General features: G+C 37.3%; 2 long non-coding RNA genes across 2 annotated transcripts; both read left to right on the top strand.

Annotated features, from left to right (window-relative positions):
• Positions 1-22976: 22976 nt before the first annotated feature.
• LOC128777308 (uncharacterized) lies at positions 22977-41799 on the top strand. The gene is made up of 3 exons (XR_008422559.1): positions 22977-23455; positions 30653-30730; positions 39846-41799. It is a non-coding gene; the product is annotated as an uncharacterized LOC128777308 (long non-coding RNA).
• Positions 41800-45525: 3726 nt separating this feature from the next.
• On the top strand, positions 45526-50900 carry LOC128777307 (uncharacterized). Its single transcript, XR_008422558.1, has 5 exons — positions 45526-46167; positions 46899-47119; positions 48124-48235; positions 49698-49782; positions 50635-50900. It is a non-coding gene; the product is annotated as an uncharacterized LOC128777307 (long non-coding RNA).
• The last annotated feature ends 21189 nt before the right edge of the window (positions 50901-72089 follow it).

The raw sequence follows: 72089 nt of genomic DNA, 5'->3' as shown, positions 1-72089 counted from the left end.
GCTTGGGCTATTAGGTCCAGCTGTATGATTTTATCTTATGCATCTGTCTTGTAGGGTCACCCCACCAACCCTTTATTCTGATAGATAGGTCCTAACAATTTTGCTCTGGGGACTATCTAAACTATCATCATAGGTTTTGATTTTAGAATATTTTTAGCTGACATCTCTCAACATTTTAGGTGGTGTATGTATGTGAACTTATGGTTTTCATTTCATAATAACGATATAACAATAATGTTGGTGATAATGATTATGATCATGACAATTGCTGACATTTATCGAACCCTTTCCAATATATTTGTATATATTATTCTGTTAACCGTATATTAATTTATTCAAATGTCACCACAACCCTGTGAAGTAGCTATTATCCCCCTCATATAAATGGGGAAACTGATGCATAAAGAGTTTAAATATTAACTTTATACAACTGGTAAATGATAGATCTGGGATTTGCATGTAGTTGGTCCTACTCCAGTGTTCACTTTTAATTGCTATGATATATGTATTCTAATTAGTATGAACAACTTTCTATTTTATAGCTTGGATGAAACATAGGAGAGATGAGGTCACTGCAAAATAGTTGCAATGATGAGGTCTCTAGCAACTGAAGATTTTATACAAACCCTTATTTATCAGGGTGCCTGACTGGCTCAGTTGGTAGAGCATGTGACTCTTGATCTTGGGGTCATGAGTTCAAGTCCCACGTTGGGCGTAGAGCTTACTTAAAAAAAATAATATTTTAAAAAATAAATCAAGAAATACTTATTTAAAAAAAAACCCCTTTCTTCCATAATCTCTCCTTTCCACACATAGCCCATTTTGCACTGATTCTTTTTCTGTTGATCATAAATAATGAAATGGAGAGAGGAAATTCATCACGAGTTTCATGATGATGTCTCTTAGTAGCTGGGAAATGCTGCTCAGACCCTGGTGACAATCATGTTTTCATTTCTGTACCATTCATTTTATCCCCCTCACTCTTTTTTTTTTATCTTATTTCTATCTCATCAAACTATATCGAAATTGCAAGCAAACATAATTCTTTGCACATTAGCTATTTATACCTGTGCAAATATAGTACTCCCTTCAGGACACCCAAAACTCAAATTTCTCATCAGCCACATACTTAACTTTGAGAAATTTTCCCATATGCTTGAGATTTACTTCATTCTTGGTTTTGGCATAGCATTTTTCCTCCTGGTTTTAGGTCTCTGGATGAGATGCTAAATCTCCGCAACTCCATATACTGCTGAGTAGTGTACTACATACATGCAACAAGCTTTAATCTGTTAGTATTTTTAAATATTTTATAGAATTGTTTCATCAGCCCATTTTATGTATGCCTTTCTTAAAAATGTATCATCTTCACATCTTATTCCATTGTTTTAGTGTATTATATTTGATAAATTTAAGGCCCTAACATCTAAGAAAGCATTTTTAATGTTTTAAACGTTTTTTAAGCTATTAGAAAATAGCTACATTCCTAAGAAATCCTGTATTTTCCAAATATCCTATCATAAAAATGCACTGAGGTGAGAGAAAGGGGTTAGGAAAATGAGGTTTCTGAAGGTTATATTTCCTGTATGGCTTCAATTAGTAAAAGAGTTTGTATGATTAAAAACTAAAATAATGAATCAGAGAATAAAATTTAGAGGCTCCAGGGTTGCTCAGTCAGTTGAGTGATGGACTCTTGATTTCACATCACGTCATGATCCCAGGGTCTTGGGATAGAGCCCCTGCATCAGGCTCCACGCTGAACATGGAACCTGCTTAAGATTCTCTCTCTCCCTCTCTCTGCCCCCTCTCCTGCTTGCACTCTCTCATTCCTCTCTAAATGAATGAATGAATGAATGAATAAATATCTAGAAACTTTGAGTGAATGTTGAAGTACGTTCGGAGCAGACCAAGTTCAGTTAGTTTATAGACCACCAAAACAAGAACAAACCACCTCACAGCTCATAACTGTCAACAGCTGACCAAACAAAGCAGTGCTAAAAAGGCACCTACTACACTTTAGCTGATGTTTATTTCTGTGCTGGAGCAAAACAGCTTAAAAAGAAAAAAAAAGTTCTCAGTACTATTTGCAGATTGCCACTACGTTATAGCCAATTGTAGTCCATACTGCATTTCTCTTAATTGATTGAACATTTTAGAAAACAATTGATTGGTGTTGATTTTCCGGTATTGTCATAGAGCTGGCCTGTGAGTTTGTAAGAACTGACTGCTACATTTTCAGGAACTTTAAGAATTAGTTGTTAAATCCAGCCATTATTAAATTTAAATGATATAAACTTACAAATAAATTAGGTAACGAATGCTAAAAATTTACCACTTCCTAATTATTTGCTACATTTTAATATTACCTGTGTCTTGAGTTTGTTTACGTTTATTGTATCTATATGGTAGAAATACTATATAATAGTGTGCTATTGCACATTTCTTTCCGAACCCCATGTTCAGTGCTATCCCATTGCTCACTTGAAACTGGTTAATGTAAGAGTATTTAAAATGTAGAAAACCATGACCTCTACAAAGCAAGCTATCATCCAACCCTCTCACTTCAACACCACCTAGAGCTTGTTATTAAACACTGCCCAGCACACCACTGGCTTTCATACAAATTGAATTGCTTTAATGAGATTTTACCTTAGTTTCAAATTGATATTTTCAATGTTCACAACAGACAGGAACAGAAGATTAGCTGGAGTCCGTGATCAACAATTGTTTTATTTTTAATATTGGAAACAATAATTAGAATTAGATAAACTTGATGCTTATAGTCCATTAACAGGTGGTCAGTCGGCAAATATTACTGATGTCCGTGACATTGGCCGCAGTGAAGAGTCTGTTAGAAACAACTGTGTGTGAGTTTCCAGTTGTACTTTATAATGATTTCTAGGGTATTGCCCATTATATCACACAAAGAACATGTTCTGAGAAATTTTTCTCAACCTAAATGCCTAATAGAATTCACTTTTCCTTAGGTATTGTGTGGTTTTATCTTATAGAAGTGTGAATTTTGAGCTGGATATGTGTTCACCTTTAGTTTCCCTTTATAAAGCTTAGGGACAAATATACAACCTCCTTTAAAAACTGCCTAAGACCTTCTGGTCTGCATTTTTGTGTATCAACTCTAACACTGGCTTTCTTCTACTCTCTGTCTTTATTTTCTGTTTTATACTTTTTATCTATGTATAGTGGTTATGTAGGAAAGTGACCTGGCTAGCATCCCTTAGGTGGAAATTTCCTTTTCCTGTAGCCTCATGGATCTCCTTAACCTGACATAACCTCACTCTTGGCCACAGGTGATTGGGCCGTGGCTTAACCTGGACCAAATGAGTCTCTTTTCTCTAGTGTGGACTTGGGGCAGAGAGAGGCAAGTCAATCTCCCTTCAGGAACTTCTAGTACAATTAAAACTTGGTGTACTTGATGACCTTGTGCTACCTTGTAGATCAAGAACAAAGGAAGGCAGTCAGTAGTGAGAGAGCAGGGCAGAACTGACGCTGGGCAAGACCACTGTTAAACACTTAGGGAATATGCCTGGCACTTTTGGTTTTGTGTCCATTTGGTCCTGAGACAAAGCTGCATTCCTATTCTTGAATTCTCTGGGCCATTCTCAAATCCTTATAACGAATTCTCTTGTACGTTATTACTTCCAGTTGCTTTCTTTTACTTGCAAGCAAAAGATCCCTGACAACACATTAAATTTTGTTCCGTTATACATATTTTTTGTTAGCTAATTCTGTCTCCTGGTAATGAGGTAGATGTAAATAAATAAAATATTTATAATCAGTGCTATATTATTCTAATATTTTATATTAACAAAGTTTTCCAAGCGATATTAGGAGAAGTGCCTTGGGAAGACAAACCTAGGCACTTCCCAATTAAATACATGGAAAAATTCTGTATTTTGCTGTTTACAATGAAGAGGAAAACGCTCTTGCAGTTCTGCTTTGTGACTCAAAATTTTGCTGCCACCACCTGAACCCTTCCTCTCATAATCTTCTTTCATTCTATGTTCTAACTTGGAGTATTGGTTTTCCATTGCTGCTGTAACATTATTAGAGCAAGTTCAGTGCATTAAAGTCACACAACTTATTATTTTAAAGTTCTGTGAGTCAGAAGTCTGTTATGGATCCCGCTAGACTGAAACCAAAGTGTTGGCAAGCTGCGTTCCTTTCTGGAGGCTCTAGGGAAGAATCTGTTACCAGTTTATTTAGGTTGTTGGCAAATTCAGTTCATTGATTATATCGGCCTGGGAACCCAGTTTCCTTTCAACTGTTAGCTGATGAGTGTTCCCGTCTCCTAGAGGCCATCTGTATTCCTTGGTTCGTGGCCCCCTTCCATCCATCTTCAAAGTCAGCAATGGCAAGTGGGGTCTTTCGTATGTTCCATCTCTATAGCCCACTCTCCTGCCTTCCTCTTCCACTTTTAAAGACTTGTGTGATTAGGCTGGGTCCACCTGGTATCTCCCCATCTCAAAGTCCTTAACTTTGATAACATCAGCAAAACTTGTTTTTTCCCATGTAAAGCAACATATTCACAGGCTCTGGGATTTGGGCCAGGACATCTTCGGGTGGCCATTATTCTACCACATTTGTCATTGAACTTCTACCTTCCCATACCCTTGGGTCGTATATGGATTTTTCTCTTGCAGCCGTACATGTGCATGAATCGCATTATACCCAATCCTGGCAGTCTATTGCTGACATAATGCATCATTTTGCCCCAGGAAGCTGATTCTAGCAGGGTTATGCTTCTTTTATCTGCCCCTCCTTCTGATTTTCCAACAGTGGTTCTTCACACTAAAACCCACCTACTCACCCAAACTGGAGATCGCACTCACCAAACTTGCCAAGTCCTTTTGCTTCTTCCCCCCACATCCCTGTCAAATCTGTTCTTTCCTCTTTATGCTCTCTCCGTGGAGAGCCTTATCCCGTCTGCCCTGAAGAGGCGATCACCTCTGAAACATACATAATCATTCTCTCCTCCTCCTGTTTCTTTTCCATTGTTCTCCAATACATTCCCAGCCATGTGTCTGTGTTACAACTCTTAGCACCTCTCTTCTCACTTGCTTGGTGGCTCTTTATAAAGAGTGAGAGTTGTCTATGACCTGAGTCCTATCTGTTTGTCCTCATCTTCCTTGCTCCTCTTCTCATGCCCTCAATCTACTTATATGCTCTTCCTGCAGTTCCTCGTTTAACCTGTGCACAGAGGGTTTCCTTTCCTTCCAAGTATTTTTTCTTCTTCCTCCTTCTGAAACCTTGTCATTCTCTTGATAAACTGCAATCCACTTGTTAAGACTTAATTTAACTTAATTTAAACCTTCTCTGCACCTCTTGGTGGAGCGGCTCATGATTTGAGCTATGGTTGTACTTTGTAGGTACCTCTTTTTAGCATTGTTTTCATACTGCAAGAGATATTTTACGTTTCTTTCTTTCTCTTTTCTTACATGTGTGATTCTCCTTTTGAATTTTACCTCCTTGAAGTTACTTACCATGTCCCTTTCATCTTTGCATACCACAAAGTCTAGCATAGTGCCTTGCACACAGATAATACACAATGATGCTGACTGAACGGACCTATAAAAGTAACAAGATATAAAAAAAATGGGGAGAATACCTACTTCAAATCCAAACTTTTAGCTACTTAATCAGCACTGTTCCGGAAAATAAATAAACCAAACGTTCAGATTTTCTCAACAGTAGAACTTTAGCAGTTGGAAAGATAGAAACTATTCTTTTAAATGGAGTTTAACCCCCAAATGATGTGAGGATTCTTGAAGGTTTTTAAATTACCACATAAACAAATTACCACCAGTAAAGGATTTAGATATTCACAGGAAGCCCATTTGGTAACTTGTTTCAAGATCATTTTTAATGCTTTTTCATTATATCAGTTATAATTAAACTGCTTCATATATGTAATTATGTGGCATGGAAATCGAGACAATATATTATGGAACTGTGTAAAACAAGTTCTACAGATTTGTACTTCTTCCGGGCTCTGTTAGTACTTAATCTGTTTCTGGCCACCCACTGAGCTGGCCTGGAAGAAGCTGCCTTTTGATCTCTTTTATGAAATGACCTTTGAGGGCAAAAATAGATGAGAATAAATCTTAAAAGGTTTGTTATAAATATTCTGTTTGGCATCATGTATCTTTCCAAAATGCCAGAATAAAACACTTAACTAAAAAGGGTAACTTTAATGTCTTAGACAAATAAGGCTAGGCCCACCATTACAGGCTGCTTAGAATGTGTGCTGGTCAACAAAGTTGTCACAGAGCGCCTCCCCCATCCCCCTCCCCCCCCCCGCACCCCCTATCCCCTTGCTGGGACCAGTGGCAAGCAAGGATGAAGAAATTCCTCCCATACTTGCTTACAATACCAGAGCTGATCTTTTATTATTTTAGCATCCCTTTTGCCCTATAATCCTCAGTCTTTGCAGTCTGTGTAACCAGCCAATGCTCCCATCTGTCATTAGGAGCAACATATGTACTCAGAAGGGAGGAACAGTTCATATTAATAATGCCAACCTGGCCTGTCCTTCTTTAATCAGAAAAGGCTTATTTCAAGCCTGTGTAAAGCCTGCAGGTGGAAATAGCTTGTGACAGCCAAATGTAATGAGTTCTAAGACTATTAAAAAATATATATTTATATAAATAAATTTTATGTATATTTTATATTTCTGTATTTTATATATTTATATATATTATATTTGTATATATTTTATATGCATTTATATTCAAATATATATATATATATATCCCAAATACAAGAGCAGTGACTATAATGAAACAATATTAGATTTCTCTTGAAAAAAAAAATGATGTAAGGAGGATTGATTCCTTCCTTCAGTGTTCAAATTGCTGAATCAGACTGGCCAGTCCACTCTCCATCCCTTAGTTACTCATTCCACACATACTCACTGATGACCTACTGTGTGAGAGGTACAAGTTGCTAGAAAGAAAACAAAGGTCTAAAAGTCTCCACATTGACTTATGCTCTATATTCTGACTGTTAGAGGTCAAGATCTCTGACATTCTTAATGTCATTCAGCATAACTGCAGAATTTTCTTTATGTGTGTTTTTTCATCTTTAACTCTAGCACTGGCTTCTAGTTTGGTTTATTATTCATTTATTTTAATAAAAATTTTTAATGTTTATTTATTTTTGAGACACACACACACACAGACAGAGTGCAAGTCAGGGAGGGGCAGACAGAGGGGAGACACAGAATCTGAGGTAGGCTCCAGGATCTGAGCTGTCAGCACAGAACCCTATGCAGGGCTCAAACCCACAAACTGTGAGATCGTGACCTGAGCCAAAGTTGGATGCTTAACCAACTGAGCTGCCCAGGCTCTCCTATTTTAGTTTATTTTTGACCAAACTACCTGCTTTTGTGGAAGAGAGGCCTACAAAAGATTCTTGATCGTACCATCTCAGAGAAAGCTACTCTTTTTTATATAATTTTTTAGTGTTTGTTTATTTTTGAAAGAGAGAGAGAGAGAGCATGAGGAGGGGAGGGGCAGAGAGAGAGGGAGACACAGAATCCAAAGCAGGCTCTAGGATTCGAGCTGTCAGCATAGAGCCTGACGTGGGGCCAAACACCGAAACCGGGATATCATGACCAGAGCCTAAGTCAGACGCTTAACCTACTGTGCCATCCAGGCCCCTCGGAAGTTACTTTTCTGATGGCTTTGCAGAAAGAATCAGGTAGGACCTCAACCATAACAGTAACCCTTGGCTAAAAGGAAGAATCCGAAGAAATTGTGTTGGGATGTTCATGTTGAGATAAAGGGAGGTCTTGCCAGGCAGAAGGTTAATGTGATGACTTAAATGTGTGCACAAGGGAATCAGGAGAAATGGAGCCACAGCCAATTTGATCATTTTGAATATGGAATGTAAATGAAAGAAGGAATCCTTTTTTTTAATGTAAATTTATTTGTTTTGAGAGAGAGAAAGCACATGCACGAGAGCAGGGAAGGGGCAGATAGAGAGGGAGAGAGAATCCCAAGCAAGAGCAGAGCTGGACATGGGTCTGGATCCCACGAACCCTGAGATCATGACCTGAGCCAAAATCAAGAGGTGGATCCTCAACCAGCTGAGCCACCCAGATGCCCCTGAGAGAAGGAATTTTATTATTTTTTAAAAAAAAATTTTTTAACAGTTATTTATTTTTGAGACAGAGAGAGAGCATGAACAGGGGAGGGTCAGAAAGAGGGAGACACAGAATCTGAAACAGGCTCCAGGCTCTGAGCTGTCAGCACACAGCCCAACGCGGGGCTCGAACTCATGGACCGTGAGACCATGACCTGAGCCGAAGTCGGACGCTTAACCCACCAAGCCACCCAGGCGCCCCGCGAGAAGGAGTTTTAAATTAGAATGCAGATTCATAGAAGTGATGAAGGGAAATTTGATATCTGGTCCAAGAGAAGATGACAGCAACTCTGAGGGAAGTCACACACACACAGACCTCTCTTCCTCTCTCTCAGGAAAATATTTGAGGAAGGGAGGCTTATGTGATTGATTGTAGGAGTGAACAACAAATTAGCCTAAAGAAGAAACAAAAGTAGAGAGCAAGAGAGAAGAATATGAGAATGTAAAACTCTGTTAGGCAAATGTAAAGATAAAGATACAAATTCCTTTTTTTTTTTATTAAAACTTTCACCTATAAAGTACCTGTCCATACAGTGTAGCAAATAAGACAATTATATAGCCTATCTAAAAAAAGACCTGGGGTGCCTGGGTGGCTCAGTTGGTTAAGTGACCAGACTCTTGACTTCTGCTCAAGATCTCACAGTTCCTAAGATCGAGCCCTGTGTCAGGCTCTGCACTAACAGTGTGGAACCTGCTTGGGATTCTCTCTTTCCCTCTCTGTCTTTCCCCTGCTTGCATCCTCTCTCTTTCTCTCTCTCAAAATAAATAAATAAATAAACATTAAAAAAAAAAAGCTTTGTAAGAGTCAAAAAAAATAAAAAAGTCCTTATAATTTCTTTTTAGAGCAAACACACACATGCACACACATACAGAAGAAACAAATTTGGAGAAATCCTATTTAAAATTTATTTCATATTTTTATTTTATTTTATGTTTTTTTTTAATGTTTTTTACACTTGGGATGAGCACTGGGTGTTGTATGGAAACCAATTTGACAATAAATTATGTTAAAAATAAAAAAAATAAATATAAAAATTAAAAAAATAAATAAATGAAATGTTTTTTAAATATTTATTTGTTTTTGAGAAAGAGAGAGACAGAATTTGAGTGGGGGAGGGGCAGAGAGAGAGGGAGACACAGAATCCAAAGCAGGCTCCAGGCTCCCAGCTGTGAGCACAGAGCCCGACGTGGGGCTTGAACTCATGAACAGCAAGATCATGATCTGAGCGGAAGTCGGCTGCTTAACCCACTGAGCCACCCAGGTGTCCCATGTTTTTATTTTAAATGAAAAAATAGTAGTTTGCCAACTTCTGAAATGTCATTTAATGTATATAAAAATTTTAGGAAAATCTTTATTTTTTTAATTTTTATTTTATTATTTGTTTTAATGTTTATTCATTTTTGAGAGACAGAGTGTGAGTGGGGGAGGGGCAGAGAGAGAGGGAGACACAGAATCCGAAGCAGGCTCCATCAGGATAAAACCTGATGCAGGGCTCGAACCCATGAACCGTGGGATAATGACCTGACCTGAAGTCGGATGCTTAACCCATTGAGACACCCAGGCGCCCCCAGAAAAACTTTAAAATGTTACAAACTCTAACTTATAATAGCATATTCAAAATTTTTAAAAAAGAAGAAATAATTACTTATGATCTTAATCTGCTAATTAAAAAAAATTTTTTTAACTTTATTTTTGAGAGAAAGAGAGAGTGAGCAGGGGAAAGGCAGAGAGAGGGGGAGAGAGAGAATGCCAAGCAGACTCCATGCTGTCAGCACAGAGTCTGATGCAGGGCTTGACCCACAAACAACGAGCTCATGACCTGAACTGAAACCAAGAGTCAGATGCCCAACCGATTGAACACTCAAACACCCCCTTAATCTGCTAATTTAATAAAAATGGCATAAATATTAACGTTAACCCATATGATTTCTAGTAATAATCTACAATGTCATTGTTCTAGCATATGTCTGTTTACATATAGCTGAATGATTTGTGTTACCTACAAATGTTAAAGATTTATCTGGGCTCTAATTTCTTATGGCAGTAATCTTATATTCTATAAAAGACTGAAGTTCATTTCCAAGCATTTATTTATTCAGTATCATTAATAAGTGGAAAGAAAAGATGATAGAAGGTTAACCAAAATCAGCATAGGATATTTACAACTTTTTATTCTGTTTCACAGCAATAGCAATTGCTTGCATTTCAGTGTATATTCCTTTTTAATGAACATAGTTATATATTTGTACTTAAAAAAAACCCACACTATACAATGTGTACTGTTTGATCATTTATTTTCTATTTAGTGCATAATAGAAGTCTTTCAATGCCAGCAAATAAAACAATGGCTGAATATGTTCCACATTTTAAATGTATCATAATTACTGAACTATTGATGAATATTATGCTGTTACCAGTTTTCTTCTCTCTTGCCATCATCTTCTATATACATCTATATGCATCATTAGGCATGCTGGGTTAATATTATGCATGTTTAATTTTTTTTTACATACTGTTAAAAGTTTCTCAAAAGATTATACTAATTTATGCACTCACAAGCAGCATAAGAGAGTTTTGTTTTCCTGAGCTCTGAACAATAGGCTATTTCCATTATTTTTTTTGAAGTTTGTTTGTTTATTTATTTATTTAATTAATATATTTACTTTTGAGAGAGCTCGAGAGCAAGCAGGGGAGGGATAGAGAGAGACAGAGAATCCCAAGCAGGCTCCATGCTGTCAGTGTCACGAACTTCAAGATCATTACCTGACCTGACATCAAGAGTTGGACACTTAACCAACTGACCCACCCAGGCACTCCTATGTTCGTTATTTTTAAGCTTTGTCAATCTGATACCAGAAAACAATGGCGTTAAAGTTAAAATTCCTAATCTGTATTTTAACAAGTGGAAAAGTTAAACTTTTTTTCATGTATTTATTGGCCCATTATATTCCGACTTTTGTATAGCCTCTTTGACTCAAGGTTTTGTTTTTTTGTTGTTTTGGTTTTTTCCACTGAGGTGTTTCTCTAGTTTTTGTTGATCTACAAGGAACTTTATATATGAGCAACCTTGTCCTTCTCATATATTTCAAAGGCCATTCTCTAGTTCAGTATACAAACAAAAAAACACTTAAACCTCTGTTATTCAGTGAACGAAATAAGTCCAACCACTGGGCAATAGGGGAGTTCTTATTTTTCACTTTAAATTCAAATGGAAGGAAAAACATCAGAGCAGCTGTTCCCACATTGTCTTTTCAAATAGATTTCTGTAACAATTTGAGTTAATTTATTTCCAGGGTGCATTACCCATTTGAGGGTGTTTGAAGTCCAGTATTAACTTAATTACTTATTGCCATTGTTAAATAATAAATTGCTTGAAATATTGGATATTTTAGAAGAATTATGGAAACAGGGGATATAACAAAAATAACTGGAATTTGATCTTTGAAAGACTTAATTTTCAACTCCATCCTATGACTTATTTGGTTTGGGGTACAGAATGAAAATCTTGACCTTTAGAGATCAAACCACAGGTAGAAATGGCTACCAGTTGTCCTTTCCCCAGGACACCAATAGTCCATACCAATCAGATCATTGACGACCGTATAGTTCCTGTGCAAGATTTTATTTTACTTCTTTCAATGAACGGAGTCTTTCCGTTCTGTTTTATTTGCTGACAGCAGAAAATATGTCTACAGTTCATTCACATAATGGATGGGGTGGGAAACTAATTCCATGGGGAATGAGATTGTTTGGTTTGTCATGAGACATACTCGACATTTACAGCTTTTTCCCTTTTGTGCTATTCCAGTACACTGTTAAAAAATTGTGCCATAAATCCGAAAGCATGTTTTGCAAAGTTCATATCTGCATTTGCTACCTTTAATATTAATAGGAGTGTATCTTTAAAGTGAGTAAATTGAGAAAGTGGCTGAAACTATAGTTTATAAAAGAAGATTAGTGGGTTTAATATGCACTGGAGAGTAAAAGAAAAATCTTATTACTGTATGGAGAAATTACCTCATAAAGAAGCTAATACAGCAGGCTAGGGAGTAATTTTTAACAAGGTTTTTATGATGCACAAGTGTAGGCAAGTTAATGAACTTATCTTTCTAGTTATTTTCAGATTGTAACGATGCTCTTCTTTCCTAGTTCTTGTGCTTTAAAAAGTAAAATACATTTAATCACCTACAATAAAACTAATTCATTACTTTAATAAATCAAGTACAATCTTATACTGTACACTTAAATGTCGTTGCAATAATGCTGGAAACCAGATCAGGTGCTGATGTTTAGCATGGAATAGAGCAAAAGGTAACCACGGAGCTTATTTATTATTTAAATTAGTGGCAGCCACTGGAAGCGGGAGGTGGAGACAAAAGAATTAGAAAATACTTTGTTTTAATAATCACACACCTCTTTGCTCCATGACCATTTAGTCTTTCAAATTCACACAAACGGTTCTGAAGAATTGTACATTCAACAGAAAAATTACTTGGGCTTAAGAGCAGAGGGAGGGATGAGTGGAGCTGGGATGTTCATCTGCCAGGACCTTGCATGGAACACTTAGGGATCATTTAGGAAGAATGTGTCGGGGGTTTTTCTGCTCAAAGACAAAAGACAAAGTGCCAAATCCTCACACCAATTGTTGAGAAGATTTCCATACTGACAATGTGATGAATTTATGAAAATAAAGTGAAGGAAAAGGTAAAGGCATAAAGAAGTGGCCGGAAAAATAAATCCCTTTGTAATATCTAACATAAATCGGATTTATGATAACAGGTTCACCGCTCATGACTCTGAATTATGGTATTCAAGGTACAACACACACACACGCACACACACCACATTTTAATTTAATTTTAACTTTCCTTTAACATTGGAATATAAGAGGAAATAATTTGAATTAGAGTGACCCATGTAAAACCCTACATATGTGCCACATTAGAACTAGTGCAGACTTAGGTAAAATAGTTCCTCTTTGAGAAAGTAGGTATGCTATCTCTCCTGATTTTATCAACCTGACAACATTAACCTTTCATAGAATTTTTAGGGTCCTCGTGCCCTACACTCTAACACTGGTTGCTAGGGGTCCTTGCAGTAAAAGTGCTGAATGTCACTGTCAGACCCTTCTTATCTCCTTTTACTATCCACTTGTCTCCCAATCAATACTTTTCTTTCTTTTTTTTTTTTTAACGTTTTATTTATTTTTGAGAGAGACAGAGACAGAGTGTGAGCAGGGGAGGGGCAGAGAGAGACAGAGATACAGAATCTGAAGCAGGCTCCAGGCCCTGAGCTGTCAGCACAGAGTCCGATGCAGGGCTCGAACTCAGGAACCGTGACATCATGACCTGAGCCAAAGTTGGTCGCTTAACCGACGGAGCCACCCAGGTTCCCCATCAATCAATACTTTTCTGCCTTATACTACTACTCCCTTGGAGTTTTCTCTGCTAAATCGCATTGGCTGAGGGCGAGTTTAAGTAATTCGTGAAGTGCTAGCCAGTTGATAGATTACCAGGTACAGAGAGTAAAATGCCTATTTCTTCATAGCTCTTTTGTATGATGATGATGGTACATAAGCCAGGTGTGGTAGCAGGCTGGTGGTGAACCATATTTTCATTCAGTGTTATTTAAGATGTTAAATATCCCATGCAAGTAGCTGCCTACTCTGAGGTTTTGCGAAGCTGTCTTCACAGCTAATATTGCTAATGTTAGATAACAATAAAATACACCCATGTTTGAAAGAGTTGTTTGTTCCACAAAAAGTGATTTATAAAACACTTCCTGTAATTGAATATGTATGGCTAATACATATTGTATGTGTCCGTGTCTGGAATAAACACAGGCAGGATAAGAATAAACACACTCACTGCACCTAAGAATTCACTGTATGTGTTCTGCCCAGGGATTGGTTTCTGAATTGCAGAAATTAGATCTCTTAAATGATACCCAAATGATGGCGTCCCATCCAACCAGGTTTTCAAAGGTAGTAAGCTAATAATACAATGGTAGAATTCATGATGCCAAACTCTTTTTGTTATGAGGAAATAGCATGCACTGATATGTGTTTCCATTTTGAGAAGTTGTATTCCTGAATTAATTCTGGATTGTTGTAAAGAGTTTGATAGATGACACGTGCCCCCTCCCAAGGTCTTAGCAGATCAGTCACTGAGGGAGAAAGTGTCACAACAACCCAGAAGGCAGACTGAAATGCTTGCTCTCACCCTGAAGATTTGGCTGGATTGTCGGATAGAGTCCCTTAGTCGGCACTGAACTAAGCTTTTCATATGTAATGTCCATCTTTATGTCTAAACCATTCATCATGTCTCTGTGTCTCTCCAGGTTATCCCTCTGCAAAGCTTCAAGACCATTGTCCTGTCATCGTTCTTGAATTCTAAAGGAGCAAATACCTTTGGGATGTTCTTTTTCCTAAGCCAGACCTAGAAAATCCCTCATAAGAGATAACATGTGTACAATGGGATGGTGGGAAAAAAGCAGGCAGAACCTTGAAGAGTTAGTACGTATGTGCTCCAGGCCTGATCATCAGAGGAGTAAAAGTAAAGTTGGTCACTCTGGTTTTGGCAGTGGATGTTAGGCTAAGATCGATCTTAGCCATAATACAAAAGGGTAACGGGTGGCGAGATTTGGTAAAGTCTTGCAGCCACCCTGGCCAGCAGGCCCTGTTTAAAGCCTCCAAAAATCAGAGAAGTGACCAGTTGGCAAATGCTTAATTTAATAGTGGGACTTGCTCAGTAAAAAGTGGAATTATTTTATAAAATAATTACTTCCATTTTTTTCTTTTACTTAATTCAAAAGAAGTTAATTTCCTAATTTGTGTTTAGGTTTTTAAAAATTTTTCTTCCTTATCTTTCCTGCCTTCCTGTTTTCCCACCTTCCCTCCTTCCTTCCTTCCTAGCTTTTTCTCATTCTTTCTCTTTCTCTTTCTCTTTCTCTTTCTCTTTCTCTTTCTGTCTCTCTTTCTTTTCTCTCTAGTAGAAGCAGTACCACAGTGCTGCTTAGGATAAATTTTAGAGTATATATATATATATATATATATATATATATATATATATATATTTATTCAACAATTATATATGTATTTAAACAAAAGCTTCTAATATATATATATATATATTAGAAGCTTTTGTTTAAATATTAAGATAAATAATAAATATTGTCTAAATGTTAAGAAGCTTCTAATATATATATATATATATATATATATATATATATATATATCCTTTGCAAATATTCTACAAACTTGCTCTCCTTCCAGCAGTAGATGAGTCCCTATTTCTCCATCCCTTCACATGTAGTACATATTATCATTTAAGAATCTTTTTGGTAATTTGATAGATATAAGCTTAGTATCAGGAAAAGTACTCATCAAGGCTCATCAAAACTCTCAGAAAATGGACCAGAACAACCCATGATGAGTTACAAGAGGGGCAACAATATTTCTAATGAATAATTTTACATTTTATTCTCTTGAATTATCTCTTTATACTGGGATAGTTCAGCAGGATTCCCTATTTCTTTATGTGATAATCTCAAAATGATAATTTCAATGTACTGGTTCTCTAGTTGTTAAAACTTTATAGTCTACGGTCACAGTCGGACCTTAAAGTTAACCAGTTGATTATAAGAATTCCGTTTACTCTTATGTCCTTTCCTCAGACAGTGGAGTCATCAGAGGCCTGGATTTTTTGTTGTCTGTACTTTTCTAGATGGTGTTCCATGGGCAGTCAATTTAAAAGTTGGTTATGAGTACAACTGAGCATAAAGACTGTGGCCAGCTAATATTTTCATTAATGATTGTCCACAAACACAACAAATATCTCAGAGGTACTCTACTGGCAATAATGACATTCAGGGCCAAAATGCATGAATGCATATGTGTAAGTATATGTGTATTTTTGCTGGAAGTGGAAGTGAGGAAATAGGGAATGAAAGTGAACAAATGATTGTGTAAATGAAAGATTCAATATGAAGTGTTTCCCTTAAAATAAGTATGTTATTACTTTGCAGTGTTAGAAAAAAATAAGCGAAAACTCATCCATGACATTTTCCTGTTCTTTGGAAATATAATTTTCAACAGATTCTATGGCTTCATCATCTAGTTCTGCTTAACAAATATGTCAAATCGGTCCTCTGCCTCTCCAGTGCTGCCAGGTCCCTGACAGTCTCTTTGTCATAAAGCTCAGTTAGGAGTCTGTTGAACGTATTGGCTCATGAACATGTGGTATATGTTACCTATCTTGTTTTTGTTAATGTATTCCACATGTCCCTACCCCATTTTGTGAAATAGTTTCCTTTATCTATTTTATTTGTCTCTATTTCCTACTGTTCTGAATATAGCCATTCTCTTTCATGCTATTTGCCGCTGAGAATATTTAATATAAAGATTTTCCATTCATAAATTTACTTTACATATAAATAATGATGCTTTTAATATAGTTCTGGACCACAGAGGGCTAATCCTCCCTAAACCATATGGTATAAATGTTTAACTTTAAATATAGGCTTTAAAGACAGATATTCAATGGGCAGAGAAAACTGTCTATTTCAAATCTGTTACTCATATAGACATCAAGTAGCATCACACATTTTCATTTGGTATTAGCTGTTTGTCATTTGGAAAACCTTTTACATGGATAATCAACCATGTAAGAATTACAAAGCACTTTGCAAATCCATTTATTAAAGCAGATTTGCCTAGAGTGTCTCTGGACAGAAGGCAAATGGAGGGTGGATGTGTTTATACACAAACATATTTACACTAGCCCTTGACCAGAGTACAAGCTGGAACACACCTTTTATCTTATAAATGAATGATCATGCTAGTCCACATGCTCTCCTGATTCGTTATCTGGTCTCCAACATAACGCACCCTCTTATGATGTAAGGAGGGGATCAGGAAGAACTATATACTCTCCTTACACAACCTTCTTGAACTCAAAGGTGTATGGCTAATGGGGGCCAAGAATCACTCAGCCAGAGCTGTCAGCCTCCATGGTCACTGACAGAAGAGTTTCCCAAGCAGCTTTCAATACTGCTGAGAAATCTGTCATGAAGATGCAGCTGGAAAGAATCCACTCACTGGCCTAGTTGGCCTTGCCGGGCTCGGGACAAGTCACGGAAGTGTGCTTGCACTTTCTGTGTCTGGCTCCAATTCCCAGGGAATACTTACTCCCTTCCAACTCCCTTTGTCCCACAGTATGGCACGGAAAGAGTTTGGGCCTAGGAATCAGCCAGGACTCAGGGGTAGCTTTGGATGTGCTATGAACTAAAAGCAACTCACTTCATTCTCATTTTATGCAACAGCTAGGTGGACAATAATCTGTATGTTACCTTATTCATGAGGATGTTGTAGGGATACAATTAGATCACTGCCATACAAATATTTTGGAAGTTCCAATGCTCTTCAATTTTGTGCTTTTCTCTATTTACATTTTTCTGCAATAACTACATATTACCTTTTTAGTATAAAAGAACCAATACATTCTATTTTTTTAGGTGATGCATATACAAGGTATGGATGGGTTCTGAAGAATGTTTACTGGAATATTAAAATAGCAATAATTAGGGGTGCCTGCGTGGCTCAGTCGGTTAGGCGTCCATCTTTGGCTCAGGTCATGATCTCACGGTTCATGAGTTTGAGCCCCATATCAGGCTTTGTGCTGACAGCTCAGAGCCTGGAGCCTGTTTCAGATTCTCTGTCTCACTCTTTTTTTCTCCCCCACTTGCGCGCGCGCACACACACACACACACACACACACACTTTCTCTCTCTCTCTCTCTCTTTCTCTCAAAAAAAAGATTAAAACTTTTTTTAAAAAGGAAAAATAAAATAGCAATAATTAATAGTATCAGGAAAGTGCAACTTGGTTGTAAATATACACAGAGTAGAACCCCAGCATGAGATCGAGTTTATTTTTAAAGATTTTGGAAATTAAGCAGTGCAAATACATACTTTCTAAATCCTAACTACACACTCAAAACAATTCAATGTAATAAGTAGTCTTAGCCATAATATAGATGCCTGCCTGTGTCCTCACCCCAGTGTTACGGAGAAAGGAATACTAGCAATGAGATAATCAGGAATAAGGGAGAGCTTCAAAAAGGTCGTCCTCTGTATGGATGAACCCTTTACCAAGCAGCGTAACAAGATGCTGGAACCTCTGTAATTTGGGGACTACTTGTATAGTTCTTGGTTAAGCCTGTAAAAAGAGAAAGGACAGAAAGTAGATGCTGCCACTCTCTTCCAAGAACTTGCTTTCCAGCACAAGGCATCGTTAATCCCCCTCATTAGTTCTTCCCTAGCCCTCTCCTGGCCATCACAGCACCAGCCCCTTCCTTAAGTTGTCCATGAGATGGTTCTATTCACATATCTTGCTTACATTGCACTCAGCATTTCCAAAATCGCATGGCTATCACACCTGACAATGACATCCTTATATTAGTCAAAGCAGAGACACTTGACAATAATTATTAGCATCCTAAGAGGAATTGTGGGAACGTAGCAGTTGTTAGAAAGCACACGTAGGAGAAAGAATCTGTCATCCTTTGGTCAAACATGAACCTATTTAAGCGGCATGTTGGTTACATTTCTAATGATATGTTAAATTGGCCTTAAGTAACCAGGTCACAAGGTTAGTAGAGGCCAGGGTTGGTCGGGGAAGAGTTTTGAATCTCCTGAAGTGATAATCTCCTTCCTCCCCTCTAAAGATAGCCAATAAAGGCATATGCCTGCTGTGTAACTTAACTGAAATCTGAATTTAAAAATTTATGTCTTTTACCCTCACTTTTGGCCAATGGTATAGTCTCTTTACATTTTCACTTCAAGACTTACCTCAAATTCTGTTTATTACTGAAATGAAAACTACCTTAGGTCTTAATGGCATTTGCCGGTACATTTTATTACTTAAAGGTCACCTTGAATTTTAGGTCGTGACAGAAGGTATGTTTATTTCTGTCTTCAAATCAGGACTCCCAGCACCTAAGCCAGAATTAGCCAGGAGACTAAAACAAAATATCAATACTTGTCCCCATTTCCTGCAACTCTCTTACCCAACATGGTTCAATGCATTAGCAAAAATTTCTGATTTACATTCTATTTCCTTTCCCTGACCAATTAGTCATTAAGTAGTCTTGATTTTCTCTTTGAGATGTCTTGCTATCAATTCGTTATTATCACAGACTTTGATAATCCACCTCAGACTAAACCTGTCTCACTTAAAATATCAATTACTGAAATATGCTATTCTATTTATTTATGTAATCAAATAACCATGTATAATATGTTTGTAGACTATTACTCTATTACGGAATAGAAATGCCGAAAAAAAATCACAGATAATAAAATAATGATGCAATCATGAAGGAAAAACTGAAGTAAAACTAGAAACAGAAATATTTCAAAGTAAAACTACTGTTTCAGCGACTGTATTGTTCTTCAGTACGTTGATGCCCTAGCTTACAAAACTGAGACCCGTGTTTTCAGAGCAGTGCAGAAGATGGTACGTTTAGGATGTCTCTATGTCAATCATGATAAATGTTTGTGATCAATCTGGGTCAATTTGGACACAGCCTATATGGTCTTGGTTATTCCATACACTTCATTTACTGCAGATATTAATACTATTACTACTGGGGTGCCTGGGTGGCTCAGTCAGTTAAGCATCTGACTTCAGCCCAGGTCATGATCTCATGGTTCGTGAGTTCAAGCCCCACATCAGGCTCTGTGCTGACAGCTCAGAGTCTGGAGTCTGCTTCGGATTCTGTGTCTCCCTCTCTGCCTGCTCCTCACCTGCTCGCACTCTCTCTCTCTCTCAAAAAATAAATAAACCTTAGAAAAATTTTAAAAAATGCTGTTACTAGTAATGAGTTTTATTAATTGAGGAGCGTGTACTCAATTTCAGTTATTCCATCATCTCTTTTTGTTTAATTTTTTAAAAATATTTATTTTTGAGAGGGAGAGAGAGAGAGAGCGAGCAGGGGAGGAGTAGAGAAAGAGGGAGACACAGAATCCAAAGCAGGCTCCAGGCTCTGAGCTGTCAGCACAGAGCCCAATACGGACTCAAACTCACAGACTGCGAGATCATGACCTGAGCCGAAGTCAGACGCTCAACCGACTGAGCCACCCAGGAGCCCCTGCTCTTTCTAAATATAAGGCTTCACTCCTATTAGTTATGCATCCATCTACCTGGGAGTATGTGTAATGATTAGATAGGTTCAAGAAGGTACTCAGAAAGAACAAATGCCAAGTAAGTTTATGCATCAAGACAATAGCTTCACAAACCAGGCTATTGCCTTGAAAGGATTTTCCAAATTCCTTATTCTTTCCTTTATCATATCAAAAGCTCAGCATAGAGCTCCTGAAATTGTTGGTATAGAAAGGTTCTATTTAGGCTATAGCAAGGCCAGGAGGTTCACTGGAACTGGGCAAAAGAAGGTTGTGGTTCTGACAACTTATGAGAAGAACCTGTCTGTCTTGGAGGAAAATGAGAAGAAAAGAGACTAAGGAGGAAAAGAGAGGCAGTCATGAATCTGGGACTTTGGCCCAGAGGAGAAAAGCATGCAAATAAGGCAGGATAAACTCAATGGCAGAAATGTGTTGGGAAGACAGTCTTGAAGAAATCTCAGCTTATTTAGCCTTACACAGAGAAAATATTGCCACCGTTTTTGTTTTGTTTGTTTGTTTGTTTGTTTGTTAATAGCAACAGTATTGTACTGTACGTTATGTATAGAGGCGTGCATATAGACTTCTGTGCCTAGTACAGTCCCTAGTATTGAAGCCAACATCCATCTTGTGAGTTCAGATGGAAAAATGAATACTAGGGGTCATATCACCCCTGGCTATGCCTGGGTGTAGCTTCCTGGCTAGGAATACATGGGTCTAAGCTCAAGGGATGCAATGCTTATCATTCAAAGGGACCTGTAGGACAAGTAGTTTAATCAGCTTTACCGTAAAGATATAAATAACCACCAGATATACCTAATGAAACTTCTAGCATAAAGAATAAAAGATAATTTTAAGACTCCAAGTCTCTTGAGATAGAATACACTTTCGCAGGACCAGGTAAAGGAGCACGGGAAGTTACTAAGTAACATCTGCTAGTATGACCTCATGGGCCTCCAACTAATGGCATCCACCTTCTCAGGGGACCCCTGCCCCAAATTTTGCTCTTAAAAATCCTCAAGCCACTGGGGAGTTTAGGACTGTTGAGCATTAGCTCCCTATTCTCCTGGGTAGTACCACACCAATAGTTAATCTTTCTTCACTGAAAAAGCATGGTGTCCATTTTTATAGGCTTGTTGCATATCGGGTGAACAAATTCTAGTTTAGTTTGGTTATAGTATGTGGTAGATACTAAAAAACAGTTTGATGAGTTAGGAATAATTAGTCATCTTACAACTGTGATATAATTCTTTTTTATGTAACATTGGTACTTTTCATCAGTCTCAAAAGAGAAAAATGTAATGTATCCTTTTGTTTTGTTGACTTGGTAATATTTACCCTCAGAACAAAAACATTGATGGTATAAACAGTGTTTATAGATCAGCTCTGAAGAATAAATGTGATGAAAATGCAAGTCTTCAAAATTAAATATTCTACTGGGAGTTTTGAAAATTATTTTTGAGAAAAAAGAGGATTCTTTTCAAAGATAGGAAGTCTTTGAAGAAAAAGCCCATGTTCAACATTTTGTTACTATTCTCAAGTGATGCTAATTTTCAAGCTCGGGCATTCATATCATTACAAAAAGCTGTGAGCAGGGAGAATTCCATGAAACCCGGTGAGCATTGCACAGGTGTCTCATGAGCCCTTAATGACAGCCAGCTTCCCAAAGTGCAGGAAGAAAACAGACCAGAGCAGAATTGTAATGAGATTCAGTGGTGCTGTGTACTATAAGAATAATAAGCACGCACACACACACACACACACACACACACACACACACACAAACAAACAAAAAAATCCAACCAAGCAAAAATACCATCAAGGAGATTTTCAGGGGTTTCATTTAATTATAATCTACGAGAGGACGCTGCCAGTGCGAATGCACTGGGTCAACAAGTTTATTATGCTTTCTTTCTTCTGTCCCCCACCTCCTTCTGTTTCCTTAGTTCTGATGCATCAGGACCCAGACAGCAAGTGACACAGGGGACTACACTGTAAAGTGAAGTCAGGCTAGAACAGAATGAAGTGTTAAAGGTTTCTCTTTAAAATGCATCGGACATTCACACTCAACTTTACAAATCAATGATCAGTGCATGCTGTACTTCAATCATGAAAGTGAGGAAATGCATTAATGGGTGTCAGAAAACAGATTAAGGGGGCATCACCCCAGAGCCAACAGTCCTGTGAAATGGCAAAATTCAACTGTGAGAGAGTTCTCGGAGATTCAGGATGTCTGCATCTAAGCATTTTTTACTTCAAACTACTACCCAAAATATTTGGCCTTCATTACTGATTCCATGATGCCTAATGTGTTATTGTTGTTATTTTATTGTTATTATTTTAGTGACAGATCTAGAGATAAATATTGGAATAAAGGAAAATTTGGGTTTTGATTGTTTTTCATTTAAGTACAAGGCATCATTAGTAGTAAGAAAGAAAAGGCCTCCTAAGTAGAAAGAAATCAGTTATATTGGAATAAACGGAATAGATTTAGAACAAGGATTGTTACTTTTTTTTTCTTTTTTAGAGAGAGAGGGTGTGTGTGTAAGCAGGGGAGAGGGACGGGGGAAAGAGAGAGAGAGAATCTTAAGCAGGCCCCACACTTGTCGCAGAGCCTGATGTGAATGAAGCTCGATCCCAAGACTGTGGGATCATGACCTGAGAGGAAATCAAGAATTGGAGGCTCAACCTACTGAGCCACCTGGGCGCCCTATGGGATTGTTACATTTAAATGATGTCTAGGTTTTCCATACAGAAGAAAGGGGAGCTGGGAGTGGGGAGAGCAACTGGAAAATTACAGACACCCAATATCATTAATTACATGGTCTGATTTCTGCCCGCTTCTTCATGCTTCATCTCCTCTCACATAGGACTGACTTCATGGGCCATGATACATGTGTTTGGTGTAATGTTCTTTTGTTGCCATTCTGAAGTTCCTGATTTTACCTTTGAGTTTGTTTTTTGTAAGTAGAGTCCAATGGAACAACAGAGCATGCCGTCAGCGAGGAAATGTGTGCAACTCCGTGGACTCATCGTTCCATGATGCCCAGCGTGCTGTGCTCTAGAAACGCTAAATTCCGTTGAACTCAAGACTGCGTGGGAGTTAGATACAAGGTGAGCGTCCTGTGTCTATAAGTTAAATAAATGGAGGGTGCTGAAGCCCCAGAAGCCATCTTTTCCCTCGGAAGGAGACCTTGTGTCTAGTGCAGAAAGAAGGCAATAGCATTCTAAGAAACCCAAAGGACCAAAAAACTCTACTATATCTCTCTTACTCTGACTTCCCCGCATTAGCCAATAACGTACAATGAGAGGGATGATATAGATGAGAAGGGAAAGATAGGGCAGTCCATAGCTCCTTTTCTACTGAGTCCTTCTTTATCCACCAGTAAGCTAAAAACAAAGAGCGTTAGAATGGTTTGTATCAAGAAGTGATATAAAAACAGTTGAGTTCGTTTTGTGCAGCATTTCCCCTGTTTTGATAAGAATTAAATACATGTGTATATATGAGCTACGAAATACAAATTGTGTAATTTTGGTGATTCTGCCTATGGGGTAAATGTTCTTATATTTGCATTTAAAAGTGACATTGCCAAATATAAAGACAAATGGAAAATCTATGCAAATGGTTTAAAATTTTAACTTAAAAAATATTTTTTTGGAGGCACCTGGGTGGCTCAGTTTAAGCGACAGACTTCAGTTCAGGGAGTGATCTCATGAGCATCGAGCTCTCTGCTGTCAGCACGAGGCACTTTGGATCCTCTGTCTCCCTCTCTCTCTGCCCCTCCACCCCCCAAAAATAAATATTTAAAATAAATAAAAAGGTATTTTTAAACTTAGCATGATATTAAGTAGCAAGTTAAAAAAAAGTAACAAAAGAAAAGATGTTATATTTTAGGACCTTTACTGGCATGGTTTCCTTGCTTTTTGAACAAGGGGCCACATTTTCATTTTGCAACGGGCCCTGCACATTATGTAGCTGACTCTGCTTCCACTCTCCCCTCTGACCACGAAACAAAGTCTTTGTGTTTTACAAACTCAATAGCTCTTCCTCACCTCCAATTCTTCCACCAGACTCTTCGCACTGCTTAGAACCCCTTCCTCCCTGCCTTTCGCCTGGCCTGGCTTCCTTCCCCTCTGAGTGAAATGTTACATTGTTCTCTATCACTGCTCCCTGCTTGTCTCCTAGCACTTACTAGTTATAATTATTTATTAATTCTTTAATTTACTTTTCAAAAAAAAAATTCATCTTCCCAATTACATTGTAAGGTCCCCAGAGAAAGGGACTATGATCTGTTTACTCACTAATGTGTACTCAGTATATACAGAGTAGGCAGCCAATCAATATTTGTTGAACGAATAAATTAATTAATGGAATTTGAATTGAAGGAACTTTGTACCCAGATAATGAGGAATATAATGTGTCATCCCAGAGAAATGTTATTGCACAGCGTGAGAGTCTTTCAGTAGCGATGCCAAATAAAGTACAGGACGCCCAGTTGAAAGTAAATTTTTGTTTGCTAAATCCTGTATCTAATCTTGTGTTTCTATTAGCTAAATCTGGCAACTTTGAGAAACAATTATAAGGAGATTTGAGTCTTTAAATAAAGTGTGACTATGAGAATAGCATAGCACAGTGTAGTAGTTTGAGTCTTGTTTCAGTTACGAAGCCACATTGGGATCTGATAAGAGCTATACGTTCTTTCCCCCAGAGAAATGCACGTAACCATATGCCTTTCCCTTTCTGGGGGGAAGGTTCACAGACTCCTCCTGCTCTCACAGTCCCACAGGTATTTGATCTTCAAATCTCCTAAGTATACCAGGGCCATTTAGTTCAAGCCATTATTTCTCACTTGGATTAATATGGTGGCTTCTTAACTGGTCCTCCCTGTGTCCTTATCCCCTTTAATTTGCTTTCGCCTGGCATCTAGACTAGAGTTTTCTCCCTAAAGCACATTTCATCATTCCTTTCTCCTATTTGGTATTATTGCGTTACCTATGACAAAGTCTTTACAGTGACATATAGTCAAGTGTTGTCGCTTGCCTACTTGGTGATCACTCCTCACCTTCCATTTCATTAGTCCTGGATGATTTGCAGCTTCCCAATTCTACCCAACTCCATTTGGCATACTTGCCGTTCCCTAAGCCCAGAATGCACTCTCACCTCATTGTGTAGGGGAAGAAAATTAAGTTCCTTCGGTTCTTTTAGGGCCTCTGGCTGTGTCTGAAAATTAGACGAACAAAGATAGGTTCACAGGAGAAAAGCACACATCTTTTTTTAACATAACTTTTATGCGATGACATATGAGACTTCATAAGGAAATAAAAACCCAGAGAGACAGCAAGGACTGGGTGTTTTTATGCTAGGTTTGATGAAGAGTGATAGTCATGGTGCAATAGGATAGGTTAAGGGGCATGAGGTAAGTACAGTAAACTGGGGGAAACTTAGCAAAGTCAGTTTGTTAGATTCTTCTCAGATCTTTGTCTTAGGAGATGAGGATGTTCTTCTCCTGCAGGTGAAGGGAGGGCGTCTCTCATGTGAAAAAAATGACCTGTTTCAGGGGAGAAGGATGGGAAGATGGTCAAAGGGGACCTCCTGTTTCTTCCATGCTCTCAAACTCTGTCAGCTTAAAATATTCAGTATACTCAGGTGCCGCGTTTTGGGGTAGCATGTCCTGAACCCCATCAGTCTGCCAAGCAGCTGTTTCTCCGGGAAGCTTTGCCTGACAATCTCCTCTCCACCCTTACCCCCATGTAAGGCTGACTCGGTGACTCTCAGTTTCCCCTTCCTCATAAATGCAGCACACTCAAAGGCATTGCTTACTTATTAGTGGTTTCTAGTAGTACCTGTAATTCCTGGAGCAGGAACTCTGTCATTCAGCCTTGTTCTCCTTTTACAGTGGCTAAACTATAGTAGGTATTCTATACAGTTTTGACACATGAATAAATAAATGTTTGCATGTGTTTAATAATTATTGTCATTACACACACACACACCTTACGTTTTTGTAAACAAATCAAAAAGCGGAGGGGAGATTACAGGGGTATTTGTGGTGGTTCGGGTAGTCCATTAAGGATTTATTTCAGAAACACCATAATAAGAACAGTATGGGCAACTTTTAGTGCTTTGCCATGGTTCCCTCACGTGAAAGTGAATAAATAAATAAAATTTCAGGGAACAGAGTGACAATTATTGTAATGTGTGAGAGAAATCATTAGGCAAATACATATTTTCTTTTTCTTTTTCTTTCTTTTTGTTTTATTTCCTACACGCTAAATTCCGCAAGACAAATGCTAATCTACTAAAAATGGTGCGATTTGGCTTATCACAGGAAATCAACATAATTCAAAAAATTAGAACTATATGTGAAGCCGGTTATTTTCATCTATATCAAGGTTCATGAAGTATAACTGTAATGACATCCTGTCAATATTGCCTGCCTTGTTCAAAAAGACTGTTCATTAAGTAAAGCTATAAACTTTCTGTCATAAGGGATATGTGTTGTTTTCTAATTAAAAATTGTTTTCAGCACACAAGTCATTTATGACTACATTCTTATTGTGAAATTCAGACAATACATATGTGCACAAGGTTAAATGTGAACCCTGTCCCTCTCATTGGATTCTCACACCCTCATTGCCTTCCCAAGGGGTAACCACTGCTGATATTATGCTGCCTGATTTGAAGTCCTTCTTCTGTTTTACATATATATTATATATTTACATTTCCCTAAGGATAGTTTTTTACACAAAATTATCCTGTACATATGTATCTCTAAAATTCTCAGTGAAATCTGTAATGGACATTTGTGAGCTTACATGTTCTCCTCTTCTGGTTGGTTGAAAGCAGTGTGTTGGAGAATTCACTCCTCCCTCCTCTCCATCCCCACTCTGCGTAGGATTGATCCACCCATGCTTCCTGGGTGGAAAATGAACTACTTTAGTTAATCAGTCTATCCCTCCTCAAGGTCACAGTGACTGGCTTCTGGATGTGCTCTGAACCCATCTGAGCCGACGAGAAAAGGGAGGCATGACTGAGAATTGAAGGAAGCTGTCATAGATGCTTTGCAAAGTCAGAGGGTGAGGACTTTCTCCACATGAGACCCGGTTTTTATTTCTTTAAAAATAAACAGTGAGAAATTTCAGGGCATCGCTGTTCAGATCAGTGAAAGTGTTACATGGCTCCCCAACATTGCTTGTTCAGACTAATATCACTCAGCACTAAGTTGTGATGCTCTAGTTTGAGTATGTTAGGGTTTCTATCTTTTAGTATTTTCAAGCAGGAATGGTCTACAATGCACATGCACATTCTTTGTCAGGCAGGCTGGGCTTCTACTTCAGAGGAGGGGTATTCAACCTCTCCCATCAGGACTTTAAGGTAAAAACGATTGTCAGGGATGACATCTAATCACAACTTCATTACCTAATTTGAGATGGCTTTCACAAGTCAGGTTCTTCTCTGGCCTTTTGACCAATAGTAAGCAACACGTGGTGACTATTTCTAGATGAATATTTCCTGTAGAAATTCCATGTTTGAATTACTACAAACTTATGAAGTGATTTTTCTTCCAGGAAGGTCTCCATAAATCTTGAGGTGACTGTCTTGAGAGTCACATTTTCCCCTCACCTTTTAATCTAGAGAGAAGAAAAACATTATTAAATATATGGAGAGTATAAAGGTAACTTCAGGCTTATACAAAATATGACCAAGTGTTTCTCAGAAAAAAAAAAATAGAAAAACCAGCTTCCTTCGTGAGAACTCTCTTTCCACTGGAAATGATCAAGGTGAAGGAGGATGTAGCCTTGTCGCCCTTGGAGTCACATAAGGAAACACTGACCCCAGCCTCACCTGGTTTTATTTAAAAAAATTTTTTTTTAGTATTTATTTTTAAGAGAGAGAGAGAGAGAGAGAGAGTGCCAGCGGGGAGGGGCGAAGAGAGAGGGAGCAGACTCCAGGCTCTGTGCTAACCACACAGAGCCTGACATGGGGCTCAAACTCATGAACTGTGAGATCATGACCGAGGCTGAAGTCAGACACTTAACTGACCAAGGCCCCCAGGCGCTCCTACCCTACCTGGTTTTAAGAACTCTTTTTAACTTAAGCAGTGTCAAATGAGTTTCTGCCAATTGCAGCTAAGAGTCCTGACTAATGGGGTTCCTGGGTTACAAAGATATGAAATGCTTTCTTATCCTCAAGGAGTTTATAATAAGAAAGACAGATGCTGACGTAGAGGACCATAATGCAGGGTTAGAGATGTGCATGCAGAATGGATGCCTAAAAGATGCATGAAGTCTTCACAGTGGTGCTAATACCCGAGCCTGAATCTGAATCTTACAAAGACATTAATGTTAGGCAAATAAAGGGCAATAGGATATTTCAAACGGAAAAGCAGGATGTGAAATTGCATGGGAGTGAGAGAGGATGTAGTGAGTTCAGGGATTTTCAGAGTTCTTATTCATCCAGAATATATTTGTTGAGGGCCTGTATCTATGGGGATGCCATGATTAAAACATAAAATTCTTGCCCTGAAGGATCTTACATTTTTGTGATGGGAAACAGAAACTAAGTCAGCAAGCAAACATATAAAAGTAAGGTATATTTTATAAGGTATAATATGGAAGGTATATTTACACAAGTGCTATAAAGAAAATAAAGCATATTAAAGGTGATTGTGGAGTGAAGAAATAAGTGTTATTTTATATAGGTAGGTCAGGTAAAACTTCTCTGATAAAATAATGTGACAAAGGCTGCTAATTGTCTCCCGATGCCCATGTTTTCTTTTTCCTTTGGTTATAGGGCACTTAATTGTTTGCTGACCACAAAATCACACTGCTAAAATGGCATTCCCAAGTCTTTCTTATGGTTGGGGATTAAGCTGTCGTTGATGGGATATAACTTGAAGTGATGCTTGCAACTGAGCTTTGCCCCGCCCCCCCCCCCCCCCCCCACCTTGCTTTTTTTCTCTCCCAATGTCTGGAAGGGGAACATGGTGGCAGATGTAGTGGTCACAGGCTTCAAGATGGAAGCTGCATTTTGAGGATGGTTAAGCAATATGACTGAAGATGTCTGAGTGTCTAATACTATGAAGTGGTAATAATAGCCTAGGACCACTAATACCAGATTCATGTGAGAAGGAGAGATCAACTTCTATCTTCCATCTTTTTAAAATCATTGCTATGTTTTGTTTTGTTACAACAGCCAAATCCATATTTAAATTAATAGAGGTAACGTTTGAGTAGTGCTTGAAATAGTGAGGAAACAGGAAGGTTTATGGACGAAAAGTGTTCTTATTAAAGGAATGGCAAAGGTGAAGGCCCTGTGGTAGAACTCACTTGGAATGTTCCAGTTACAGCAAGGAGGCCAGTGTGAAAGGAGCAGGGTAAGCAAGAAGGAGAGTGTTAGTGTCTGAAGTCCAAGTATTTACAGGAGAACTAATTACTTAGGGTCTTGTGGTCTGTTATAAGGACTTGAAAGTTTACTCTGAGCGACAACAGATTTCACTCTGGGCTTTTGAGCAATGAGTAACATGATCTAATTTATATTTTACAATGTTATACTGGCGGTAGGGTGGAGAATGTCTGTAAGGGCAAGAAAGGAAATAGTGAGACCAGTTCAGAAGCTATACCAACCATCTAGTGATGGTTTAGTAATATGGCTTGAACAAGGGTAGGGAGCTGGAGATGGGGGAATGTAAACTTAAGAAAAAAAGAGTAAATGGGAGTTGCTCATGACTACATAGTAAGAAAGGGAGAAGGGAAGGAAAGCTCTAAGAGTTCTGGCTTGGGTGGTGGAAAAATGGGAGTTACCATTGATGGTGATGGAATGTCTGTATGAAGACAGTTTTGGCAACTTGCAAATGAAGAGTGTGATTTTGGGCATATTACATTTGAGATGCCTATCAGGCAACCAAGTAGAGAGGAGAGTAGGCAGTTGAGAAAAAAAAAGTCTGGAGTTTAAGAAAGAGGTCTGGGCTGCTGAGATACTTTTGGGTGGCATTAGCCTATAGATGGGATTCAAAGGCACAAGACCTTTGAGATCACCAAGAGACTTAGTGTAGACAGAGAAGAAACGAGTTCTGGGGATATAGCCCTAGAGGCAATCTGGATATTTAGGGATTGGGGAGATGAGTAGGAATCAGCAAATGAAACTGAGAAGGAGCAGCCAAATAGGGAGAAAGAGAGCCCAGTTAGAGTTGTACCCAAATAGACAAGAAAAGTGTTTCAAGAAAGACTATGTTATCAGTTTTGTCAAATAATGTAAATAGGTCAAATAAGTTGAGGACTGAACATTGACTATGCCTTTAACATGTACAGGTCATTAAAGTCCTTGACAAGAGCAGCTGGGTGCAGTGGGGGACAAAAACTTCAGTGAAGTGGTTTAAGCAACAATGGGTAAGCTGGAGGGGGTGTGTATTTTGGGGACCTTTTTATGGATGGTCATTGTTAGGAATTATTTTTGATGGAAATTAACAGAGGAATAGTTATTAATTTTTTTTATGGAAAAACAATCTGATAGTGAAGAAAAACAAATGATTGGGAAAATAGGAGACCACTACAGGAGTGAGATTCTTGAATAGGGGAGTAGGGTTAGCAGCTAGGATACATGTGGTGGAGTTGGACTTAGGAAATGAAGATTTTGTTACTATGACATATTTATAACAGAAGGAAAGACAAAATATATGGGTGCAGATATAGGTACGGTTTGTTGAGATATAGGTACAGTGATGACAGCTGACATCTGTGTGCAGCCAGGAATGGACATAGATGTTAAAATGCAGCAAAACTGAACCAAAATTGAACATGAAATATCCCAGGCATTCCACAGAAATCTCGGGGAAGCCATTGGATTTCCCTACCTGACATCTGTGTTGTTTTAAACACACAGATTCACACACACCCCCCCCACTCATACCCCTCTTATTATGATCTAAAACATTAGATAATCTGATACCAGTGTTGATTGACTGCGATGCTTTGTGGGAAATTAAATCTTCTGTCTCAGCATTTGCAAAAGAGAGATAATAGTATATTTACATATAACTTGTGAACACAGATCTGTCTACCCAAATCCCTTGTAGATATCTCCATTTGATTTCCCATAGATAATCCAGATATAAAAAATCAAAACCTTCTCCTCTAATTTCTCCGCCATATTTGAATGAGCGGGCACTGTCGTGGACCAGATTACCAAACTCTTTCCCCTCCAATATTTAACCTAGACTTTTCTCCACTCTCCCACCATCCCAAGCTTAATTAAGTCCTAAAAATTGACAAGTAATTAACAATTAATTAACAAGTCCTAAAAATTCTACGCCCTACATATGTCATCTTACCATAATTTCTGTCTCTGATATCTGAAGTCTAGGTCCTTGTGAATAAAATAGTACAAATTTATAACATTTTCTTCGGATTTGTTTTAATTGAATTCTTGCTTCCTAAATTGTGTTTGTTGCTGTCACTGCTGTGTTCTATTGTTTCTCTTCTTCCACAAGGATTTGCTTTTATTTTCTTAGACTTAAACATGAATCCCTCAACAATTTCTGCATTTCTGTCTCCATGTTTTTGGTGCACAGTTTCTAATCTTTGTCATAAATTATTTACTAGTGAATATTTGCTAATATATACCAAATAGCAAACATCTTAGATTTTATCAGAGTTGTAGAGTAGTGGCCTTCAACTCTGGAAAAATGTTTCTGCATCTGGCTTTCCTGCTCACTCCTGCATTTGAATAATGAGTCCAATAGCCTTATGAGTAATTGGATCTTTTGTGCAATTAGAACTTTCTGCTGTATTATAATTTATAGCATAGTCGAGCAACATGTAATGAGTCATTTTACTGAGGCTTTTAAGGAAGTTATTTCTGAAGGTCTGTCTAAGAGGCTAAAATATGTCTGAATTAAAAAGAATGACAGGCTGCAATCAGGACTGTAAAATAAAGGTGCTCAGTAAGCAGCCCTATTACAATCAGAAAGTGAAGGAAACGGATCTCTGTCTTGTGTGCAGAGGCAGAGGAAATGATGAATACCTTAGGTAACTCATTCTCTGCAAAATCAATCTTTCACTGTCAATTTTAAATGAACTAATTTGTTCACAAATCTGCTCAGTCAGTTTGGAAGCATACTCTGTTCCTTCATATTAGCAAATCCTTTAATCTTGACTAGTCCACTGAGTAAGAAATCTAGAAATGTGTTAATATGATTGGACGTATGTAGTAGGATAAGAATTGATTCTTTTAATTAGTGTCTGCTCAAGTTAGAGTCCCTTTCTGGGCTGAACTATTGACCTACTAATATATCAAGAGATTATGTTATGACTAACATATATCCAAAGTTCGATTTAACTCTTTCTTTATCAGCTAATATTGCAGAAAACTTTCTAGAGACTAAATCCTTTAATTTTTTTCAAGGAATGTTTTGCTTTAAGTGTTATAATTTGGAGAATAGAAAGGAAGAAATATCTGAACTTTAACTCTTCGCACAGCAACGTATCTATCAATTGTGCATTGATAACAGCCCTATTTGGGGAACCCAAACCCTTCATAAATTTAACTGTCATCTATTAAAATGAAAAGAAGCTCAATACTAGTTTGGGCCTGAGCCTCCCTTTTAAATGACTGGAATTGTATGAGCATTTACTCATGGTGTTGTAGAATAGTAAGAGAAAGAAACCCAGGAAGTATTGTGTGAATATAAGATTTTGTTAAAAGATATGGAAATGAGATATTGTAAGTATATGGCTGCCTTATTGTTATTTCACGTATATTGGTAGTTACCGAGTAGGCATGTACATTTTGATTCAGAAAACAAAGAAGATGGAAATTTTGTGTAAAATGGATGGCTATAAAACTTAAAGATATATTTTAAACTTATTGAGGTTTTACATAAATACATTAAACATTGTGTTCTTAAATGAATTACATCGGCTTATGTTAAAAGAAAAGCTATTAATGGAAATATCAAAAAGCATTATATACATTTATATACACTTCTATAATTTTGTTTATTTATTTATTATTCATTTATTTGAGAGAGAGAGGGAGAAAGCATGCATGAGTGGGGGAAAGGGATGGGGAGAGAGAGAGAGGGAGGGAGACAGAGAGAGAGAGAGAGAGAGAGAGAGAATCTTAAGCAGGTTCCATGCTCAGTGCAGGCTCAATCTCATGACCCTGGGATGACATGAGGCTCAATCTCATAACCCTGGGATCATGACCTGAGCCGAAATCAAGGGTCTCATAGTCAACAGGCTGAGCCACCCAGGTGCCCCTCTATACTACTATTTTTAGATTCTATAGTTCTATTTTATGTTTTAACTTGTTACCTATTTAAGTAATCTCTACACCCAATGTGGGGTTCAAGCTCAAGAACTTGAGATCAGGAATTGCATGATCTTCTGACTGAGCCAGCTAGGCACCCCTATGTACTATTTTAGATTCTTTTTGAGTATTATCAGTTTGGCTAGTTTACCAATTTCTCAAAACTTGTTGCATCACTTAAAATAGAGCATAAACAAAGCATTAGCAATAAGTTTGAGACAGGCTGTGTTCATGTATTTCACACACACTGTGGTGCGAAATTTGGAAGGACTGAGTGCAAACGTTACTTCATTCAGCAAATATTCCTCTTACACCTTCCATGTGTAATAGCCTGTACTAGACATTTTGTGGGAATTCAAAGGCTGTCAGATGCCATTCCTAACTTAAAGGAAATTTTAATTGGTATTTTAATGTCAGAGGCTATGCATTATTTTAACACGGAAGTAGGGTTTACACGTTGTGCAAAACTGATACCCTTAGCTCCTTCCTAAAAACTGTGCCACCACTGCATTTTCCCATCTGACTTGCAGTAACTCTGTTCCTCCCGTTGACCAAACCAAAATCCTTTGGTTTTTAATTCCTCTCATTCCTTCTCACTCCACACTTAATTTGGTAGGAAATACTGTTGCCTCTATCTTAAACTTTATCCAGAATCAAAGTGTTTCACCTCCTCCAGAGCTTCCATCCCTCTCTCAGATATTGTATAACTTCTGATTGTTCTCCTAACTTCTGTCTTTGCCCCTCCCCTCGCCCACATTCTATTAACACATTTCAGGCTCATCCTGTTAAAACTTAACTCAGATCCTATCATCTCTCTGTTCCAAACCTTTAACGTCTCTCTATTTCACTCATCACAAATAGCTAAGTACTTATAATGACTTATGAGGTCCTTAAAGAACTTTCCCTCTCTTATTTCTATGACCTCATCTCCTCCTTTTCCTCTCATTCTGTTACAGTTACATTGGCTTCCTAGCTGTTCCTCAAGCACCCCACTCACACTGCTGCCTTAGAGCTTGGGCACCAGCTGTTTTCCCCTGCCTGTGAGCCTCCTCGTCCAGACAGCCACACGGTTAACACTTGCCACCTCCTTCCAGGCTGCTCTAATGTCTCATTCTCAATGAGGCCTGCCATGACGACCATATTTAAAATCACAAACTTTCACCTGCAGTCCAAATCTCCCTTGCCCCACTATATTATTTTTTTTCTCGGCACTTACCAATTTCTGACATTCTACATAGTTGGACTTATTTATTATGGCTAGTTTTATTTGTCTCCCTAGAATCTCTGTTTTGTGTGCTGATGATACTCTGAATTGTTAAGTTAATGCCTGGTATATAGTAATATTCAATAAATATTTATTGACTAAAAGAAGAGTTAACACTTCTACTAGATTGTGATTTGAGTATAAAATCTCTCTTTTTAAGAGTGTGGCCACCTTGTATTATGTTCTTATGTTGCAGTATTACCTTAGTATTTAGTTTCCCATTTTATTTCTAAAGATATAATAATGGATTTCCTTCTAAAGCATCGATATTTGATTCTACAGATGTCTACATTGGCCATGATGTATGAACCAAGGGCTAATATATTTATCTCACTAGTTTTTCTGTTGGTGCCTTGATTTCTTGATTTGTGGCTGCAAACTCAGTGAGCTCTGTTTCTTTTTTTTTAATTTTTTAAAGTTTATTTTTATTTATTTTGAGAGAGAGATAGAGAGCAAGCCAGGGAGGAGCAGAGAGAGAGGGCGACAGAATCCCAACCAGCCTGCTCGCTGTCAGCGCAGAGCCCAATGCAGGGCTAGAACTCACAAACTGCGAGATCCCGACCTGAGCTAAGTCAAGAGCTGCTTAACTGACTGAGCCACCCACGCGTCCCCAGTTAGCTCTGTTTCTAAATCTTTTGCTTTGTTTGTTTAGTGATAGCTGCTGCAATTTGTCTCATTTGCAAATAGTTCTGAAGTGTAAGCTATTCAACAATCTCTTATGTATAAATCCAAACTGCCTGTTTGTTCAAGATATACGATGAGAAACCGGAAGTATTTTAAAAAATTTATCTTAACATCTTCTTCCCAAAGTATGCTTTAACCATTGTGCTCCTTATTTTAATTAATAAATTACTATTCTTTACATTTAAATACTTTATAGGTGCTTAATAAATGCTGTGGATTAATTCACTGACTTTAAAGTCCATTTCTCTTTTGCTACTAATTAATTCATTTAATATGTTGAGAGAGATCATCTGGAAAAATGTGACTGTCTGGTTATTGACAGTGCCTTGAACCATTGGGCCTTACCATTATATTTTACTGAGATAACATAGCATCTAATAGGAGATGTAAATAAATCTCAGTTTTTTTTTTTAAGATCACAACTTCTAATGTGAAATGGCTTACCTATTTTGAAAGTTTCAAATTAAATTTGGCAACACATTCTGTTGGCGAGGATCTTCAGAAAAAGGCCCTCTTGTGCACTGCTGATAAGAAGGCAAAACAATACATCCCATGTGGAGGGAAATTTGGTAACATCTGGCAAAATGACATAGATTCAAAATCTTGAGTCCAGTTCTCCAAGAGCGGGCTCTGAAATGAAGATTCGTGTACAAAATGGGTAATTAGGGAAGTGCTCCCAGGAAACTGCGGAGGGAGTGAGGGCAAGAAAGACAAAGATGTCTTGCAAGATTTCACTTTGAGGCAGTTTTCAGAAAGAAGCGTCTGCCTGATTTCACAGGAGTACCTGGGCTTTCACACTCTGACACCAATTCATCCTTTGTTAAAAGCCTCCCAGGAAGGAGGTAAGTTCAGTGGTGCCTGCTCCAGTATCTTGAGGGCAGTCCTTTAGTTGCAGCTGAGGGCCATGAAGAGCAAAGACTCCCAGAAGCTGGGGGAGGAGCACACAGAAATGGGAAGAACGGGGATCTTGAGGGAGCAAAGACCGTGTCTGCTATATTCAGCAACCCCATCTCTAAGAAGATATTCCAAACATGTACTGGCAAAAATACAGTGAGGACTCCACAGGCTGTTTAGAGGGGTGCTACTTATTATACAAAAGAATGGAATTAATCCACATATCAGTCAGTAGGAGACTACTTGGTACATTCATATATTGAAGAACCTTAATTACAAATTGAATGAGGGTGATATCTTTCTACTGATGGTTTTATCTGAGTTCTATTGTTAAGTGAAAAAAGCAAGTATGCTAATTTTTGTCTCAGAAAGTGATGGAAATACAAATATTAACATGTATTACTTGCTTATATTTTCAAAAATATATAAAAGGAAAATTACCTCAAAATTAATAAAAGTGGTTAGTTTCAGGGGGAGCAAAAGAACAGAATGAATGGGACAGGGATGGAAGCAAGATTTTTGTGGTGCATCTTGTTAGGGAACTGTGTAACTGTTTAACAGGATTGAAAACAATTGCTAAACAGTCTAGTTAAAAACAGTCAACACAATTGATTCGTATCCAGACACAAATTTAAATGTGCCTAAATATTGTTCTCCTAACTTCTGCCTTTGCCCCTCCCCTCCCCCACATTCTATTAACACATTTCAGGGTGATCCTGTTAAAACTTAACTCAGATTCTATCATCACTCTGTTCCAGACCTTTAATGTCTCTCTGTTTCACTCATCACAAATAGCTAAGTACTTATAACTGAAGCAAGTGAACCTAACTTTCTATCAGTTGGAGGAGTGACCACACTTAGAGAAAAGAGAATTACCTTGAAACACAATACTTGATTGGATATCCTGAGTGTAGTATATTCAAATGATTAAAAAAAATCTTAAACTTTATTCAATAATCTTAGTTTCAATGGTAATATCAACATAATTTTGAAATTATTTTAGGTGTACTTTAAAATAAAAAAAATTATATTAGTATCTTTGGAAACCATAATTTTTTGAGGTAGAGAAAAAAGATAAAATCATAAGATATGAAAGCTAAGTAAATCTATATGAAATCTATATAATATTAAACTGAAAATATCAATATTGACTCAAACTCACTGTGTGTGTGTGTGTGTGTGTGTGTGTCAGTGTGTGCGCACGCATCATTTATTTCACTAATGTCCACTGGAAAACAAGTCCTGAGAATTCTGTAGCAATGTGCACCCTTAGAACCCAGCTTGCAGTATGTAAACATCATTTGCCACTGAAAGGAACCAGGGTCTAGGGTTCCTCTGGGAATTCACTGATTCTATACCTAAATGTAAAAGCCAAAATTATAAAATTCTTAGAAGAAAATATAGGAGTGAATCTTTATGATCGTGAGTTAGGTAATAATTTCTTAGATTCAACACCAAAAATACACAAGCAATAAGAGGAAGATCAGTAAGTTGGATTTCATCATCAAGAAAGTAAAAAGACAGCCTCAGCCTGGGAGAAAATATTTGAAAATCATACCTCTGATAAGGAACTGGAGTCCAGAATGTAAACAAACTCTCAAACCTTAATAATATAAAGACAACCCAACAACCCAATTATAAAACTGGGCCAAAGATTTGAACAGACATCTCTTCAGGGAAGATATATGAATTGGTAATAAGCACACACACACACACACACACACACACACACCACACACACACACACACACCTCTGAACATCATTAATCAGTGAGGAAAGACAAATCAAAGCCACAGAGATATCACTTACAAAGAAAGTGGCTTTGATAAAAAAGGCAGACAATTACCAGTATTGGCAAGAATGTGGAGAAATTGGAAACATAATTCGTTGCTAGTGGGAATGTAAAATGGGCAGCCATTTTGGAAAACCATTTGGCAGTTGTTCAAAATGTTGAACATAGAGTTATATGAAATAGGGATTCCACAACTAGTTCTGTACTCTAGATACATATAAGTTCACACAATAACTAGTATATGGACATTCATAGCAGCATTATTCATAATAGCCAAAGGCATTTGAATGGCTATCAACATATGAATGGGTAAACAAAATGTGGTATACCCACATAATGGAAAATTATTCAGCAATAAAAAGGAATGAAGTATACTTTAAAAATATAACTATGGGCTCATAATGGTAGCTAACATACATATACAAACATGCACAATTAGTTAGCCCTGGTAGTTACTATCTTACCATTCTAACAATTGATGAAACAAATAGATAAAAATACCATTTTTCAAATTGTCGATTTAGCTTAACAATATTTATTTATAATACTATTCCAATCAGATGCGACTTAAAGATATCTAAATTTTTTTTTACATTTATTAATTTTTGAGAAACAGTGAGACACAGCATGAGCAGGGGAGGGGCAGAGAGAGAAGGAGACACAGAATCCGAGGCAGGCTCCAGGCTCTGAGTGAGCAGTCAGCACAGAGCCTGATGCGGGGCTCGAACCCATGAACTGTGAGATCATGACCTGAGCCAAAGTTAGATGCTCAACGGATGAGCCACCCAGGCACCCCTAAAGATATTTTATACTAAATCTAAAATATAAAAACCTGTAGGTTATAAATTTGACAATTACATTGCTAAGATTGGAAAAAACTTTTACTTTTTTTCCTTCATAAGTTTATTTTTTTTTTCTTTTTCTGAACTTTCTGCTTTTGTTTCTTTGCTTTGTACTCCATGGTTCAACCACTCTTAGGAAATACTACTCCTACTGAAAACAACGACAACAACAACAACAACGAAACTTTGAGTGCTACTGGAAACAAATTTTTTCGCACATACCTGGATACAGCTTGTGGCTCAGTTCCTTCTCTTTGTAAACGGCATTAAGTTGAAACCTAAAGTGTTTATTTAGCAAGATGCTTCCTATAGGTTCTGAAAATCAATCAGCACCAGCCAAAGATTATCATGTCATTAACAAGGGCATACATTAGATAAAAGCAAAGATTTCAACTTATAGTCAAATTAGAAAAAAATTGATAAAACAGTAATCTTGATGATCGCTTGACATCGAATAAAAATGAACAGAAATTAGAATCCTCTCACCCTTAAATGTTGCTCACAGACATAATAGCTTTCACAATGTATTATCTTTTTGCAAGAAAGCATGTGTATATACATGTTTGTATATGTATATATACATACATATATGTATATATACATATATATTTTTTTTCCATGTGAGTCTGCATTTAAGGCTCCCATTTGACTTACAGAGTCAATCCTAAAATCTAGACCACAAGGTTGTGAAAAATTTGTTTCCGTTTTGTTGTTACAGAGAAGCAGCACAAGGGAAAGCCAGCAAGCAGTGGAACTGGTCAGTGCGTCCGCCACCCCCAGGTGCTGTCCTGGTGAGATCTGTCAGTCCTCTCCGCCTTGTGCACTGATGCTGAAGACTCCCCCCTGACCAGAGCCTAGTCATTTGCCAGGCTCTCCCCATCACGGGGAGTTACACGGCAACTGATCCTCATGTTCACCCTGCTGTCAAAGCATTCCAATTTTTAATCGCTACATGACTTGTCAGATTCAATATGAACCACATGGTTACAATTAAAACCTCTCTAATAAGGAGAATGCCAAAAAAAAAAAAAAGAGGGGTGGTGGTTTAGGCATGTTTCCCGTCACTGTTCACATCCTGAAACTAAGTTTAAGAAAGTTCCTCAACTAAAATTTATGTTTGCGTGTTGAGAAACTAAACTCTTATGCCCTTAATTCTTACGATAAACCACAGAGTCGTTGAAAGTATGTGCCTGCACTTACTGAGTATTTCTAAGGTTCTGGCTGACTCTCATCGAGTACATTTCCACTATGGAAAAGAATCCGTCTCCCATGATGAGGGAAGAAGGCAGCCAAACTCCGGTTCCAGATCTGTCCACCACACCTGTCACTTCCGCACCTACTGGGAGACATTTTCTTCTTGGCTACGTTTGAGCTGGAAATGCTGAAGCATATTTTAAGAACTCTTCTTTAACTCAAGAGAAGGAACTTTATTTTCCTGAGATTGGTACCTGAGTCACAGTCCCAGTTATTTCTCCCCTAGAGTTTGCAATTTTGAGTTTCCGCAAGACCGAGAATTAAAATGAAAATGGAAGACATATTTTATTCATTACACTTTGAAATTAATTTACTTGCAGCTGTATATAAATACTGATCCTATGTTAAAAGAAATTTTTTTTAACGTTTAGTTATTTTTGAGAGAGAGAGAGACAGAGAGAGAGCAGGGGAAGGGTCGAGAGAGGGAGACACAGAATCCAAAACAGGCTCCAGGCTCTGAGCGGTCAGCACAGAGCCTTACACGGGGTTCAAACTCACAGACCCCGAGATCATGGTCTGAGCTGAAGTCGAAGACTTAATCAACCGAGCCACCCAGGTGCCCCACTGATCCTATGTTTTAGAACATGTGTAAAAGAGATGCGCCAAGTACTGGTATTTACTGGATTCTGACAAGGTTTTTCCGTGCAGATGAAAGTTGTATCAGTCAACAGACACATCAGGCTCTTTGTGGAAAAGATACAATAGTATGTATGAAGCTGCAGACAGCCCATTCCAATTCTACAGCATTCTCCAGCATTCACTGAGATTAGATAAGGGAAAAAATAGTCTTAGGGCCCCATATGGACTAAATATCTTGGAAGTTAGACATTTCTATATTTGACTTAGTTCACTAAAAAAATTAACTTCTATCCTGATATCTCAGGATTTTTTTCCAAAACATCTGAGTGCCTTTTAGGTATTTATTTCCTGAATGCCATCAAACAGCAAAAAAACTGTAATGTTAATCTATAGTTCTGTTTTCTTCTTTTTTAAAAATTTTATCTCACTGTGGTAAGAACACAACATGAGATCGACCGTTGTAACAATTTTTTTTAAGTTTTTATTTAAATTCCAGGACAGTTAACATACAGTGTAATATTCGATTCAGGTGTAATATTAGAATCGCATTATAGTGATTCACCACTTCCATACATCACCCAGTGCTCATCAAAACAAGGGCACTCTTTAATCCCCATCACTTAGTTAATCCACCCTCGCCACCCCCCTTCTGGTAACCGTTAGTTTGTTCTCTATAGTTAGGAGTCTATTTCTCGGTTTGCCTCTCTCTGTCTTTTTTGTTTCTTTGTTCATTTGTTTTATTTCTTAAATTATGCACGCGAGTGAAATTATATGGTATTTGTTTTTCTCTGACTGACTTATTTCACTCAGCATGATAGTCTCTAACTCCATCCATGTCATTGCCAGTGGCAAGATTTCATTCTTTTTGATAAAAAGAATTTTATATATCTTTTTGATATAAAGAATGAAATCTTGCCATTGGCAATGACATTATAGATATAGATATAGATATAGATATAGATATAGAGATATAGAGATGTGTGTGTATGTGTATGTATATACATTACTTCTTCTTTAGCCATTCTAGTAGTTGATGAACACTTGGACTGTTCCATAATTTGGCTATTGTTGATAATGCTGGTATAAATATCAGGGTGCATTTATCGCTTTGAACTAGTATTTATTCTTTTGGTAAACATCTAGTGGTTCAATTGATGGATCATAGAGTAGTTCTATTTTTAGCTTTTTGAGGAACCTACATATTGTTTTCCAGAGTGGCTGTACCAATTTGCATTCCCACCAACAAGGCAAGAGGGTTCCTCTTTCTCCACATCCTTGCCAAAACCTGTTTCTTCTTGTGTTGTTAATTTTAGCCATTCTGACAGGTGTGAGGTGATCTCTCACTGTAGTTTTGATTTGTATTTCTCTCTGATGATCAGTGATGTTGAGCATCTTCTCATGTGTCTATTGCCCGTCTGTATGTCTTCTTGGGAAAAACATTTGTTCATGTCTTCTGCCCATTCTTTAATTGGATTATTCATTTTTGGGGTGTTGAGTTTGATAAGTTCTTTATATATTTTGGATACTAACCCTTTATTAGTTATGTCATTTGCAAATATCTTCTCACATCCCACAGGTTGTCTTATAGTTTTGTTGATTGTTTCCTTTGTTGTGAGGTAGTTTTTTATTTTGATATAGTCCCAATAGTTTGTTTTTGATTTTATTTCCCTTGCCTCTGGGGATGTATCTAGAAAGAAGTTGCTATGGCCAATGTCAAAGAGGTTACTGCCTATGTTCTTCTCTAGGATTTTAATGCTTTCATGTCTCACATTCAGGTCTTTTATCCATTTTGAGTTTATTTTTGTGTACGGTGTAAGGAAGTGGTCCAGTTTCATTTTTTTTTTTTGCATGTAGCTTGGTTTCCCAACACCATTTGGTTTCCCAACAAATAGTTTCCCAACACCATTTGTTGAAGAGACTGTCTTTTTCTCATTGTATATTCTTTCCTGCTTTGTTGAAGATTTACTGACCATATAGTTGTGGACTCATTTCTGGTTTTTCTATTATGTTCTATTGATCTATATGTCTATTTTTGTGTCCCTACCGTACTATTTTGATCACTACAGCTTTGTAGTATAACTTGAAGTCCAGAAATGTGATGCCTCCCGCTTTGCTTTTCTTTTTCAAGGTTGCTTTGACTATTTAGGGTCTTTTATTGTTCCATACAAATTTTAATATTGTTCATTCTAGCTCTTTGAAAAATGTTAGTGGTATTTTGATAGGGATTGCATTAAATATGTAGATTGCTTTGGGTAGCATTGACATTAAAACAATATTTGTTCTTCCAATCTGTGAACATGGAATGTCTTTATATTTCTTGTATCATCTTCAATTTTTTCATCAGTTTCTTACAGTTTTCAGAGTACAGATGTACAGGGTATATCTTTGGTTAGGTTTAGTCCTGGGAGTCTTATTGTTTTGGATGCAACTGTAAATAAGATTGATTCTTTAATTTCTCTTTCTGCTCCTTTGTTATTGGTGTATAGAATTGATTTTGTACACTGTGACTTTACTGAATTCATTTATCAGTTTTAGCAGTTTTTGGGTGGAGTTTTTTGTGTTTTCTATATAGAGTATCATGTCGTCTGCAAAGAGTGAAAATTTGACTTCTTCCTTGCCACTTTGGATGGCTTTTATTTCTTTTTGTTGTCTGATTGCTTATAGTTAGGACTTCCAGTACTATGTTAAATACCCTCTTAATAAAACTTTAAGTTTACAAATCATTGCTGTTGACTATGGGTACAATGTTATATAGCAAATCTCTAGAGTTTGTTCATCTTGCTTGCTTGAAACTTTATGCTCATTGATTAGTAATTTCCCATTGAGAACTTTGTTACGGAAAGTGTGAGCTAAATAGTGAAATCCCAGAAAAGCACTAAATGAGTAAGATTCGCCATTACCAGATCTATATTGCTGCCATGTGTCACAATCTCTCAAACTAGGAAAACGTTTTAATGATTTATGGAATACAGATTTCCATTAATTCTTCAGAATTGTCAAGCATATCTCATACAAAAGCATGTCTACATAGGAAAGATCAACGCTTCATTTATCATTTAATAAAGAAGTCAAGGAGAAAACTCTACTTACCACTTTCCTTTCCACTTGCTGTAGGCTAGTACTGTACCAAGAAATATATTGAAAGGGGACATCTAAGCACATCTTTTTAACTATCAAAATCATACACAACTTCAGAGTTTATTGAGTAGAAATATTTACAATATCTCTACCTCATTTACTAACACAGAACCATGGCTTCTATTCCATTGACCTAGACTTCTTGGGGCCATCACCATGCCTCTGTATCCACAATAGGAATACAGTTGTTAATCATGCATGCAGTAGATGCTAATGAAAGAATTAGTAAGGTAGACTTTTTACAAAGATAAAAACTAACTTAAGTCAATAAAGAATCATCATCCCAGCAAACTATTATCCATAATGACTTTCAAATGGCATACAAGTTGAGAGAATCATATCCCTAGAGTTTTTTCTTTATTCATTTTATCATTTTTCTCCATTTTATTTTATAAACTAGAATTGAATGTCATATAATATTAGGACTCTTAAACTTCCTACCCATTACTCTAGTACAAGTTATACAAACTTGCAATGTCGAGTCAACTTATTAAGAGAAAATGGAAAGATCCTATGCCTGGTTAACTAAAAACTTAGAGTATTTCCCATTTAAATTGGTAACTGAAATTTACACCTTCAAAGTTGGAATCTGTTCTTTTTAATTAAACTCAAGCACATTCCAGTAAAAAGGTGAGTTTGATGAGATTGTACTGAAGTTCTCAATTCTGGTATGACCATTAAAATCTTAGACACATTTGAATTAATTGGTTATTTCTTTCTTCTTTGATAGAAAAACAAACTGATTGAAACATCACACTATGAATCCACATCAGTGAGTACACTTTTACCTCAACCATTTTATGATTACTGCAAAAATTCACATGTTAGAATTTGGGGTTATGTATTGAAAGAATTAAATTACATCCATTGTTTGTACTTTCCACTGTTTGGTCTTTTGGTGTTGTTTTTCTGTTTACCCAACAGAGTTTTCCACTCGGTCCAAATCTTTTTGTGTACTTGGGAAGCTAAGGTCTTTACCTCTAAGAGGGCTAGCCTGGGGCATTGGTGCAGATTAGATGTCATCCTGCACCAACTACCCGGCATCCTCCACAAATCGTATTCTGCTTTATATCATGTGGCCCAACCCACTCGACTCACCATTGAGAATGAGGAACACTGCTACTGCTACATCATCACAGTGGTGAACAGTGCTTGAATTTATTTGTATATATGTTTAAAAACCTTTTAAATTTAAATTAAATTGTAATTCAGAGGCTCTTCATGAAATGTCCGAAGTATACCAGTCAGGAAAATTGTATCTTCTTTTTTTTTCTCATCCTTTTTTATAGTACCAGTTGATAAGTTTTCAACACAATTTTACTTTTTACTTGAGATAGTATGAGAGTGACTTACATAACTTCATATGTTATATTCTATTAAATATTTATAATCTATTGACTAGGCTAATCAGATTTAGCAATAGAAATATAGGACACCCAGTTAAATTTGAATTTCAGATAAATCATGGAATTTTAAAGCTCATCTGGGACATAGTTTCCCATGTTTACTGATGGTTTAGCCAAAATTTGAATTTAATTTGGTGTCCTGTATGTTATCTTACAATCTTATTTGTTGATTTGTTCAAATTTTCTAGGAAACATAATTCTAAAACTAAGAAAGGGGCCACAGTAGGAACCCATTCTGACATGATGAATTATTACATATAGCGAGATATACTGAAGGCTAGAGAATATCCATCAAAAGTAGCATATTCACAGAGTAAAACACAATTTGGGATGACTTAATCCCTATCCCATGGTCATAAAAGTGTTCATCAATTGAGTATCTATGATACTCAAGTATCTTTGAAGTCGGGTTGGCCACTCCTATGCCCGAGAGAGAAATGCAGCGATGGATGTGATGCAGTGATTTAGGTACAAAGAGAAGAGGCCTAAAACAGAAACGTAAAGACCCCTGCATGTAAGGGGTGGCAGAAGAAGACTACTCTAGAAAGAGACTGTGAAAGGGCATCAAGGGGAGGAAGACAGGAAGAAGCATTCTCCACTGAACACTCCCCACTGAAATAAGCCACAGTGCTTGAGAAGATGGCTACTTCTAAGACAAGGGAGGTAAGGAAAGATTCAAGATAAGCTTGAAATATTGGTGGTACTGGAGATAGGTACTAAAAAGATGATGTAGAAATGTCATAAGGATCCAGGAGCCAACATGAAGGGACTCCCATAAACCCAGACAATAGTAATATACTAGAATTCATTAAATAAAAGTTGATTCCACGAGTTTCTACTGACAATAATAGAAGATAGATAGAGAGATAGATAGATAGATAGATGAGAAGGGAAACTTGTTCCTTACAGCGAGGTGCCGATTAATAAATATAGAAAGAATGATGGAATCACTATTGTGCAACCATAATTGTAAAAAATGATTGAAGAAAGAATCATGGGTGAGTGTAGAGGTTAAATGAGGTTCAGTCTATTTACATAATATCAAGTATCTCCCCACAAACTACTATTACAGTTCATCTTCCTTATTCACAAATTCCACATTTGTGAATTCACCTGCTCCTTAAAAGGAGGTAACCCCAAGTTCAACACTCACAGCATTTTCTCAGTCAATCATGGATATGCACCAAAGGGTAAAAAGTCTGAAGTCCCCAATGTGCACATTCTCATCTGAGGTTGAACAAGGCAATACTCTGCCTTCTTATTTCAGCTGTCGTTCTGTAAACAAGAGTCTTTTTCAAGGTATATTTATTGTCAAGTTTTTGTATTTTTGTGCTTTTTATTGGTTGTTTTGCTGTTTTTAAAATTTTTTTTAAAGTTTATTTATCTTGTGAAAGGAGAAAGAAAGCACACATGCAAGCAGGGGGAGAGGCAAGACAGAGAGGAGGATGAGAATTCCAAGCAGACTTCGTGCACTGTCAGCACAGAACCCGCAAACTGGGGCTCCATCCAGCAAACTGTGGGGTCATGACCTGAGCTGAAATCAAGAGTTGGATCCTTAACCAAGTGAGCTGGTTATTTTGCTGTTTACCTTGTCTCCAAAGTGAAAGTCTTAAGGGTGAGAACATTATAATGTGACTCGTGGAGAAAATACTGTTAGATAAGTTTCTTCAGGCATGAATTACAATGTTGTTGTCCATGCGTTCAATTAATGTTAATGAGTTGACAACATATATTGAGTAAAGTATCTTTGAATAAACAAATGGAAATACTCATAAAACAAAGTTATGGATTGATTGGTTGATGAAAATGTTATGATTAGAGGCTCTCAGACACTTAACCCTGTATTTCCTTTGGAAGCAGTGTTCAGTACTTGCTAATTCAGTGTTCACAGAAAGTCTATAGCACATAACTATTTTGAATAATGACACTCAACTGTTACTACAAAGAGAGAAATAATAAGCATACAGTGGAGATAAACTTTAACCAATTGATCCAAATTAACATCACTAGTAAGGAGCAAATGGACATTATGGTCCACCAGATCTGATATTCTGAAAAGCAGATAACATTCCTCATGCAGTACATCCAGCCCAAAATGTTTAAAGTTGAATTGAATATGGAGGAAACGAGAGAACTCTCACAAGGTAAAAAGCATTTTATAAAACAATTCGTTTCTGTTCTTAAAAAACGTCAATGGCTTAAAAAATCAAAGAAAGGTTGAGGAATTTGTCCATATTAAATAGACTACCAGAGTTATGCACATGCATTGTGCAATTCTTCACAAAAGTCTGTACAAAGAAAGAAGCCATAAACTTCATTAATAAAATGGACTGTATTTGGTAACAGTTTTATACCAATACTTAGTTCCTGAATTTGATCATTGTACTGTGGAGATGTACAAGAATATTTTTGTTCTTAGGAAATACGTATAGAAGTGACATGGGGTAATGGGAAGTATGTAACTTTTGGTGAAAACATTCAGGAAAAAACTTGGTATATATTATCTACCTATCATCTATTGAGAAGAAGAGAGAGGACAAAAGAAACGACATATTACAAACAGGTGATTCTGGGTAAAGGGAATTATTTATATAATTCTTGCAACTTTGGTTTGTTCAGAACAATTTCAAGACACACAGTTTTTAAAAGGATGGGAAGGAGGCTCAGACCAGTGTGCTGTCAGAGGAGTCTGGGGAAGAAGAAATCGTCCGTAGTGTCATATGCTACAGAGGTGAGTGAGGTTGGGGATTTAGGTTAGATTTAGCCAGCGGGGAGTTGCTAGTGATGCTAATTTCCATGGGTTTGTAGACATAGAAGGCTGCTTGTCATGGGTGCAAATGAAGTGGTGTGTGGAAATACAGACACCTAACTCTAGAAGTTTAGCTGTTAAAAGGAATACGGTAAGAGGTGGAATGAGGGACGGAAGTGTGGTTTTTGTTTGTTTGATTTTAAATTGGAGAGGTGTAAGCATTTTTAAATAGGGATGGGGACCCACCCTTGGCATGTGAGAGGGAGGGGGCCAAGCTGAAGACAAATGGAAAGGAAGTAATAATTGAAAAGGGAGAGTTCTCATGAAAAATAGAAGCCGCAATGAAAAGCACAGAGAGGATAGGAGGCAATGTTGAATTCTGCTTAATTAACTGGAAAATGAATCTTTTTAAAAATCGACACGGTGTCATGATATTTTTTAGGTTTTCTTAGGAAATGTCAGTTTATGAAATCCCTTAGGTTATGATAAAGAGAGTAGTATATTAATATAGAGAATATGTTTTATTTTTTTAAATTTTTTAAATTTCTTTTTTTTAAATTTTTTTCTTAACATTTATTTATTTTTGAGACAGAGAAAGACAGAGCATGAGCAGGGGAGGGTCAGAGACAGAGGGAGACATAGAATCCGAAATAGGCTCTAGGCTCTGAGCTGTCAGCCCAGAGCCCGATGCGGGGCTCGAACTCACGGACCGCGAGATCATGACCTGAGCTGAAGTCAGACACCCAACCGACTGAGCCACCCAGGCGCCCCTAATTTTTTAAATTTCTTAATTGATATTCAAGTTAGTTAATATGCAGTGTAGCCTTGGCTTCGGGAGTAGAACCCAGTGATTCATCATTTACATATGACAGTGCCCATCATTTAACCCACCCCCACCTGGAGCCATCAGTTTGTTCTCTGGATTTAAGAGTATCTTTGGGTTTGCCTCCCTCTCTGTTTTTATCTTATTTTTTCCTTCCCTTCCCCTATGCTCATCTGTTAAGTTTCTCAAATTCCACATATGAATGAAATCATATGAGATCTTTCTGACTTATTTTGCTTTAAATTAAAGGCGCTGCAGTATGCTTTCAAATCTGGAAAAAAAGCAATAATTTATCTTTACTATTGTGAAAAAACATAAGGATGTTTATGGAAATCATATGTCCTAGCATCTTTTCTATTGTCTCTAAAATATCTCCCCTGTGAACGTGTCCATTCTCTTGATATCAGCTCTGGTTTCAGGACTACACTTCTAACTGCCTTCCAAAGTTTGACATTTGGATGTTTCACCTTACATGCCATAATCTTCCTCCCCAAACCTGCTTCTTTCCATTTTTTTAGTAGGTAATTGAGATGAAAAATAACACGGCACAAAGTATTTTGATAGACATAGTGTTTTTTAAATGAATGAATAATTGCATAATGAATTCTTCCACTTTTCCAGGGTGCCAGGACAGGAATCATGCGTTCCAAAGAGAAGAAAAGTGTCACATTTAATTTATTTTTTGGCCACACACCTAATTGAGGAGGTAATGATTTAGCATTTATGGAGTAGCCTAAAAAACAAACAACACTAAGTGTGAAGTCTACTTTAAAGTCTCATTAAATGCTAAGGGAATTGTTAAAATTTCAAACCCATAATGAAAATAATCAACCTTGGTGCTTGTGCTTGAATCTGAGCTGCAATCGAACAAATGGAACTACTTTGGCTGCATGTGACATAGATTTGCTAGCACCAGCTCCATAATAACCACGAGGAACTTTTTGAAAGTTTAGGTAGATTATGGGATGTAAATACTAACCAGTGAAACAGCTCTAACTGAAAATGGTAACATTTAGTTCAATATTTCTGTTTGTGTGGGAACAGGAAGAAGTGATAGGGGGAAACTGAAAAAAAAAAAAAAAAAAAAAAAAAGAAAGGGAATTCAGGGACAAATATTTCTCTAGGAAAAATAGAAAAGCAGGATCTTTTTTTTTTTTTTCTGGTATTATGTACCAGAATGTTAGTTGTATTAACTCTCTGCTTATTCTTCTTTGAGTTCTTGGGACCAAAGCCATGTGACATTTACTCCACAGTTTCTTTGTATGTTACATTTTTATATTTTCCTTGGACAAAAGCCCATGGCAACTTACTTGATTGGGGCAACACATACACAAGCTTTTAGAATCTCAGTATCATCAACTATAAAGGGGATCAGATTATTTTAGTAGTAAATTAGGTTAAGCTGTGTTTTTAGAAAGAGCTATACTTTTAATTTTTGCTACGTGGTCATACTTGAATGGGTAGTTGTATGAGAAATTGCTATAACTTTTGTTCCTGTTATTTCTCCAAGACATATATATATATATATATATAGATAATGTTAATCTTGTTCTTCTAGAGTTGCAGTCCTTTTTCTTAATGTCCTCCTATGATCTGGGTCCACTAGCATTTGTGGAACCACTTCGAAAAGACATTAACTCCGCGAGACACAACAGCTACAGTTTAAATACGCGAGCAGATCCACCGAAAAATTCTCATTCATAAAATAAATGGTGCTGTGTAACAAGTTCATGTGACTGTGGAAATTTGAAAAATGTGCTATTGCTTGGGCCATTTCAAAAACCATGATTTGAAAAAATATGGTGTGAGTTGTAATTCTTTCTAATTAAAAACCAGGCGAGCCCTTAGGTGGGAGTCACAGTGAGCTGCCCTGAGTTTTTTCCCAAGCCTAACAAAAGAAAGAAGGACCGGCCACCGCTTGTGCCTGCCAACCGTGCATTGTTCAAGGAATCAAAATAAAGAGGCAAAGGGGTCAAGGGTGAGGAGCTCATATTTCCACTCTACATGACCCCGTCTCGGGGCTGGGGTGCTCTTGTCATCTGTTTCTGAAGGTCTCTCAACACAAGACTCTCCTCCAGCCCTTTTGGCAAACTCCTGTGTGGACTATGCCGGTGATTAATGAAAAGGGCTCACAGGAGACCTTCTTAAAATGCTTTGGACAAAAGGGTCCTCAGCACGAAGGCTCCACAAGAATACCTGCAGACATTACTGTCTTGAGAATATAGTGGAAATATCTGTGTTTTCCACCAATTCTACCTTTTTACAACATATCAAGTAACTTGATTAATGGGATGCCACTTTCTATTCTTGTTACAGGCTGTCACCAGAATACTTAAACTTTCACACTTCATGTCGTTGCAGAATACTTGGTTGTTTTTCATGTTATTTTCATCATTTGAAGTATTAGGTGACCACTGGGTTGAATTCCGAAACTCCACTTAGTCCACAAATAGTGGAAAATTATAATCATGTTCCGGCAAATAAAATGTAGACGTATAAGGCAATTTTTATGAAAATCTGAGAAGGGAGAACATAAATTATGAATACTATCCTTGTGACATGGTAGGCACCTGAATAAAAAGCACACAAAAGTATACTCCGTTATAATCCACACCTTGTAATTATCACTTATACGCTGGCTGCTTTGCTAGAAATTTCTCAAGAGATTGTAAGAGATATTAATGAAAATCCAAAAGTGATTTTAAAAGATTTTTCCCCCCAAATACTTACAAGACAGTGAAATTAAACATGCTGTGGCTATTATTTTTTCCAGTGGTTTGGGACAGTGAAATAAGACGTAGGCTCTAGTTCTAAGAGCTATCAGGGGTCCAATTTCTGGAAACCCTAACGTCTAATGCCTAACCTACAACTGTACTGATTAGGACAGTGTTTCACCAATTCCGCACTGTTCACACTAATGAGCCTGCAGAAAACTAGGAATTATCAGTTAAAGCTGCTGTTAAGCTGCTCCCCTCACAGTATATCAGCTGCACGACTTTCTTACTATCCTACAATTCAATATAGCATCTCCTGAAACAGTCGGCTTCTAGTTAACATACACATTTGTTGTGAAAGAAGGAAGGAAAGGAGAGGCAATATTTGTCTATGACCATGAGTGTAAAATGCCTCCAACCAAAAGTTGTTACTTCAAATAGCACATTCTATCAAATAACATCCCTTTACTTTGTCTGCATGGAATTTTATAGGAATATACTTTTGACCAAATGCAAAACCTTTCCTCCCATTTTCTGTGCTTACTCGTTTTTCAGAGCAAACGGTGTTCAGATTTCCTAACCGCCGAAGTGTAAATCACAACTGGGAGACTATTGAGGCGATTTGGGCCAAACTGCAGAGAAACAAGAGAAAAAGGGTAAAAACACGTCTTTTCATTAAATTTCATTAAATTTAAATTTAGATAACTAGGAACAAGGCAGCTATTTCCTGTTTTATCCAGGTGTTTAACCTCCAAAATAACCATGGCTGTTGAGAAGTCATGTCTGTGCTTTGAGAAGTGCAGTCACACTTTCCAGATAAACTAAATTATGATTACAGAATAGCCTTTTTGTTGAGAGATTCACTGCAAATTTCAGGTTGCTGAAAAACTGATACCAAGGGGAAGGTTAACACAATACATACATACAAGCAGAGGGAAATGAAAATATTTTTTTCAAAACCGTTACAAGGCCTCTTTGCTTCTTTCCAGGAACTGTCAGTCAAATATGAAGTTCCAACTCCTGTCCTTCTTTTCCTCTGAAATGATTCTTTGATCATATCCATCTACATGCTCCTCACACCTCTTCCTCCAGCACCCCCTCCTGCACCCCCACCTGTGTCTCTTACTCTCTTGTCTGTCCCTCGTAGGTTAAGTGGCAGGGTGGTTTGAGGGGTAAGAACCTGACCTCGTGCCTCCAGGTCTGAAATTTGGCTTTCTCGTTTACCAGCTGTGTGTGCTCAAATTACTTAACCTCTCTAGGCCCCGTTTCTTCAAATGTAAAATGGAGATCAAAATAGTATCTACATTGCAAGCTTGATAAGAGAGTTGAAGTGTTAATTTATGTGAAGCATGGAGCACGGTAGGCATTAAATTATTACTAGGGCCACTTGCATGCAGGTGTCTCCCACATAACCTCCTTGGAGGCAGGGGCCCAGGTTTCTTTTTCTTTTAAAAAAAAACTCCTGAGTTACCCGTTTCAGTGTTCAGTAGTCCTAGCTCTTAAACGAGTAGCGAACGAAGGAAAGAATAAAGGGGAGTGGATTGCAATGGTTAGAAGTTTAATCATCTGACGAGAGTTGATTCTGTCTCAGACAGATTTTGCTCTGCTCTCTCATCTTTGCTTCCATTTCCCCACCTTCCATTTGCTTCCGCCTGGAATTCACTCTGACCTGTCTGCAGCCTGAACCCAAAGTCGGAGCACAGCTTTCCAAGCTGATAGGTCCTTCCGGAAAGAGGGGAGGGATGATAAGTGGGAACTCACATCAGGAACATATACATCCCACTATGTTTCTATGTGAATTTCAATATGAAAACCTACAACATTTTCAGGATCTTGAAACCGATTCTCTGTGATGTTTACAGAAGGAAAAAAGAATTTTACTTCCAATACAAACTTTACATTTGGGCACGGAATCACTTCTTATTAACAAGGAGATAAAATTCTGCAGAGAGAGAGAGGGCCAACTGCTTGTCACCTCTAGAGATGATCTCTATTTCAGCCAAGGAAATGATTATATGGATAAGTTTAACTTTGAAAACAGACATAATACCAGGCCCAGATCTTTATGTCGGGGGCTTCTGTTGGCAGTCACTCACATCACCTTGATCAGTGAACCCGATCATATTTGCGTGTTCTAATCACTGCCTTGACAGAACAAGATAAGCACCTGTAGAGATTTTTAAAAGACATTTGCTCCCTTTATCTGCAAACTGTCAGCACCCTTGCTTTAAAGCACGCTTGCCTTTCCCAATATAGATTATTAGTCTGAAGATTTGAATTAGCGGGATGTTAAAAAATGCCAGCAGCTAAAGGAAAGAAATACACCATTTTCACTGCCCGCGCTAGGGCTGGTGCCACTGGCCACAGGAGTTAATAAACAAGTATGTTCCTAGAGATGGTCTTCAATTTTAAAATGCTGGCCCCAGCAAAATTCCTCATTGCATGTATTAATGGCAATTGATGTCAACAATGAAGGAAGGCCATGATAATTATTTGGCCGGCTACCGAGCTTATTTGAGGTGTAAACAAAATACCTTTCATGAACTCCAGATTGACTTTCCACTTTACAAACATTATCCCCTGTTTACTTGCTAGCCTTTATAACTAAACATTGCTGTATCATACTATTAAAAGGAGCTCTCTGCTCAGGAAACTCAAGGTAATATCATCTAGCATTTTGGCATTCTCCCGAAGAATTAGTGCCTAGGGGAGGCAAAACAGAACATTAGTGAGGATTAATAGAATTTTTGAGTGAGCCTTCTTTTTCCCTCCTCTCTCTGTCCCTGCTTTTATGTGTTAACCTTCAAATTATTTTAGCATGTCTTTTGTGTGTGTTGAATTATTTAAAGTGGTGTATTTTTCTGTATCTAGCCAGTAGATTGTTTATGACGGCTTTACATTTTTTTTTAACAGCCACACTATATTTAAATGTCGATGCTTCAATATTGCTATATTTTAAACTTGGTTTAAAGTCCAAGCAGTTATGAGATGTGTCTTCTTAAAAATGTGTTCTCTCCAGGCACATTGATTTAGTAGTTTTGCTGACTGTCGCACAGGGCACTTAAACCATCCTCAAACATCTCTGGGATTTGATAAGAGATAGATTAAGAAACCCTCACAGGTTCTTGGGTGGCTCAGTCAGTTGTGCGTGGGACTTGATTTTGGCTCAGGTTATGATCTCACAGTTGTGGGATCGAGCCCTGTGTCAGGCTCCTCACTGAGCGTGGAGCCTGCTTGGGATTCTCTCTCTCTCCCTCTGTCTCTGCTCTTCCCTTTCCCCTGACGCTTGCACACTCTCACTCTTTCTTAAAATAAATAAACGAACATTAAAGAAGAAACTCTTATAAAGAAGTTTCCTGCACCTCACAAATGGTGTGATGTTTTGTAAGTAACTTGTCTGTGTCTGCATCTAATAAATAATGGACTTAAGCCAGATGATTCTGTGAGTTGCTTCCACGCTGGAGTGATATTAGACACTGTAGGGGACAGGAAGTCTGAGGCCCTACCTCTTGTGGTTTGAGTGGCTCTATAATTGAAATTGGAGGGAAGAATGGGCTTGAGAGTGAAGCAGTTTATGTAGCATAAAGCTTTCTGCATAAAAAGCATCAGATATAAAATAAAACCTATAAGCCACACCGTTCCGATGAGGTTTCCCTCTTCAACAGTACGGTTATTTTTTAAAGCTCAAACTGTAGACTCAGGCACATTCCAATCCAAGACCTTATGCAAAGTGGCCATAAAATGGATTGAATAAACATGCTTCTGAAGCACTTTTAAGAATCAAGTAAGGTGAAATCCTTGTCATGTTCTCTGTTTTCATTAAAATAAAAGTACTTTGATTTCCTGCTTATTAACATGGTCACATTTTTTTTTGGTTGTAAATTGCTCAGAAAGCCAGTGATATTCCAAAATATTTTAACAATTCCTGTCTAAATATGTCAACTACAGCCCTTAGTTAACAGTTCTATCAGGCATCTACTCTTTCTCACACTAATAAGACTGGTGGAATTGTTTTCCTAATTTAATTCAACCCCGCCACACCAGTGCAATTGTCTGATTCCCAGATCTTTCAGTTAGCTGCAGAACTGAAGTTCTTGGTTAAGTCGAAACTATTATACACATAAGTTGCCATAAATAATGATTCATTGAGAAGAATGTGGGTCATAAACATAAAGAATATAATATAAAAGACAGTTTCAAACATATGTTGCTTCATTTCTGTTCAAATAGTCTGGATAGCCTGTTAAGATGCTCCAACTTCCTGTAATAGAGAGTGAAATGAACATTTTTCTACAAAATGTGTCCCTCTTGGTTATTTAATGTAGCAGAACAATAGCAAAATAAAATACCAGCAGAATATCTGATAATTTTTTATTGAGGAAACAGGGAAGTTAGGATGAAATGTAGGACTCTTCAAGTTAACAGGAAAATACACTTATAGCTTTCAGGCCCACCTCAAGATCCTCTACCATTTATCAAAAAATCTCTTCAATTTTCAAAGGCCTTCTAAAGACCTCCTGGGACTATAAACAAAGGCTATATTGTATCCTTGGCTGAAGCTTGTTAAGTGGCTCATGAATAATACTAAACGCATCCTCCCCATAAATCTCCTTGATGTAGGACTACTGTTATCCAGCCACAAACTTCACTGACATTCATCATAAACTTGGAGATGGGAGGTTTGCCATATGCACCCAAAACCACTGCTTCCAATGTCCCATCCATGTGATGATTCTCTTGAAGTCAGAGAAAGGAGAGATACCGACACTTTTTTTAGTGCAATATGTTGAAAACACTTCTAACAGTCTTGCCCTGCTCTTTCAGACCAATGATTTAAGGTGATGAATTATCGGAACTTACATTTGCAATAGTATCTCATTCAGAGAGACTGGAAAGAATTGAGCGTTGCGAAGACTGTTTTAGATTCTAGGCATTTATTCTTTAATTTTTTTTTAAAAGAGAAACCCACAAATAATGTCTTTAGATAATCTATGGAAGGTGGCAACAACTTGGAGGTGTTTCTTCTAACGAACAACCAGTTTTTGGCCACCTGTTTGTGACGAAACAAAAGAAGAAATGGATGGCAGGTAGAACCTGGTGCATCTTAGTGATGTCCTCTGTAGAGCGGAAGGGGAAGTCTAGGCAGAAATCACCTGTTTTCTTTTTTAGTTTTTTTAACGTTTATTTATTTTTGAGACAGAGAGAGACAGAGCATGAACAGGGGAGGGGCAGAGAGAGAGGGAGACACAGAATCGGAAGCAGGCTCCAGGCTCTGAGCCATCAGCCCAGAGCCTGACGCGGGGCTCGAACTCACGGACCGTGAGATCGTGACCTGAGCCGAGGTAGGACGCTCAACCGACCGAGCCCCCCAGGCGCCCCAGAAATCACCTGTTTAGAGTCCCTCTATGGTGAACAGGATTTGGTGGGAAGTCCAGTGTCACTTGAAGGAGCATTACTCACCTTTTTTCTCAAAAGTATACTTATCATGTAAAACTACATCATTTCAAGAAAGAAAGGATTTATTTAATACCTCACAAGGAACTCTTGACTTTCAGGGTAAGCATAAACAACATTGGACACTTTCAATAGGTCAAAGAAGTGTAAAATGTGTTTCATCCACCATCCTGCGATTTAGATCTTCTAGGAAAATATTTTAATTCCTACAGTAGTAATTTAGTGATGTCGTTCTTTTGGGGACAATGGATAAAGTTATACTTGCTCTTCAGTTTGTTAATGCTCACACAGAGAATGGGACTTTCTGAATGCCCTCGTCTCAGTACCTCTTCACAGTGACTATAAAGCAAGTGTCTATTTATTTAGACAGGTGCATATCAGCCTCCAATTTCATATGCATATAAATTGTGTTTAGTTCTTCTAGAAGTCAGACAATGTAGCTTATCTGCTTGTCAATGTACTATAGGTTAACTATATATAACTTTATAATATAACTATGATAGATAAGTCTTCAACATTCAGTAGGCTTTTATTGTAACGACTTAAAATGACAATTAAGATGGGTTTGCTAGTGTTAAAAAAAGAAACAGGTCCAAAATGGAGTCAGCTGTGCTAAATGCTCTCAGCAAACCAAGACTTGGTACCTAACCTAATTGCAGTTTTATTTTTTCCCAGTAATCATATCTTAACCCAGTCAATCCGAAATTTCCTGGTCAGCAATAGTAAGGAAACCTGCCTGACAGATCCCTCCTGTCCCATCCCCCAGAAGATGAGGTAAGCCTCTCTTTCTTTGCCCCTGCCCCCTTCTGCTTATTAAATTCTTCCATTTTGTACAACTCTTTGGATCTCCTCTCAATTTGCTAGATGGGATGCTCCCCAATTCATGAATTGTTGAAGAAAGCCAATTTGACTTTCAAGTTTACTCAGTTAAATTATGTTTTTTTAATGCTAGTATAGACCAAGAATATTAGATTAACCAACTGAAAGCTATTTTATTATCGGTAAGTGTTTCCAGACCTGGAGTTTGGGAGATTTAGGTGGAACCATTTAAGAACACATTTGAAACATGGAAATATTATTGTTGTTGTTATTGCTGTTCTTGTTTATTGTTCACTAAGAGAATTTATGAATGCTAAAAATCAAAACAGTGTTTATTTGAATAGATGGTTGCTAGAGGAATATTCTGAATTCAATAGCACACAATTCTTAGAAATCTCCCCTGGCATTGACCATGGTCAGTGATTAGTACTTAGTTTAAACTCCAAATCTATAGTGTTAAAAATCTATATTTAGTGTTAAATATAGCATTTAAAATCTCTACATAAGAAAAATGTTGTAGAAGATTGAATACTTTAATCAAATACTTTATAGAATTGTGAATTAAATAAAGCATATAAATTATAAAATCAAAAAATAAGGACCCATAATTCTATCCTCCAGCCCCCTTCCTCCAAAAAAAAAATTTAAAAAATTTAAAAAAAAATAAAACTCATTCAGGGGAAGTCTTCCAAACTTATGCTCATGGGCATTGAAGGTCATATTTTGCATCATTGGCCAAGTATGTCAAACTTGACATGCAATGTCAGCTGCATTCCAAAAGAAAAGAATATTCTGTTGATACAGCTGTAGCAGGATATGCTTTCTTCCTACAGAAGCAATTGTCTTTTTATTGAAAATAATGGAACTATGGGAGATAATGTCTCCAACAAACCTGAGGTGTATCCAGTGGATATCTAAATATCACAAAATAAAAATGAACTTTTTGCTCACTACATTTGTCTTCTTAATAGTTTGTGTGAATTCATGTAAATGCCTGAGTAGGTTACATCTGCATTGTAACTTTTGGTTTGTTATTTGCCTGAAAGTGGTGAGGATGTTATTAAGACCTCTAAAACTGGACAGTGTTTATTCTCCATTAATAATAGCTAGTACTGACACTTAGAAAGTTTTCATTGTCCGAGAGCAGAATATGGTAATTTTCTTTTCTGCAAAGGTCCAGATAGTAAGTATTATAGGCTCTCAGAGGCATCTAGTCTGTTCGGCAAATATAACTTTGTTGTTGTAGCATAAAGGCAGTCATAGATAATATATATATGAAGGAGTGAGACCCTGCTCCAATAAAACTTTATTTATAGGCACTGAAATTTAAATTTCACATAATTTTCACATGTCCCAAAATATTATTCTTTCTTCAATTTTTTTTCCCCAACCAATTTAAATTATGAAAACCAATTACAGCTGGCGAGATGTACAAAAACAAAACCAGGCACTGGGCTGCATTTGGCCAGTGGGTCAGAGTTTGCCAATCCCTGCCCTAGAGGAATGTTTGGACAGACATTCACTCCACAGTTTGACTCATTTTATGTTATTTTTGGTGTAATATTTTGCTTCTCTGGAAGAATCAGCTTTATATATTTCTTCATACTGAATGTCAGAGATTAATAATTTTCTTTGAAGATCAGGAATGCAGAAGAAAAACAGTGAAGAAGAGATGAGAAACTAAACTAAAAAAAAAAACAAACAAGAAGGCAAAGTCACTTGAATTTTGTTTTTCCAAAGGAAAGCTGTTTTTTGATATTTGACAGTCTCTCAATAATGATGTTGCAACCTTGAGACTCTCTGGAGAAATGTGAAAGTGACACCTTCTATAATGTGTTCATTACTGTGTTACGTTTGTTAAGAAAATTAACATAATCTGAACAAAATGAAAACTAGCAGTTGGCATATTAGCAAATTTTAGCATATTTCTGAAAGTGTAAAATTGAAGTAAAAGTTTATTTTCTCAAAATACTACTAAAATATGATAAACATGTTGATATGAAAGAGGTTCCTAATTATTATGTACAATTATCATAAGCATTGATATTTATGTTAACTCTAGAAGAAATTTTTAGTTCTATGACCTTAGACAAGTTACTTAACTTCATTAAGCCACAGTTTATTCCTATGGAAAATAGGTATAATTTTACCTACTATATAAGGATTTTTTTCAATGTTTAAATAGGTAATACAGTTAAAATGTTTAGTATGGTTGTAACATGGAAAGAATAAATGTTCAATAAGTGTTAGTAATTATTATAAATACAATGATATCACTTTTTCATTTTTTAGCATTGTATTTGAAAATAGTGCATGGGAATAATAAAACTGTTATGTACAGTCTTATAATATTTGCCAGTCCTTCGCACCAAAAGACTTAACCTATAGAGGAAACCACTTGTAACAATTGTAACTGTTTTTCAGTGATTAAGTTTTTTTCTCCAGGTGATTTATTGATTTATTAATTTTTTACAATATATGTGAACCTCAAATTAAAATAGGTAAGAATTGGGGCACCTGGGTGGCTCAGTTGGTTAAACATCTAACTCTTGATTTCGGCTCAGATCATGATCTAACAGTTCATGAGATCCAGCCCCGTGTCAGGCTCTGAACTGACAGTGCTGAGCCTGCTTGAGCCTTTCTTTCTGTCCCTCCCTTGCTTTCTCTCTCTCAAAATAAAAAAAAAGTAATAATAATAATAAATTTAAAATAGGTAAGGATTTAACTCATTTAAACCATTCTTACTCTCTTCCTGATTTTAAAACATCAACTATCTTTCTCTTCTTTCTTTCCTTTCTTCTTCCTCCTTTTCCCCTTCTACTTCTTTCAATTTTTTTAAAAAAACTAGATATATACTTACTCTTTTCTATAACAAGTATGTTTAGAAGAATCATTGTGAAACTAAGGATATATATCAGAATCACTTGTGAAGCATTTAAAAAATACAGTTATCAATCAATCAGAATCTTCAGGGATTGAATTTAGGCATGTGTACTTTTACAAAACCATACCTGATTAAATCATTTGTTACAAACTTATTGATCCTTTTTAATCTATAGAATGAAGAATTTCTTTAGCTCAGGGAAGTTTTCTTCTATTATGTCATTCATTATTTTGTCTGTTTCCATTTTTTTTCACTCTGAAATTCCTACAATTTTAAGCTTGGTCCTCCATTCTCTCTCTCCTCCAAATCTATAATCATCTTTCTTAGTGTTCTGATTTATGTACTTTTCTTTCATTTTAACAATGACTGTACACTCAGCTCTGTACTCTTTTGCTTGAAGATGATGACACCGATAGGATTGTTCTCTTTTCAGTTAAATTATAATTTAAAATATAAAACTAATATTGTTATATTTAAGGTTTGTTTTGTCACTGAAGCTGACATATAATATTCCCATATTTGACTGAGACTCTATCCGTAAAACCTTTAGTACCTGAAACCTTTTTTACATAGTGGAATGGAAGTGGTATGATGGTGTCTTATCTCTCATCATGAGTTAATACATATAGAAGTAACTAGGGAGGCTTGAGGATAAAACGCCAGGGAGTTAGACTTTTCAGGGATTCATAGGGTCCCTTTAGAGTGAATTCATCTTGTGGGAAGACAGAGACCAAGCAAACAATGGATTTGTCATGGAAGGCTGAGAAAAATGGCAGAATTTAGTTTACACTGTTCCTTTACAAGACTACCCCAATTGACTTCCTCATGGATTTCCTTTTTCCCCAATATACACAACATTTGCCACTAAGGCATTTTAGCCAAAACCATAATAAATGGAGGCTGTAAGATTTTTAAAGCACAGAACTCAAAGCATTCAGTGCACTGAAATTTAAATAAGGGAAAGTGATTGATGTCATTTTGATATGAAATACATCATTATTTTAGAATAAGGTAAGTTACAGAATACATAATGTGGCCTTGGCATATGAATGGCTTATTAAATTTTCTATGGCCTTGGGACCCGGCATCATGGCTGTTCCAGTGATAAGACTCTGTGCTCAAACCATAGCTATTTTAGCTCTTGTAGAGGCAGTACTCTCACCAATAAATTTTGGCAGGTTTGATGTAGAACTAGGTGAGTATCATCAACTTCCAGAGCAGCATTGTCATCTCATCATCCATGGCAACAGATAATGAGTCAGTGTTCAAATTTAACTCACAAATGATCACAATGTCAGTTGAGACAGAGAACTTCATAAGTAAATGAATGAGGATTTGGTATGGAGAAGGACAACTTCCTAAAAAAGAGGTAGGATGCCTAGAGCAATGGCATTTATTTTCTCATGAATATGAGATAATAATAGATCGCATTTCTTTGTATTTAAGATTGGTCCGCTTGATGCACGCAGAAGATGTCAGATTTGGAATAAGAGTTTTAAAGACCAAAAAAGTCATAAGCATGTGAAATTCATGAGATTCTCTGTTTAGGAAAACAATCATCAATAATCGATAGGTCAATTTTCCAGATATAAACACTGTGCTTACCGTAGCTTACAAAAACAACTCAAATTTTTCACAGTTCAGACTCAGAGCCTAATTCTGCTTATATCAGAGGCAGACAGGGGAGTCCTGCAGGAATCCTGGGGACTGGTAGTCCATAAAGGTTTGGCTGGTTTTGATGAAAATTAGTGTGAGATGATACACAGATGAAAGAGCAAATGGGTTTTCTTTACTTGATGAAAGCAGTGAATTCTGAAATTATGCACAGCAGGTACAGATGGAAAGATATTGCACAAATATCGCACATAGTTTTTATGCTGAAACATTTGTTTTATCCTTTTACCTCCCAGCCTTTTTGTGGGGAGAGGAAGAACAAAAAGTGAGCATATTAATCTAAATAAGTAGACCTTATTTTGCAGGGAAAAATAAATGATAAAAAGACAATGATAAATCATGCTGCTTACTCTTCCTTCATCCATTCATTAAATAAATATTTATTGAGTCTCTACTATGTGCCAGCCATTGTGCCACAGCAGATTTCTAACCTCCCTCCACTGACTAAAATAGAATTGTGTGATTTGGGTAATTTCTAGGCAATATTGCTAACCAAGTGAATTTTTCAGAGACGTTGCTCTTCCCTCTCCTGAGACTCTGCTTCTTGCCTTCCCAGAATGATCACTCTTCAATTCTACCTGCTAGCATTTTTCTCTCTCCTTTCAATTATAATCTCTTCTAAGCATCAGCCTATAAAGGCCTAAGTCTGAAATCCAATGCTAACATAAAGCAATAAGGCAATGTGTGTGTGTGTGTGTGTGTGTGTGTGTGTGTGTGTGTGTGTAGAAAGATGTTTTGGAGTGAGACTTCTACTTGAAGGCCTACAGATCACATAATGTTGGTACCATTTTCTTCCCCTTCAAAAACCAAATTTGTGTACATTTCTTTGAAATCCTTGGGGATAGAAACCATTTATATTTCTTTGATCTCTCTGTAGTAGATAAAAAAAACTTTTCTAGAATGAGTTAGAAATTTTAGTTTATTCACTAATTCATTCAACATTTGAGTACTTACTCTATGTTGTTCTAGGGGTTTTGGGATATAGAAATGAACAAATTAGGGGCGCCTGGGTGACTCAGTCGGTTGGGCGGCCGACTTCGGCTCAGGTCATGATCTCGCAGTCTGTGAGTTCGAGCCCCGCGTCGGGCTCTGTGCTGACAGCTCAGAGCCTGGAGCCTGTTTCAGATTCTGTGTCTCCCTCTCTCTGACCCTCCCCTGTTCATGCTCTGTCTCTCTCTGTCTCAAAAATAAATAAATGTTAAAAAAAAATTAAAAAAAAAAAAGAACAAATTAGACAAAAACAAAAAAATCCTTATTCTCATAGAGCTTACATTCTCGTGGGGGTAAGATGACAATAGAGTAAACATCATAAATAAGTTAATTATAGAGTTTGTAGTAATGTATTAATTTTCAAGTGAATAAAGTAGAACAGCAAAAGAAAATTTGGAAATGCTAAGGGTAGTAAAATTGAGATTTTAAGTAGGATGAGGAGTAGACCTTATTGAAAAGGTGACATTTGAACAAATACTTTAAGGAAGTGAGGAAATTAGCCACTTGGATACTTGGGTAAGAGTGTTCTAGATAGAAATAGAGTATGTGCAATGGCCTGAGGTGGAAAGTATTTGGCATACACCAGGAACAACAAAGGGGTCAGTAGATAAGGAACAGAATGAACAAAGGGAAGAGAAGTAGGTGTTGAGCTCAGAGGCATCATAGTGTGTGGGCCTTTTAAGACATTGTACAACTTTAGCTTTTCTTCTGATTAAAATGGAGAGCCATTACAGGGCTTTGAGTGACATAATTTGATTCATCATTTTAAGGGCTCCTTTTGGCTGCCTGGGCAAGAGTGAAGGCAGAGAGGCCCATGAGAGGCAAATTTGGTAACTGAAGAGTAAGTTTCATTGTTTCATTTGTTTTAAGTGGAGAACTATAGGGGTTCCTGGGTGGCTCAGTTGGTGAAGTGTCCTACTCCAGTTCAGGTCATGATCTCACAGTTCATGGGTTCGAGTCCCATATCAGCTCTGTGCTGACAGCTCAGAGCCTGGACCCTGCTTCAGATTCTGTGTCTCCTTCTCTCTCTGCCCCTCCCCTGCTCACACTCTGTTTCTCTGTCTCTCAAAAATGAATAAACATTAAAAAAAAAACAATTAGATGGAGAACTCTGATTCTCTCCTGTAGAATCTCCCCACTCCAATTAGCCACTACAGGAAAAAAAATTGTTATTTCTTTGTAGGCATAGATTAGTTGAATCCTGTGCTTAAGGGCATGGAAGGCATCCATCTCAAGGGAAAGGGAGATCAGGGAAGGGCAAATTAGGGAGTAACCACTTACTGCACTGGGCGACATTTCAGGCTTCTTACTTTAGAAACACCAGGGCATCTGAAACAATAATAGCACAGTAATAATAATAATATTCCTGGGGCCAAAGCCAAAATAATTAAATTGGAATCCTATGTTTGAAGCTTAGCCACTAGTTCATTTTAGAAGTGTCCTATCTGATTCCCATGTGCAGTCAAGACTCCTAGTTACTGGGCTACACATTGGAAACTCTAGAAATCCGTCTTCTACATATGATTTCCAAGGTTATTCTATTCATTTATATTCATTTTCAGCCAAATGGGAAGGAAACAGGAATAGCATGTCCAGGGCTAGTGTCTTTTAAGCAGAAGTTCTGCTTCCTTATTTTTATATTTCATCAATGAAAAATGAATTTTTTATTCATACCTAATCACAGGGGAGACTAGGAAATATAATTGAGTTGGGTATCCAAATGCGGATAATTGTGCATTGTGGAGGGGGCAACTAAACTGTTTGCCATATTATCTTGGTATGACAAGGGGGAAGATAAGTTTGGGGACTACTTGACATGGGCCACTTTTTTATCCAGCCAGTTAGAGACAAAAACCGAAGTCTATGAAAGCTGAGGAACTGAAACACTTGAATTCTAAAAGGTTTTCCTTTCTTGTCTACTCTGCGTCAAAGTAATGTGAAGGGCGTGGAGTTGACTATGAACATAAGCATAGCAGCATACGAATTTTCTCTGTGGTTTGTTTCCATAGTTTCTATAACTGACACTGACTCAAAAAGCCTGGAGTATGGGAGAGAAAGTGGGGAGGTCACAGGATAGTGTCCCTTTGTGCTGAGAACCTAGGCTTGTTAATTATATGACCTATTTAACTTCCCCTCTACTAGAGATCCACCATTGTGAGTTTTCTTAAATGTAGTGGGTTAGAAACAGAGCATCAGGATCTGACCGTGCTGTTTCAAGTGTCTATTACAACCAGTAATTGTTAGGCAAGAAGACTGGAGATGTCATGCACAGTCATTGGGTGTCCTGACAGTGGGTGGTAGGAAGACAATTGGATATTGGCCGAGGGAATGCCTAGCGTACAATAAGCGCAAAGAAGCATTCCGGAAGCAAGTGAAGAAGGAGAGGAAAGGAGAGGAAGAGAAAAATAATTTTCCATTTTGGAATAGCCAACTTGAGGTCCTGGAATCTGAAAAAAGCTTGCTCGTATCAGTTCAGGGTGATTATACAATTAAGAGCAAACAAGTCTTACAATCCAAAACTCACAGCTGCTTCTTTTGAAGCTATGATTGTAACAATTGCTCTCTTAATCAGAGAGATTAATTAACTTTCCCAAGGTCGCATAGATTCATAGCCAAGCCTGGCAACTTCATCAGACTTTGTCTTTTAATCTTGCTTGATTAGTTTTATTTTATTGTCTCACTTTTCCTGATCCTGTAAGTTCCTTTTGCAACTAGACATTAAGTTGCATTGATTGCAAGGACTCAAACATTGCTGCTCACAATTATTTTTATACAATGTACCCAAATATCGTTTTTCTAATAAATGCAAGAAAATGAAATACTATGTAAAGAAGTTCCTCTCATCTTCATAGAAACCAGAATATATCCTTTTATAACACTCTATCCTTACAGAATAGCATATCAAATTGTGGGAAATTTAAGAAAATGTTTCCCCCAGGAGTAGTCAGGTTATCTCTTTTGGGTTCATTGTTTCAGCAAATATTTTCCCATTGATTCAGAAGCCTTTAAAAGTAACTTCTCTTATCTTCAGCTGGTGAATAATGGCTTGATTTGAACTAAATGGGTGCAATTCTCCCTAATGTCACTGGGTATAACATCTGCTGTCATTTATTTTTCTTACTAAATTGTAACAGGTGAGACAGGCTGGAAGCTTAGGGGTAGCATTACTGCACAGAGACAGGCCAATTCCCAATCTAATGCCCAACTACATCGGGTGCAGTAAAGCCAAGTTAAGCTTTAGGATCTCAAGTGGATGTTATGGTGGTCTATGACACTGGTCATGTCAAGGAATACTTGACATCACACATAGCTGTGATGTTTTGGAATATTTTCCAGCATTTAAGGTATGGACTTTTATGGGGAACTGTTCTAGTCTCAAATGGATTGGGGTAGGGGTGGGGAAAGGATTTTTGTCCCTTGTTTTTTCTTCACTGATATACCCCTAATATGCAGAATAATATCAGGAACATAGTAGGTGCTCAATAAATACCATCTGTGGATTTAACACCCAAATCACATGTGGATTATGTCTACCTCCATGGAGAGGTCATGGAAGATGGAGGTGGAAAGGGGCAGCAAGATGGTTTGCAGTTTAGCCCAGGATCTAAAATTTAAACATGCTCAGGCCATACTCTCTATCTGAAATCAGTGGCCTCCTTTTCACACCCACCCTTCCCTAACCCATTGTCAAGTGTCCATCCTTCTAGGTCCAGATAAAATCCTACATTTCTACTGATACCATCGCAATTTCTTCATGAGAATGTGTGTGTGTGTGTGTGTGTGTGTGTGTGTGTGTGTGTGTGTGTTTCTTTTTCTCTTTGCTGAGTTCATCCGGGAACTCTGTGGAATGTAGCATTTAACACCTTTCATTACTGGCTTATCACCCTAGCTTGACACAGTGCCTAGCTCCAACCCTAACATACCAACATACCAAGTAGGAAATTATTAACACTTTATTGATTATTGATCAAACTATATTACTCACTGTGGAAAACATAATTTTAAAGTTTCTTTCTTCATTTTGGGCCAGAAGAATATATGTAATAGAATAATGGAAATATCAGTGCTCCTAAAACTAAAGACTATTGCTCTAAACAAAAAGGCAGAAATATCTAGCATTTAAAACAAATTTCTCGGGGTGCCTGGGTGGCTCAGTCGGTTGAGCGTCCGACTTCAGCTCAGGTCACGATCTCACGGTCCGTGAGTTCGAGCCCCGCGTCGGGCTCTGTGCTGACTGCTCAGAGCCTGGAGCCTGCTTCGGATTCTGTGCCTCCCTGTCTCTCTGACCCTCCCCCGTTCATGCTCTGTCTCTCTCTGTCTCAAAAACAAACAAACGTTAAAAAAAATAAAAAAAAAAATAAAAAGAAATTTCTCAGAGAAAAGAGACCATAGTTTCAACAGGAAAATGTTGGGAAGTAAAAGGTTGTCTTTTAACCTCTATCCTGTGTGGTGATATATATATATATATATATATAAAATTTTTAAGTATTAGAATAAAGAGGTTTGTGAATATTATTAAGGTAGTTGACACTTTTTTTTTGAAGGAGAAATAAGCAATCCCATTCTTATGTCAGCAAAGCATTTCAGTAACTGTACCTTCTAGTCTCTTGAAGGTACAAAATAAAATCAGCTCTTACTCACAAACCTGGCTGGATGGCATGTTAACCTAAAAATATTCCTTAGCATTCTTGGGGTAACTTGCTGGCTCAGTCAGTAGAGCATGACTCTTGACCTCAGGGTCATGAGTTCAAGCTCATGTTGGGTATGGAGATTACTTAAAAATAAAATGTTAAAAAATAATAAAAATAAAATCAAATGATAAAAATGTAAACATTCCTTAGCATTCTATTTCTACTGAAATTAATTTATGAAGTTGGGGTAATGCTATATGAAGATGAAATGTTAAATGGCACATACCGAATCCCAGTGTTTCTGGATTAGGGGAACCCCTTTTCATCGACACAATTAGTCTCTACTCACCATGATGTGAAGATACATACCAGGAGCAGAGTATTCAATCAGAAAATTATTAGTCGTATTTAGAAATATTTGACTTTGAAATGATTAGCCAACAATTTTGTATGTAAAGCTAATTTCCTATATTGAAATTTTTTTAATTTTTTCCCTATATTTAAATTTTAATCTGATTTCATAGACCAGGCACTTTACATTAGGAAACAAAATACTCTATCAAACACATCTAGGATGCCATGCTGAATCCCTGAGAAAACTAGTATCTGATAACAATAATTTTTCCATTGCCAATCTAAGTACATGCCGTATTAATTTGAAACTAGCCCTAGGCATTTAAAGTATAACAAATATATCTTTAACCTTTGCTGAATGGTAGGTGGACTAGTGATCTAAAACTTTTTTTATGTGTATATCCTTTTCATTATAAATGTGTAAATGCACATTCCCAACATATCTATGTTTTAACTTGAAACACAAGTATATTTATACTCAATATACCATTTACAAAGCATAAACAAAATTAAAACAATGAAGTAAGACTTCTACTTCAAGGTACTTTTATGTAAAGAATTGACTTGCACACAGGCTGAGTTGCAGGTACCCTACTTTGGAAGTCACTGATCTAAATGTACCTAAGGAACAAAGGGTACAGTTCAGGACCTATGGCGAAAGGGATCTTGTAGCAATATGTATGAAGGAAACACTAAATACTGCAGTGAGGAATGGTGACCTGCAGTTCTGGAAAAATAGAGGCATAATAGTGGTATTATCGTTAACAGGAGTTTAGAGGTACTATCAAGATTTCTTTTGGCACCTGGGTGGCTCAGTCAGTTAAGCATCTGACTTTGGCTCAGATCATGATCTCAGGTTCCTGAGTTTGAGCCCTGCGTCTGGCTCTGTGCTGACAGCTCAGAACCTGGAGCCTGCTTTGGATTCTGGGTCTCCCTCTCTCTCTTCACACCCTCCCCCACCCCAGCTCACACTCTGTCTCTCTCTTTCTCTCAAAATAATTAAATAAACATTTAAAACATTTTTAAAAAGATTTCTTATCCTGCTTTTATCAAAATGATCACCTGACTGTATGGGATGTTGTTCATAATTGTAGAATGCACAAAAAAGGTATTATGTAGTACATCTTTAGAGGTCACCTAATGTAAAAGTTTAGTTTAAAAAGAGCGGCCAAATGTTTTTGGTAAAGACTGCTGGTCTTCTGATGATACCAGGAGAAACACAATGAGTTCCAGCTTCATTTTGCCTTTTGGGTCTCTCTGGTGCTTCATGTGGTATCATAACACCATAATTTAAGTACTGCCTTGGCTTAAATGTTCCTCATTTATTTTTCAAAAGTAATGCTGTAAAAAACACTTCCAGGAACATTATAAATCACATGGTACTATACTGAGATACTTAACTAAATCCAGAGGCATTCCTGTTTTTCAAGTAAATACGAATTCTGTCTTGTTTGAATATGTACCCCAAATTCGTGCTATAAATTATTTTGCCTTTTGTCACCCACATAAGCGCACACACATACACACACATTTCTAGATAAATATTATTTTAGCAATTGACTGTAACTAAATACTTAGGCACTTGAAAAGATTTTTTCTAAACAAATGGATCATATGAATTTCTTTCAAGCCATTAGGTCCACACCATGAATACAGCGCCACGTGGGAAACAGCATTTTGTACACACTTTGCAATGGCAAAATAAATGTGTTTTTAAAAGAAAATTGAATACTTTTCATTTTTGAAGATTAATAACAAGTGAATTCTCCATTACTGACAAATAGCCATACAGATTCCATTTAGAAATAGAGGCCCGACAGCAGATGTAAGTGACTATTTGGATACCTCACATTTAATTATCTTCAGGGGTAGCACATTATTACTCCTGAGAAGAGAGTTCTGAAACAGGTCAATCCCCAGCAGGCACCTGGACGTTATGGGGGTACCAGAGTGTCGCTCCATCACTGAAAAATGTCCTAGGAATATCTGAACACCAGGGGAGAGAGATTTTTTTAATGTGACTTTAAAAAAATCATCTTCTTAAGCTTCCTGATCCTCCTATATCATCATCCCAATGACATGACCAGTTGTCATTTTACTTTCTGTCTACGTAACCTCATGCACAGCTAGGAAATAATGATTTAGGACTTGAAATTCAAAACATAATGGTGTTCCTTTTTTTTTTTCCATTCCTCATTTTACTCAACACCCCTGCAGAGTTGATGCAAGTACTGAGCTCCCTTTGAAGTCAGCTTGCATCATCTTTGATGGAGTATAAAGCAATAGGAGATACTGACTGTAGTTTTGAGCATCTCAATTCCCATCTCAGATGATGCCGATACATTTGTCATTAAATGCGTGACATGAGTAAATCCTTGGGAGAATTGCCAAGCAGTTAAAATTGGCAGGTATAGACTACATATTTATACTTTTATAAAAGAATAGGAAAGAAAAGTATCAACCTGTGTTTAAAGCATTTTATCTCATATTGCACTTAGGTTGTTCTTACTGTGGGTGATTTTGTAACAAATTCTTGTACTTGGTTCACTCTTTCTAATACTTGGAATACTTTGTGAAAAGTTATGTTAAACGGATATATTTAGATGCCAAAAACACTTGAGGCTTTGAAGGATGATGTTCTTCTTTGTTTAAGTAATGGTAAAATAAACCGGTTCTGTGGATGAATGCTGGTAGTGTTAGCTTTTTAACACAGTTTGCTCTTGGCAATAATTATAAGCCACAGAGTGAAGATGAGAGCAATTTGGAGATAAAAAAGAGCAAGGCATTTGATTGTGAAATTCTGTCTGCCTGTATGCTGGCACAAGTACAGACCACCCATCTCTGGTTCTTGTCTTCGATAAGGCACAAGGGAAAATTGCACTCCTCTGCCCCTTTAATGGTGGGTGTCAGCCACAGGACATGTTTTGGCCAATGAAATATGAGCAGAGGAGCTGGGTGAAGCATTTGATGACTTGAACTCTCTTCTTGCTCTTCGTCTGCAGAGATGCTCACAGAAGTATGTGTGCTACAGGATCAAAGCATGCCGGAATGCCAAGTAAATACGTGGCATACAGGTGCTGTGGAAAGTGACCAAGGAGAGACCATGGTAGATTTGCCTGCTCAAAACTTTAATTTTGTTGCGTGAAACCATCGGTATTAACGTGCTGCTCGTTAACACAGCACAACCTAGGCTATCCTAACCAATATGTGTATGTGTGTTTGTGTATCTATCTATCTGTCTATGTATCAATCTATAATTAGAAAGAAAGATAATTTTCATAATTACAATAATTCAAAGTGGAAGATACCAAAAATCCATTTGTGAAATATCCTACGCCATTTTTGTGATTCCCATGGGCCTCAGTGCAATATTCTGTATATAGTTCTGTAGTAAATGTCCGAAAGTCTTCTCTAAACACTCACATTCTACTTTTGTTAGGACAATCACATCAATGCCTATTGCCGTATCCCCTTCCAAAAGTGAAACCTTCGA

This window comes from Panthera pardus, unplaced genomic scaffold, assembly GCF_024362965.1.
Source record: "Panthera pardus isolate Hobbes unplaced genomic scaffold, ASM2436296v1 HiC_scaffold_16, whole genome shotgun sequence".
NCBI classification, from domain to species: Eukaryota; Metazoa; Chordata; class Mammalia; order Carnivora; family Felidae; genus Panthera; species Panthera pardus.
This window is presented reverse-complemented; position numbering and strand designations above follow the sequence as displayed.